Source organism: Perissodus microlepis, chromosome 3, assembly GCF_051167445.1.
Source record: "Perissodus microlepis isolate ML-2025 ecotype Zambia chromosome 3, ASM5116744v1, whole genome shotgun sequence".
In the NCBI taxonomy this organism is placed as follows: domain Eukaryota; kingdom Metazoa; phylum Chordata; class Actinopteri; order Cichliformes; family Cichlidae; genus Perissodus; species Perissodus microlepis.
Window position 1 is genome coordinate 14864562 of NC_140463.1, and position 68785 is coordinate 14933346.

General features: G+C 38.0%; 4 protein-coding genes across 6 annotated transcripts; all 4 read right to left on the reverse strand.

The window, feature by feature from the left end:
• Nucleotides 1-5708: 5708 nt before the first annotated feature.
• Nucleotides 5709-10003, reverse strand: LOC146390099 (putative high affinity immunoglobulin gamma Fc receptor IB). Its single transcript, XM_084923166.1, has 10 exons — nt 9898-10003; nt 9739-9783; nt 9238-9498; nt 8914-9159; nt 8513-8629; nt 7943-7999; nt 7506-7571; nt 6831-6899; nt 6590-6675; nt 5709-6216 (listed from the first exon to the last, which is right to left on the reverse strand). The coding sequence occupies exons 1-10, from the start codon at nt 9926-9928 to the stop codon at nt 6214-6216; spliced, it is 981 nt and encodes a 326-aa protein (XP_084779292.1). The 5' UTR covers nt 9929-10003; the 3' UTR covers nt 5709-6213.
• An 8287-nt stretch (nt 10004-18290) lies between these two features.
• LOC146390100 (uncharacterized) lies at nt 18291-23226 on the reverse strand. 2 transcript variants are annotated; one of them, XM_084923165.1, is made up of 6 exons: nt 23047-23226; nt 22357-22401; nt 20611-20871; nt 20280-20525; nt 19858-19913; nt 18291-18620 (listed from the first exon to the last, which is right to left on the reverse strand). In XM_084923165.1, exons 1-6 carry the CDS (start codon nt 23075-23077, stop codon nt 18579-18581), a joined length of 681 nt encoding a protein of 226 aa, XP_084779291.1. In that variant the 5' UTR covers nt 23078-23226; the 3' UTR covers nt 18291-18578. The 2 variants fall into 2 exon arrangements, with proteins under 2 accessions (XP_084779291.1, XP_084779289.1); XM_084923163.1 differs by having other exon boundaries at nt 19858-19977.
• Nucleotides 23227-25579: 2353 nt separating this feature from the next.
• LOC146390101 (low affinity immunoglobulin gamma Fc region receptor III-like) lies at nt 25580-50556 on the reverse strand. Of its 2 annotated transcripts, XM_084923167.1 has the most exons (10): nt 50526-50556; nt 50296-50340; nt 49824-50084; nt 49492-49737; nt 30832-31077; nt 29766-29918; nt 29535-29576; nt 28701-28760; nt 28479-28560; nt 25580-26990 (listed from the first exon to the last, which is right to left on the reverse strand). In XM_084923167.1, the coding sequence occupies exons 1-10, from the start codon at nt 50554-50556 to the stop codon at nt 26972-26974; spliced, it is 1185 nt and encodes a 394-aa protein (XP_084779293.1). In that variant the 3' UTR covers nt 25580-26971. The 2 variants fall into 2 exon arrangements, with proteins under 2 accessions (XP_084779293.1, XP_084779294.1); XM_084923168.1 differs by lacking the exons at nt 49492-49737; nt 49824-50084; nt 50296-50340; nt 50526-50556 and adding exons at nt 31164-31424; nt 31642-31686; nt 31884-32080 and having other exon boundaries at nt 25585-26990.
• A 5656-nt stretch (nt 50557-56212) lies between these two features.
• LOC146390102 (low affinity immunoglobulin gamma Fc region receptor II-like) lies at nt 56213-60374 on the reverse strand. Its single transcript, XM_084920454.1, has 6 exons — nt 60344-60374; nt 60111-60155; nt 59638-59898; nt 59308-59553; nt 58834-58986; nt 56213-56241 (listed from the first exon to the last, which is right to left on the reverse strand). Exons 1-6 carry the CDS (start codon nt 60372-60374, stop codon nt 56213-56215), a joined length of 765 nt encoding a protein of 254 aa, XP_084776580.1.
• Nucleotides 60375-68785: the final 8411 nt, after the last annotated feature.

Genomic DNA, 68785 nt, shown 5'->3' on the forward strand with positions numbered 1-68785 from the left:
GCCGGTACATGTATTCCGTTACTCCCCAACACTGCCTGTACCGCTCTAACTCCTAACTACATTAGCTCTTAAATGGTAAATATATTATAGCATCAACACAAACAAAATACAACTCAGGTTAATACTCACTTATCATTCACGCACACATCACATCCCACAGGAATCACCAACACTGATCATTTGACACTAAAGCGGCCCACCTTACTAACTGGATGAAGTCACCAGACAGTGGGCTGGCTCAAACTAACAGAAGGTTAACTACTAAATGAACAGTATATAAACTTATATAAACTTACAAACACCATGTGTCAGAACTCAAATAGAATTGTCCTATGAACTTTGGGGCCTTTTATAAATTTATTGTCTTTCCCAGCTGCTAAACCTGTAAAGACAGTGTCAATCTTGTTTACACTGTCTTTTGTTTCTTTTTGATACCACTACATGCCAATAATTCACAACACTGAAAGCACAGAGAAGTTCAGTGAGTTACTTAGTTACCTGAAATAACATCATAACGTCCTTGTGGAAAACCTTAGATTATGGCATTCATGATGATGTGACAACTACCAATTATGTGACCACTGTAGACTATACGCAAAGCATTGCTAATAACAACAACACCCAACCATGCAAGAGATTTCTGCCCTACTACAGTGCAAAACTGCTTGAACAACAAACAACAAAGAGCCCAAGGATGTTCACCCACCCTCCAAGCTTTACAGAAAACCATTGTGGAAAAAAACTTAATCCACTGAAGCACCACCCTGCAATGCGCAGAACCCAATGATCCTCTGATAACTCCAGGTGGCAGACACCACAGAAGTCCCCTGTTCAGGCCCCAGCGGGTGTGACCTGATCAACACTCTATAAAAACATCTTAACACCTTTTCTCATTAACAAGACACAGCACACTAGTTGACATTAACATCCTGGAGAAGCCACAAAAAAGATACAATTTTGCTTGGGCTGGGAACTCAAGGTTTGGCATCTGTTCTCTGTCTTCTTCCCGTGGGCTGATGAATTACCTTTATTAAGTTCAGCATCCCTTTAGGGAAGGAAGGGAAGCTAGTAAAGTGGGTATATACCACTCTTTATTGGCCAACTTAACATTTTATTAAGCAACAGTTTAATACTGAATAACAGTAGATTTTAATTTTGTTTAATGTGAGCAATCGCTGTTAAAGCAAAATTTCTTAAAGCCAGATCCGTCATGGCTTTTCTCACTGTAATGACTACAGAGTACAAACTTTACCAACAGCTAGATAAGTATGTAAAAACATGCTGAGCCAGACACCCACAGACGAGTTTTAAAGAGAAGAAGATGTGGTATTTTCCTGTTGCACTGAACAATTAACGGGCGTCCAAATTCATGGGCTGTATTCTCCTGAGGCCACATTTGTAGACCGATTACATCGTTGTGTCGCTGTGTCCAGATTCGCAGACTCCTCCAAATGCAGCTGGCAAAGGTATCATCCTTTTTCCTGAATTGGGTCGGGTGTATCCTTTGTGGCCCACCATATCCCAGAATTCATAGTGCTGCCCAGACAATTCCAGTTTTCAACAATGGCTGCTGCTACTTTATAGTTTTAATATTACTCTTATTACTCTTTCTGTGTTTCTGGTAAATAAACTTTTAAGATATTTTTAGGCGAGAATGTAGTTGTTTAAACTTCACATATCTGCTCGGTTTATCAAGACATCACATATTTGCAAAAGTGCTCCGATGTTTTTGGCGATATCTGTTACCCACCAGCTCGATAGGTAGCCAGGGCGGTGACGCAAAACTGAAGTCCAATTTCAAAGCCGCTTACTTCCGGTATTCGGAGGTCCCGGCAGATTTCCTACCAAAATTGCTTAATAAACATTTATTTTGTTTATATTTATTTTATTAGCATTTTCCTTAAATGTGTTAAATATATATTTTCTCATCTAAATGTCCACTGAGCTGTGAGCCAGGGGGCGGTAATGCACCTTAACATTGGTTGCCAACCAAGAAGAAGAAGAAGCTGTGAGCCAGGAGGGAGGGGGTGAGTGATTCGTTCGCGCTATGATTCAGCACAGGAAGGGAGGGGGTGAGTAGCTCAAATGTGCTGTTAGCATGTTAGCGGAGCGATGCTACTGTGAACCGAGAAGTTATTTTCTTGATGTGAGCTTCTACTCAGGGTTTTTTCTTCCAGTTCAGAGCAGAAATTTTTTTGTTAAGATACTGGATGTTGTGTTTTTCTCCACAATTTTAATTATAAGCTAGATATATTGCTGCTAACAGCAACGGGGATGAGTCAGTGAGTCAGTTGGCCTTGTGAATCATGATTCATGAGTCAGTAAAGTGATTCTCGAGTATTGAACGATTCGTTCATGATTCGCACATCACTAATCTGCAGCAATGTCAGCAGTAAACACTAGAAGGCAACATACCAGAAGCTTCGTCATTATGTGATGATCTGTGGTCATCAAGTGAACAGTATGTTGTTGTTGTTTATATTTCTTCCTCAAACACATATTTTGAGTTAAAGCCACTTTGTTCATGAATGGACAATAAAATTCTTGTAGCACAAACTGGATTTATTTTATTATAAAATATTTATAATCAAGCATTAAGTTTGAAGTAAGTGCAACTCATTTAAATATAGCATCATCTAAAATCTTACCATTTTCTATTTCAGAACAGTAAATTGATTATTTTATGCTCAGTGAAATCATTCACAGACCCTGACTTGTTTTTTTTTTTTTTCATCTTAAGCATGTTCACACAAATATTTCTGTCCCATCATGCTTTGCAGGAATGTCTTTTTTCACTAGAAACAGTCTCCTTAGTGGAACAAGGTACAGTGTCAGCATATTAAAGTATGGAGGACCACAAGAGCCACACGCATTGAAAAAGATACGTGACAACTAAGAATTCTGTGCTTAAGTAATGAATTGTAGAATAAATTATGCATTTGTCAATCCTTTTTGCTAACATGTGTCGGGCAGAGTGTAAATCCCGAGGCTGAACGGCCTTTGTACAAGCACACACGCTTCTTAGCAGGGCAAAGCTATGAGCTGATTTTGTCTCTATCTGTCATTCTGCAATTCATCTCATGTAAACAATAACATGGCGCACAGCATGAGGTGAAAAAAGGCACACACCTTTGACGTTGCGTGACGAACTCTGTATTCCTCGTCCACACATAGTCTTAAAAAATCTGAGTTTTTGGTGGTTCGACGCGCCGTTTACGTGTGGACGAAAGGCCCAAACGCATAGAAACAGTTGCGTTTTCAAAAATACACTTGTAGGTGTGGACGTAGCATAAAAGAGTTAGTAGTTTATTTTATTACTACCTTTAATTTATTGCAGATTACTTGTATTTGCTTAATTGTTTACTAAATGTTTGAGGTGTGAAATAAACCGCAATGTGGCTGGAGGATATGTTTGTGCGCGCGGGGGGCCTAGCAAAAAAACGTTTGGGAACCACTGATCTAATTGAACATACGCAAGACAACAATTTATAGACATGCACACTATACCTATCTAAAGTAACCCGTGTTACTTGTTTTCACTCACGCGTGAGTGTGCTGTTTAACGCTCCTCCTTCATCAACTCGTCTATGCACCCTGCAAAGCACACAGGAAGTACAGAACAAATATAAATACAAGACCTTATGACTAAATCAAAAAGAATAGAAATGGATTGCAGTGGTGCTGTGTTAAAGTGTTAAATTGCAGTGTTAAAGCTTCAAATACAGACATCACCCAGCAGTTTCTGAGTAAGTGTGTTTTGGGTTAATCTCGTTTATTTAACAGCAGCATTGTTCCATATACAGCTCACATGATTAGAAGCTCTTAATGTACTCTTACTTAAAGAGCACTGGCATGTCGCAGCATGTTTTTACAGAGCTGACCGGCATTCGGGTGATTTAGTTTTATGGACTTGAACTTGGATGTCTACAACCAGTGTTTCCAACGTAACACAAAACGATTTAATCACCACAGCACTGACTTTTACAGAGAGAAGGGGAGGCACTTTAATCAATGGTGTTCTGTATATAAGGGTTGGATGAGTGCAAGAGCTGTTACTGGTGGAGCACTTTAAGAGCACTGTGCCTGAAATCAATTCACATATGTATACAGTGGCTTGCAAAAGTATTCGGCCCCTTGAACTTTCCCACATTTTGTCACATTACAGCCACAAACATGAATCAATTTTATTGGAATTCCACGTAAAGACCAACACAAAGTGGTGTACACGTGAGAAGTGGAACGAAAATCATACATGATTCCAAACATTTTTTACAAATAAATAACTGCAAAGTGGGGTGTGTGTAATTATTCAGCCCCCTTTGGTCTGAGTGCAGTCAGTTGCCCATAGACATTGCCTGATGAGTGCTAATGACTAAATAGAGTGCACCTGTGTGTAATCTAATGTCAGTACAAATACAGCTGCTCTGTGACGGCCTCAGAGGTTGTCTAAGAGAATATTGGGAGCAACAACACCATGAAGTCCAAAGAACACACCGGAGAGGTCAGGGATAAAGTTATTGAGAAATTTAAAGCAGGCTTAGGCTACAAAAAGATTTCCCACGGAGCACTGTTCAAGCGATCATTCAGAAATGGAAGGAGTATGGCACAACTGTAAACCTACCAAGACAAGGCCGTCCACCTAAACTCACAGGCCGAACAAGGAGAGCGCTGATCAGAAATGCAGCCAAGAGGCCCATGGTGACTCTGGACGAGCTGCAGAGATCTACAGCTCAGGTGGGGGAATCTGTCCATAGGACAACTATTAGTCGTGCACTGCACAAAGTTGGCCTTTATGGAAGAGTGGCAAGAAGAAAGCCATTGTTAACAGAAAACCATAAAAAGTCCCGTTTGCAGTTTGCCACAAGCCATGTGGGGGACACAGCAAACATGTGAAGAAGGTGCTCTGGTCAGATGAGACCAAAATGGAACTTTTTGGCCAAAATGCGAAACGCTATGTGTGGCGGAAAACTAACACTGCACATCACTCTGAACACACCATCCCCACTGTCAAATATGGTGGTGGCAGCATCATGCTCTGGGGGTGCTTCTCTTCAGCAGGGACAGGGAAGCTGGTCAGAGTTGATGGGAAGATGGATGGAGCCAAATACAGGGCAGTCTTGGAAGAAAACCTCTTGGAATCTGCAAAAGACTTGAGACTGGGGCGGAGGTTCACCTTCCAGCAGGACAACGACCCTAAACATAAAGCCAGGGCAACAATGGAATGGTTTAAAACAAAACATATCCATGTGTTAGAATGGCCCAGTCAAAGTCCAGATCTAAATCCAATCGAGAATCTGTGGCAAGATCTGAAAACTGCTGTTCACAAACGCTGTCCATCTAATCTGACTGAGCTGGAGTTGTTTTGCAAAGAAGAATGATCAAGAATTTCAGTCTCTAGATGTGCAAAGCTGGTAGAGACATACCCTAAAAGACTGGCAGCTGTAATTGCAGCAAAAGGTGGTTCTACAAAGTATTGACTCAGGGGGCTGAATAATTACGCACACTCCACTTTTCAGTTATTTAGTTGTAAAAAATGTTTGGAATCATGTATGATTTTCGTTCCACTTCTCACGTGTACAACACTTTGTGTTGGTCTTTCACGTGCAATTCCAATAAAATAGATTCATGTTTGTGGCTGTAATGTGACAAAATGTGGAAAAGTTCAAGGGGGCCAAATACTTTTGCAAGCCATTGTGTGTGTGTGTAGTGAGACCTCTTATGTCATTTGATACGGCCAAATGGATTTGGACTCACTAAAAAAGTGAAATGAGTAATGGGTCCAGAGGTGGGCCCATTTTACAAAAACTCTTTAAATGCTTGTAACTTCATTGCCATTTGAGCCAGACAGAAAATACAAATGTTTCCTGAAAGACCAGAGTTGTTTTAGTTATTATTTCACAAAATATAAAATAAATACATTAGGCCTTGCATAAGTCCATGTAGGGTTAGGCCACTTTACAGGGCATCTACAATATAACACAGACATCATAACAATCAGATGATCAGGATAGTGGTTTATCACCACTCTAAGATGATCAGTAGTGAAACAGGCTGTCCATCTCTGAACTGCTGCCTATTTGCTTCTGGTCCTTCTGATGAGCAGCAGGATCATGGGTGGTGGACTGGATTTGCTGCAGTTTCTCAGTTTTTCCCGTTCCAGGCAATTTCTTTTGATGCAAAGTACAATCTTACTGGTGTATCCATAACCATGGCTTACTGCACACAAAGAGATGGAATTAGTTATAACATATATGCAGTTGTGGTGCCTACAGCCCTACAGAAAAGGAACTAGCATCTTTAAGTGGCAGGCAATTTCAAATGCAGCGTTTCTATCAGCCCAGCAAACACACAAACTGTTTTTGTTTTTGTGGGGTTTTTTTTCAAATGTCCTAATGAGGAGCTACTTTTTACTTTATTTTTAATACATTTCCAAGCCTGTACTTTCAGTAAAATAACTTCAGTAAAATAAGTTGCCAACGTTAAAAGTACTTTTTGAAAAGTACTAATGTATTGAAATCTGTATTAACTGTCCACTCTTTTGTATTCATCATATATTATCTGCAATATAACACCACTGCCTCAGTCTTACCTCTTGTAATACAGAATAAAAAGCGTCATCTGCCACAAGTTGATAGACATGTGACGAAGTTCTTCTTGCAGTGGACTTTTCTGGTTCTGTTTTGACAACAGAATTAAATCAGTCGATAGAACCAATTTCTACTCAATAAAACACTTATATTGCCTTACATTATTATAGGTTAATTGATAATGTATTTAATAGTGGTTGATCTGAATACAAATGGCTTTTAACAAGTCATAACAAGTCTCACCTTCATTTACTTCAGCGTACTCCTGTTCTACGAGGTAGTAACAGGGTCCAGAAGACAATCCATCTTCATCTAAAGGAGACATAGAGTGAGAGTAAAGTGAGGATATCAATATGTTGAAAACAATGAAGAAAATCTGTATTTTTGGTTAATTACGTCAAATTTGACATTTTAGAAATGTCTAATATACATATAAGGCAATACCTGCAGTTTTATACATTTTTATGCTATATACATTGTTTTTGTCTTTTCAAAATGAGTAAGATGATTGAATATTGATTATATCATGTTCCTATTCTTGTTTTGTTTAATTTATAGTTTATTCTAAACAGAATACAAAATTTCACTGTATGCCACTTTTAGTTTTGAGCTGTACAAAGCAAACTCACACCTCTCACTCTAGATGCGCGTCTAAAAGACATGCTTGAACTGTATTAGCACTGTGGTTTTTATTTGAAGCACAAGTCCAGGAAACTCATGTTCTCACCACCGCCTACACATTTAGCAATAACAGATACACATCACAAGAAAGGGTAAGGCAATACCAGACAAACAAGTCTTGTTTGACTTCATAAATCAAATTTGGAATAAAAGTTATATCAACTTAAATTCTGTTAGTGTAAACTTAACAATAAGTTATTTTTTAACAGGAGATAGCTATAATTTACATGACATTACCTGTTTTTTTCCTGTTTTTATTTACAGTAGCGTATGTTGCTCTGCTTGCATTAGGTGCACTGGCCTCTGTGATTAAAAAAACAACAACATAAAACATTAAAAGACAACAGTAGTCTTGAGACAAAATAGAGTTTTTTTTATGTCAGGACATTTAGCTTCTGTTTTTCACAATTAAAAATCTTATAATGTATATTACTTTAACCAAGTATTTATTTCAAGTTGGTCAAAAGGACACAAGTTTTTATTTATTAATACAATAACAATTAAGAGCACATCCTAATAAATAGTTCTTGGCTTTCCTGTTTGGTGCCTGTTAACGCTTGGTTTTAAAGTACTTTATAGGTTCCAAAAGAGAGTAAGTTAAGTTATTTTAGCATAGTTAAGTCTTTTGCAGGATGCCATACACATGGGTAATTAAACAGTGTTTGTGTTCTGACCTGTTTGACGCTCTGTTGAATCTGAAGTACGCACCTTACTTGACAGATAGAGCAGTGCTATAGTACAAGGAAGAAAAACAACGTCACCGGTGAACAACATGGAAAAAATAAAGGTATTTTTAAAACTTTAGACAACAACAGTGCTATAAAAAAGTCATGAGCCACTGCTATTTCTTTGTATTTTGCTAAAAGAATTTGGAAACAGTTGAGGCAATTTACTTAAATGTGTAAAAACATACATGGAAATGTAGCGTAAAAGACAAAAAAAATAGTGTGTTTAAAAGATATTTAGTATAAGCACCTTTATTCTTGAACACAGTCTAAAGTTTCTTAGGAAAGCTTCTTTGTAATTTATTTAAGTAGTCTTCAGAAATAGTTCTGAAGACTAACTGAAGAGACAGATTAATCTTTCAGGTCTTTGTTGGATCTTATCATGATTCTTTCAAGTACTTTCCATTTGCCGTTGATCTGGACTTTTCCAAAGTACTGTATGCCTTTTGAGAATTTCAAAACAGCAAAACAATGAGCACAAAATTCTACATGAAATATAATGTTTGTTATTTTCTTTACCTCTGTCCCAGTAATCTTTCCCAAAGTGACGCAGTGCCCCCACCACCAACACAACACTCAATAAAACAGTGACAATAATCCAAGGTGTGGCAGGATGGCTTTCCTTTTTGGAACTATCTGTAAATATATTTAAATATATTTGTAAATATGAATAAAGTCGTTTAATTTATCTTTTGAAAAAATTGGAAAAAAAGCAAAAAAAAAGGTCAAACAGGAAGATAAAAATCAGTCAGAGGGTATGTGAAAGTTTAGTACACCTGTTCCATTTCCTTAAAGTGTACCTTTAACACTGCACACTGGAAATTCCACAGTATTTCAAAAAGCTACAGATTTGAATGACAGCAGTCAAATGTATCTATGGAATTTATTTTAAAACTTTGTTGATTCTCATGTGTTCTGACCTGTGACATTCAGCCAGCTCACTGGTGACTCTCCAGCTCCTGAAATGCTGCATTTGTAAAGTCCTTCATGAGAATATAAAACTCTGCCGATGGTCATGTATCCTGTGGAGCTGTTCCTGATGAGGATTCCATCTTTGTAGAACTCAGCTGTGAAGTTGGAGGAAGTTGTCTTGTTTCTGCAGCTCAGAGTCACAGCTTCTCCCTCCATCACAGGAACAGCAGGACTCTCCAGGATCACAGAACCAGCTGAAAACCAACATGTATAAATCTATTCAATGATGTGTTTGATTATGACAGCATATTGCTTACTAAATGGAAACTTACCAGTAATAGTGATGTTGATAATGTTGCTTTTCTCCCCTCCTCCAGTCTCACATATGAACTCTCCACTGTCGTCTGTATAAAGATTTTTTATAGAACAGGACGATCCTGTTGTTGTTTTCTCATTAGTGTAGCTGCATGATTTCATTTTCCCTCTCAACTTATGTACAATGTTATAATGAGAGACGCCCTCACAGTAAAAAGTTACTGGCTCATATTCAAAGAACTGTGATCTGTTTGGAACAACACGAAGAAAAACTGCACCTGAGATAAGGAAAAGGAGAAATTCAGTTCAGTTTTATTGTTTAATAAAAATGTTGTCAAACTATACAGAACAAAATAACAACAGATAAAAATAACGGCAAATATGTATCAAATATACATTGACTAAATATACATGAGGGATGAACACATGTCCTACATCTAATTTCTAAATTATCTACTTCTCCATCAAACAATTGCAAAAAAAATACTGATATCAGTGAGCAGGTAGCTGGGACTCACCAACGTTGTCATCATGTGCACACAGCAGGATCTTGACAGTTATCACTGAAGAGAATTAAAGATCTATTAAAATAAATACTTTATCTTAATCTTAATAATTACTGACATTTTTAACCTTTATATTGCTGAGTTTTATTGTGGATGTAAGACCGTACTCACACAGCTTGATGCAGGCAGCTCTGAACACCATGATGTTGTGCTGCAGACTGAATACTAAAGTGTGAAAACTGAGAGCAGGGGCGTCTTCCTGTTTGTCTTCCTGTTCCTAAAGCAGTTTTACTACCACTACCACTACTACTTTCTACTATTTCTTTTACAACTCAATGCTAATTAATGTAATCATTTAACTTTACTAAAGTAGTTTCCACAGTAACCAAGTTGATCTCGTGTCAGCTTAAGCTTCAGTGTTTCAGTTTCCTATTTGTGGGTGGAGCAAGGAACTGCTTCAGTCTCTGAAAAATGTTAGCCGTTCAACAAATGTAAAGACAGATGATTAGAATGAACTGAACATGATTGATTCATGTACAGAATTCAGACTGGTGGTTAGACTCCAATGGCCCATCACAGCATAATGGATTCCTATCGGTGATAGGGATTAGGCAAGAAACCCCTGGTGGTTGTGGTGGTGGTGGAGCCTGAGTGACATAGGAGGGGTGGTGATGGGGAGGAGGTGGGTTGCACAAAGGTGTCTGCAAGAGAAAGTCTTAGGTGTAAAGGAGTAAAAAGGAGTAAAAAAAAAGTGCCAAGTAAAGACCGATTGGCCAGAGAGATGATTTGAACCAGACCAGTGATGTTACAGTCGGCCTGACAGTGTTGTAAAGCTTAGATATAGACACACATTCCACTTTAGATATACTTTATAGTCTTTAGTGATACTCAATTTGTCAACAATCAGGAGTCCTATTTTAAAATGTCTTTTTCAAAAATTAACCAAGTAGTTTCAAAACACATGAACCAAAGCAAGGCAAGGCATTTAGGCACTGTTTTCAGTGCCTAAATATGATCGATATATTATTGAAGAGGAAACAATACTCCAAAAACAACCACACAACCAGGTAAAAAGCAGAAAGACAAAATTAGGGAAGCACATCAGAGAAAAGTTACCACAACACAGCTACAGAGATGCTTCTGCAAAAATAAAGGGGAAGACTGGGCTATGTACACTGAGGAACTGAATGGAGGTGTAAGTAATCTCCAAACACAGAGACAAGACGGATAAAACTCATGCTAAACATGACAAACATAATACAGACTACACAAAAATACTCAGTCTGAGGCAGGATCAAAACTCCATATTGCTAGACCTGAAAACCAGTAAATCAGCCTTTGTGTCACAAAGTGTAGTGTAGTGTGAAAGGTGGACCCAAATGCAGATGAAACAAAACTTGACTTGAATAACCAAAAATGAGTCATTTATTGAGGCTGGCAAAATAACTGCAAGCAAAAGGCAAGACTAACAATAAACTAAACCGGGTGAGTTAAATTAAATAAAAACCTACAACAGGAACATGGACCTGACATGAGGAAACGTGACATGAACCCTTGGCCTGGAAACAGAGGGCTTAAACACACAGGAGGTGATTAGGGGAAATGGGAACACACGGGGTAACAGCTGACTGACATGAGTCTAATGACAGGGGAAGTGAAACTAAATACAGTGAACAAAGAACACACGACTCCTTATAAATAAAACAGGAAACACTGAAACTAGACATGAAAACAGATCTTAACAGACCTAACATGTGATGAACGATACAAGAACCCAAACACAGAAACCAAGGACACAATAAATAATGACTGCCTTTAACCTCAACTAAAAGCTAAATAGGAATGACACATGAACTAATCACAATTGAGACAAATACCAAATGTACTCAGAGCACTGGGTCAGAGACCCAACCTGTGATACTTTGCAGTAACGTCGGTTAACAACTGTAAAACTCTGATCCCTGCGATTCATTATCCAGCAGTCATTTCATTCAGTTTTTTTCTTATCACAAATAAAGTTTTTCTTTATTATTTCAAATATATTTATTTCAACTACATAAAACGCAAAGAGACCTTAAACCCAACACATGATAGGAGAAATACACATTTCAATAAAGAGAAAATAACCACATAATCTATGAATGTAGAAATAACAATGCTGTGGTTGGGTTGCACATCTCATACATGCACACGTTTGAGATCAGCAAGTTAGAGGTGAGGTGTGTGATTGGACTGACACATGGTTTTAAGTTGGGAGAAAATTAGGTCAGGTTGAGAGATGAGGTCAGGCAGGAGTTTCGGTAGATTATGACTTTCACAAACCACAGTGTGATCGGCAGTAAGAGTAGAGCTGATGTTTATCACGTATGTTCAAAGTGACAAAAAGGAGTGAAAAAAGGTATTTGTAGAAACAACAGATCAACCAGTTCATTTCTTGAGACAATCACTATTACCAGCAAAATGAATGAATCAGTAAGTTATTCATTAACTACAAGAAGTATGATGGGATAATTGGTTTTATTGCTCTATTTTTCAAAATTGCATGGACTATTTTCCGCTTCATGGCAACACAAGTTAGTTGGTCTAGCTTTGACTTCCTATCAGTGAAGAACAGCAGCAGAACCGCAATCACAACTATGAAAAGAGTCTGTAAGATGAGGTGACAGCTGTGCTCTGAGGCATGATCTCACTCAATGTGTCTGCAGAGATTATTTATCATGTATAAAGGACACGGGCAGATTTAAATGTGTTTTTCTGATCAAAATATATTAAACATATTGTTTTTAAATTATGTATTAATAGTGGATGTGCTCAGTCTGCCCTCTGCAGTAAATCAACCAGCATTACAACACTGGCAGAAATAAAGTTATACACAGTTTGACTTTGAGTTGATTTCAATATTTCTTCAATGGAGGTTTTACTTAGTACAGTGTCAGTGCCAGCAGCTCTTAATGGCAGAGAAAGTTGAGTCTTTAACTCATCTGATTCAGGTACAGCCTCAGGCTGGCATTGACGGCTTCACCATATAGAGTATCGTAACTTGTAGCATACTGGAACATACATGGTGGAATTAGAAGGGTTGTTTTTTGTAACATGAACAACACACATTTCTGTAATGTCTAAATTCCAAGAGATAATTGATTTAAAAAAGTAATGGTAATACTTTGCATATTTAAATTTTCTGATAATACTTAAATATTTTAAATATGCTTGATAAATTATTACGTTGTTACAATCCATGAAGCTTTGTATCTTTTAAGAAGACTTATAAAGTCACAAAATTCTATTTACTTCCCTCCTTTGTGGATTTTTTTTTAAATAAGAAAGAAAGATTAGATAAAGGCTAATTTTTATCCTTCTTAGTAGTAGTAGCTCAGAAAGTGACCTTTTGAGGCCCATCATATATACTACAAACAATTAAGGTCAAGCAGAAACAAGCTGAGCTCCACCTCAGCATCTAATCATATCCTCTTCTCACTTCTGCTTTTACAAAGTCTGACAAATAAAACAAACAAACAAAAAAAACCCAGCTTATTTTCTTTACTTTACTGAACAGCTGCTGCTACAACATGAAATAAGCCACCAGATATTTAGTCTGTGCACTAGACCACAATTCACATAGAGACATGCCCAGTAAACGTTGCAGGTGTATTTCACTGCTTACCACAAATTTGGTTCATCTGTTTTGGAAAACAAAGCAATGCAACACATTTACATTAGCGGTTACCACGGTGACAACCTGCTGTCTAGAAGAAATGAGCTGCAGTTGCTCTTTTCTTTTAAACAACATTCACACACAAGCAAAAAGAACACAAGAAACAAGTGGTTTAATTTTAACTTCTACATAAGAGCCAGATACATCTGTTACTATGTGAACTTTATCTGTTCTTATAACCATGTGAGTCTGACAGCTGTTTCTAGCTGAAGACACACATAACAGTTTGTTGACTTTCACACCAAACCCAGCAGACGATGTACAGCTTGTTCAATTGCACTATTAATAATACGTGATAAATGTCTTCACTTTCACTCAGATGTTATTTTGTCTTCATTCCGCTCTTTTTTTGAGACCTGTATTAATTATTGAATTTAGAATCATAGTCACAAGTTTAATTGCAATCACACCAGGTGAAACTATATACAGTGCACAGGACTGGAGTTTCCAGGAATCCAGGGATGGAAGGAAGACGGGTCCACACACACTCCACACGTCCACTCCTCACTCTCCACTTTCATAATCCTTTTCAGCACTCCTTTCCACACCTCTCTGCCAGACTCAGGGGAACACATCAGGAAACAGGGACGGGTCAAGGAATTTCTTTACAAGGAAACACAGTAAGAACAGACTGGAACTTCATATGGAAAACAGAGGTTAATAGAGCTGTACTGACTAGAGTTACTCAACAATCCAGCAAAGAAGCATTCCGAGCCATCATCATAGCAGCTCAGGCAGATTCCCAGCAGGTGGGTGATTACAACAGGTGCATGGGCCAAGGGCTGGAGCCCAGCTGAGCTCCAGCCAGGCAGATGGGAGAAACAGGAGAGTTAGGAGAGAGAGAAAAAAACAAAAACAACATGTGGCCTGAAACTAGCTCACATGGACTGTATTGTTTTTAACTAAGTACTTTTCTTAACTTCATCTGCACAGGTGTTCAAGCACTAACTCCTGTGACTGTAATGCTGTAATATTTTACATTAGTCCTTACTAAAGGCTTCCTGAACATAAGGATTCCTCTCAGGTCTTATTTGGAACAGGTTCTGAATGTTGTGGGGAAAAAATGCTGCTTTATACGTTGTTTGTGCAGTTCTGAGGTCAACCAAATCCTTAATTTTTAAAATATTAAATTTAATAAAAAGTGGATTTGTTGGCTCTCTTGAAGTGGTTTTACTTATGATGCTTATTGCTTTTTTTTGCAGGATGTGTATTGGATGGCTGCGTCTTTTATAGGTGTCCCCCCTCACATCCACACAATATATCATGTATTGTCTAATTCAATGTTCTTTATTGTCCGTTTACTATTGGTAGAATGCTATGAATACTTTGAAATCCAAATTTATTTGTATTTATTACGTATTATTTGAATTCAGCACACAAGGTATAACTGTCCCCAGTCTTACCAACTATATTGCAGAATGGTTATGGGATGGTTTATACCTGGTGACGGGATCTATCTGCTTAACAAAATGGTGGAAATAAATTAGTTGGTAGCCCAATTTTTATGTAATAAAATGCTTATTAACCTTAGATTGTTACAAATTGCTAGGTGATGTCTGCTGTTGCTTTGCTGGCAATGCCACCATTAAATAGCTCTTAATCACAATGAGTCTCACCTTGTGGCTGAGTATGTGGGATAAGCTGTAGTAAATGGGTCTAGAAGACAATATCCATCTGCTAGAGAAAAACAGTGGGAGTGAAATGACAGATAACGACAGAAATATTGGTGATGAGACTTTATTTAAAAAGATGCTTCAGAATTACGATCTATGCGGTTTTCATTTGAGGTGTAAGTTCAGTAAGGTCAGATTATCAATAGTATATGTACATTTAGAGTATAAATAACATATAAACATATACAAAACCCATTCAGCACTTTTTTTTCTGCTTGCCACTTCACATAAATAATGTCCTACCCTTGTTAAAAAAAATCTCAGTACCATGCCATCCTGTTGTTTTTTCTCACAGCAGCAGATGTTGATCTACCTGCATTCAGTCTGCTGGCCTTTATAGACAGGGAAACTCAAAACTAGAAAAACATTAAAACACGGATACATTTCTCAAATATCCATAGTTTTCAAATACTGGTGAATCCCGTATAATGTAATTCACCCATAATGCTTGGAGTTATTTAAAGAAAAGTAACCATTATTCTGGAATTGTATTTATTTATTACAACTTCCTAAACTCAAGGAGGAGACACAAATCTCTTTGATGTTCCATCTGGCAAATAAAACGTGGCGTAATTACTCCTTGTGATAAGGGAGCTTTATTATATATTTTAATATTACATCTTCTGGATTAGGGGTGTCAAACTCCAGGCCTCAAGGGCTGGTGTCCTGCAGGTTTTAGATCTCAGCCTGTTTCAACACACCTGAATCAGATGATTAGTTTATTACCAGGCTTCTGGAGAACTTCAAGACATGTTGAGGAGGTCATTTAACCATTTAAATCAGCTGTGTTGGATCAAGGATATATCTAAAAACTGCAGGACACAGGCCCTCAAGGCCTGGAGTTCGACACCTGTGTTCTAGATCTAAAGTCACATATTTCTGAGATAAATGAATAAATGACCCTAAACCTATAACTACTAGTTTTTTTGTTTTTTCTTTTTAAAAAAATATTTTACAAGGGGTAGTGTAACAGCTGCCTTTTGTGACAGGGGGTGCTGCCGCGCTTGTACTTCACATGGCCTTTCTCTGAGGCCTCACCAGATGATTCATTTGCATGCAATATCATAGAAGATTAGAATCACATTTCAACAACATTAGTCATATAAATGTTTAATTTTAACCTCTATTTTCAATGATGAATGCAGAATTAAAAACAGTGTGGCCCAGTTTTGCTGCTGAAACATATGATTTAAAAAATAATCTTTCAGTGTTTTCTATCAAACCAAACTAATGCTGAGTTTAATACACCTTGTAATTTAATATCCCCCCATGTTCACATTCTGCCTGTGATGCATTAACATTATAAACAGTCTTATTACCACGAACCCTACAAGTAAACAGTTTTAGACATATTTACTCCTTTTTGTTTTGACCAAGATATACTACAGATAATTGATATTTTTGAAGGATACAAATGACAGAAAATGTATACAAATATATTCCCAGCAATGGTGTAGGTACTTTAGAGATGTTTAACAGAGTTATGGTGGGATTTTACAGACATTTACATTTTTTTAAAACTGTACCACCACATAATGCATCTGCTTATAGAAACCTGAAATTACAGCCGTCGAAGTAAACAGTGATGTATGAATGATAATATTAATGGTTTATGGTTTTGGTATATGGTTTATATAATGGCTTGTATTTTCCATTTGTGGTATTCATCATCATTGCTCTGATTTTCCTACAGCCAGGGAGTCCCACCAGCAGCAGAGCTGCCATTGCTGTGATGAGCACAGTCCGTACGACGAGATGCAAACTGTTGGCTGTAGGCTGTGAGGAAGAGTCTTTCTGAGTCGCTTTGCGAATGACTGCAGAGATGATATAAATAACTAATCACATTTGGTAACCATTTAATATATATCATCATTATTGTTTAGTACTGGCAAATTCAAGAACTGACAATTGACCCGAAACTGCAGTTACTCTAATGTCCACATGAGGCTGCCTCCAAGTTCTCTTTAGGTGTGTGTTTGCATGTGAGTTAACCTGACATTACCTTACAGGGGCAGAGTCCTCCTTGGATCGCTGCTCTTCTCCTGCACACCTGTGCTAATCAGCTCACCTGTTCAACATCTGGTGATCAGCTGGCTCCTTTAAATGCAGAGGGTTTTCCTTCTGTCTTTGTCTCAGAGCTAAATCAGTGGCAGTAGTAACAAGCCTCTAAATTGCAAGTCTGTTTTTATGCCTGACATTTTCTTACCCGTGTTCTCCTTTGCCCAGGAGCCTGTTCTGTTTTCCTCATGGAGAGGATTCTATCACACTGTCTTGTGTTAAGGATAACACTATCAGGCTACCTGTTTGGATTAAAGTATATAGAGATTGTGGATTTTCGTTCTTTAGACATTTTGTAAATTGTTTCCTCATTCTTACTATAATTAATTCCACTGAACTTGAGTCCCGTGTTTGGCCTGCTATAGACTATGACTCTCAAAATCCCTAATGAATAAACAGAATACTGTTTAAGACTCTCTTGCTTTACCTTCTCACTGTGAAGATTACACCTTGTTATTTTATGTCTCTTCATAAATAAATCCATGGACCAAAGAGTGATGTAAACATTATCCACATTTTAGAACAGTATAAATTTAAATTTTCAGTTAATTTGAATGTTAATTTCTTTAATTAATAATTGCATTAATTCTATTTGATAACTATGTATAAATTTTATCTGCACACAATTTTCCTCAATATGCATTTCCATGTTTGTTATAATATTATGTAACATTGTGTAAAACTAAGTCATGGCATAGGGAGGGGAAATTCTGATGAAATAATTCGTATCCACTGACCTTATTTAGCCTCTCGTAATATAACTTAGTATATAGTATTATACTTAATATAACCTATTGAGCCCAAGCCCATAAGAGTTGAACACTTCCTCACTCAGCTCCTGACTTCTGCTTTCACACAGTCTGACCAAATAAAATGAGAGATTCAGATCATTTTGTTTGGCTTCATCAAAGAGAAGTTCCTGCATAATTTAAGACACCACTTATGTTGTCTGGGTAATAGGCCACACTTCAAGTCAGTTAAAGTCATCCCAGTATCAAACGTGGCAGTTATATTTCATTGCTGACCACAAACTCAGTACGTCTGTTTTGGGAAAAAGTGATGTGACACTTTGACATTAGCGGTTGACCACAGTGGGCGTCTTTGAGAGCTGCAGCAGCTTCTTTATTGTAACAGCATTCATACATGTGTAAAAACAGAAAGATCAAAGGAACTGGTTAAAGTTCAACTTCAAAATAACAGGCAGGTGTCTTTGCTTGTGTTCAAACTTTATATGTACTTATAAACAAATCAAATGGCAACTAGCTCTATCTGACTAAATAAAGAAACGTTAAAGAAACGTTATAGCAGTCCACACACTTGTACATCGAACCCTGATGACAATGTAACACTTGGTTAATAACAAAAACAATATGCGATAAAACCGGGTTATTTCTTTGTTTTCACTATCACTCAGTCATTATGTCCTCAGACAGCTCTCTCTCTCCAACCTGTAAGACACACAAAAGAGTAGAAGAAGAGTAGAAGAAAAAAAGAATAGAAAAAGTTAGCAATAGCTTAATAATAAAGTGGCTATAAGATAAGCTAAGATAACTCATTGTCATTGCAAAGTCATACTTAGTACACGGTAATTTATAAGTTACCACTCTTTTACCAAAGTAATAACCGCTATCCAAAAAATATCATGGTAGCAACAGTGGTCACAGTTGAGCAATATTGCAGTGAAAAATGCTTCTTCTTTTTGTAATGAAAAGGGACAGTGGGAATGAAGGGAATAATAACCACATCAATATTATGCATGACAATCTCTGTCTGTTATTCAGTGTATTCGTTAGGCTTGATTTAAAATTTTTGAAAAATTTGACATTGAGGATTACAAAGAAAATCTATGTCATTCCCACATCCCCCCATTTTGTAAGATGTTGCTAACTGTGCTAAATAAAAATGTGGATTTCAAATTGAACATTTGCTGTTTGCCTGGTAATTCTACTTTGACAACTAGAATATGAACTACTCTAAACAGCTTGTTGGTTTTAATGCTGCCTTTGTACAAAAAAAAGATATTACACTTTACACTTCTGATCTATTTGTACTATATTTACTGTACAACACATATTTTTTTACGTTTTTTGTTTATTTATTTTCAAATTTATGAGTACTCCATACATATTTCTTTGTTTTATGGGTTGTTAAATGGTAAAATTCTTGGTTGTATTCTGCATTTTTTTCTCCTGCAGTCGAATACTTTTTGAGACAATTAATGCTAGTTAAACAATAACAGTCAATGCTGTTATTGTTTAAAAGAGAACGCAATTGGGTTCAACTTAAAGTTAATTTTGAAATGAATGCATGTTGCATGCAAGTTGTACTTCATGCCAAATATTTTGAGCTGTATGAGTTACAGTACGTGTCTAAATGATCAGCTTTAAAATTGTATTTTATGTCGTTTTCATTTGAGGCATACATTTTGGAAGCTCAAATTATCACTCACATCTATACATTTATAAATAATACATACACGTCTGACAAAGCTACAGACAATACCACATGAGGAAACAAAGGTAATACCTTTCACAGAATTAATTTTGTGATACTGTTGCTCAGTAAAACATCTCCTGTCTTTCTTACAGCTTCCACTTTTGAAAGGTTTGGAAAAGAAAATCAGGCAATGTATCTGCCTGAAAGACAAATTTTTAATGTAATTATAAAAATAATAATTGTCATTACCTCTCTTCCAGCAACCTTTGCCAATGTGATACAGTCCCACTGCCACCAACAGAGCACTAAATGAAATGGTAGAAATGATCCAAGGTGTGGCAGCAGAGGAGGAATGGCACGCCTCTTTGTCTGGATTAGTTTTTTAATTTAATTTATTAAGACAGGAAGGTTTAAATGAGAAAAGAATGGTAAAACATCAAAAGTTAATTTTAGCTTCTTCATAATGACATTAAAAGTCTTGCCAACTTAAAAGCTTATAAAAACCATAGAAAGTTTGGTGCGTCTATTTGAGTTTAAATTTGCAAATTTGGTTTGCAAGCTGGAAAGAATGCTAACTCAAACAGATTCAACAGTTTTGCATTAACTGAATTAGCTGTCATTCATATCTCATTTATTAATAAACCTTATTTTAAAACATCTCAGTGTCTCACCTGTGACTTTCAGCCAGCTCTCTGGTGATTCCCCAACTCCTGAGATGCTAGACTTGTAAAGTCCTTCATCTGACTTGGAAACTCTCTGGATGGTCATGTTTCCTTTGGCGCTTCTATGGATGAGAAATCCACTTTTGTAGAAATCAGCTGTGAAGTTGGAGGATGGAATTTTGTTTCTGCAGCTCAGAGTCACAGTTTCTTCCATCAACACAGGAACAACAGGACTCTCCAGGATCACAGGACCAGCTAAATGACATACATTTGATAATTACGTAGAAGAAATAAATTCAATTAGAAAATATTAGAAATATTGTTATTTCCTCAAAAGTACCAGTGACAGAGAGGGTGATAATGTTGCTTCTTGTTCCTCCTTCAGTCTCATACCAGTACTCTCCACTGTTGTATGTATAAACAATTTGAACAGAGCAGGATGATCCTGTTGGTGTCCTCTTATTAGCTTTACTACATGATTCTACTTTCCCTTTAATTTTATGCACAACTTCACAATAATCGACTCCTTCACAGTGAAATGTTACTGATTCATATTCAAAGAACTGCAATCTGTTTGGAACAACACGAAGAGAAACTGCATCTGAAACAAAGAAAAATGCAAGTTTAGAGTTTTATTACTAAAACTGGCATACTGCACTTCATTGGTGAATGAATAAAACATTAAATACAACAATTAAAAATATCACAGAAATATTTGCTTCTCTCACAAAAAAAGCTACTGTGCTATCTTGTTTTTGTTTTTTCTGTCCCGTTTGATTCTTTAGCTGTCAGAATTATTGTCTGAAGGCCAAGAAAGATCCCCAACAGATTTACTTTACCAAGAGGATCATTACGTCCTTGCCATATTGGTCCATTTTAATGAACTTTATTATTATTATGTATTTATTTTATTTTATTTTCAATTGTTACAGATGGGACAGACATAACTGGGGGATAAGACAGGAAGAAAGAAAGAGAGGGAGAGAAAGAACAACAGAGCAGAAGAGGGACAGTGAGAAACGGCACTTAAAAAAAAGAAATCTCCTGGATCGCCTGTTGAGAGAAGAAAAAACAGACGAGAAAACAAGCAAAAAAGAGACGAACATAATAAACACAACATCTTCGCAATGATCTAGCTAACGGTAAATAACAGCAGATGCTTAACTGAATCTTTTTATGCAGCACGCAAGACCGACAGCACACAATGTGCTTTGAGGTAGCAGCCAAGAAAGGTGTAGTTTGTGTCTGAGAACACCTGTTTGTACACCTGTGTGCACACCTCTGTGGATCAGCATGCTTGTATTCAAAAGGTTTCTCCATGTAACGATCTGCTAGAGGGTGTGGGGAGCCATAGCCCCGTCCCCCAGGGCATGAAGCAGGCATAGTGGAGATCCAGGCCCCAGACATCCAGAGGCCCCAGAGTGCAAGAGCCCAAGGAGGAGCATCGGAGGGGTAACCGTGCCACCCTCCTGGGAAGAATTGAGGAGAGCCCCAGACGAGGGGTCAGCAAGCAGCCACGGAGCAGAAGCCAGAAGAGGCTGCAGTGACGTGCCCGCGGGCTCTGCCGGCAGCCAGCTGCGCCAGAGTACACTGAGCCCCAGGCCCAGAGGCCTGAGGGCCCCCCACCCCCCAGAAGCTGCCCAACCAAGCCACGGGCGCCAGGGCCCGCCAAGCAGCGGGGCCTGGCGCTGGTGGGCTGGTACATACCTGATCACCCAGCCCCGGACACCAAAAACCACCAACGCACCTACGTTTGAGGGTATCAGCTGCAGGTAGTGTGGTGAGGGGAGATACATCCATACCTTGGAGAGCCTGAGATGTTCCCACAGAGGTGGCGTCTAAGACCCGACCTCACATATAGACACAGACGTACAGGCACGCACAGACGCAAAAGTGCCTTCACAACCTCATGCACACATATACAAAGACTCGGCACTCACTCAATGTGGAGACAGACACAAATCGACACTGTACACACAATCACACTCCCCAAACATACTCTATACCGCAGGTCCAGGCTATCTGTGCTATCTCATTCAAAAGGTGACCTGATATTGATAAACACAAGCAAACAGCTGGTACTCACCAACTTTCTGATCCTGTACCATCAACAGAATCATGATGGTCATCACTGAAGAGGGACAAAATAGCTAGTTACTATAACACATACTGTATAATTGCTAAATATACTGTACTAAGTATAAATGTAAGGTATTATTACATCTCATACGTAGTACACAAAATACTATAGCCTACTTCCATCCATCCATTCGCTTCCGCTTATTCTTTTTCAGGGTCACGGGGGGCGCTGGAGCCTATCCCAGCTGTCTTAGGGCGAGAGGCGGGGTACATCCTGTACAGGTTGCCAGTCTGTCACAGGGCTAACACACAGAGATAACCATTCGCGCTCACATTCACTCCCGTATTCACACCTATGGGCAATTTGGATTAACCAATTAACCTATCCCCACAAACTGCATGTCTTTGGATGGTGGGAGGAAGCCAGAGTACCCGGAGGGAACCCACACAAACACGGGGAGAACATGCAAACTCCACACAGAAAGACCCCGGCCTGATGGTGGAATTAAACTCAGAACCTTCTTCTCAGGACCTTCTTGCTGTGCGGCAACAGTGCTAACCACTGTGCCACCGTGCTGCCTACCATAGCCTACCTACTTTTCTTACCTTAAATATAAAACTAATAAAATAGCCATATTTTTAATGAGAATGAATCACCTAAATTTTATAATAATGTAGAAATAGAGAAAGTACTCACACAGTCTGATGCAGAGAGTTCTGACCTCCATGTCGCCTTGATGTATACAGAAGACTGTAACAGCAGTGAGCAGCGGTGTCTCTTTGCTAATAAAAGTATTTTAAATAGTTTTAGGACCTAATGCAACTATCTAGTTTTTAAAAAGCTGTTTCCAAAGAAGCTGAGTGTCTTTTGTGTCAAGTCAAGCCTCACTGTTTCAGTTCCCTGTCAGTGGGCGGAACAACAAACCAGTTCAGACAAATGCTGTGTTTGATGCAGCTTGTAGACTGGTTCCTGTTTCCTGTGCTCAGTTTGGTGGACGCTGCTGAGATATGTCACAAAAGTAGTGAACATTTAATCCTCTTCTAGAGGTACTAAGCCCACTCAGGGAAAGTCATTAAAGGTATGTTCACTCACAGGACAGTAAATGATACTATGCCATTCTGACATTCAAACATTGTTCAGTTTTATATTGATCAGTCCAGTGATTTAATCCAGATCTATTCAAAATGATGTCAGGGAGAGAATCTTTTCATGTTTGATAATTGCGATATCTGCTTAAAATGTGTTGCTCTGGTGGCAATAAGCAATAACAACATTACTTCACTGTAGTGTAACGTTTGAACATTTATTTCATTTTTGTCACTGAAATGCACTCCATGGTGATGCTATATGATAAGAGAAACAGATGCCTCTGGCTCACATAAACAGGCTTAAAGAGATATAGAGGTTGATTTTGTGTTGGGAATTTTACAAAAAATGATAATGATGAACATAAGTTAGGTACTGTAAATCCCGGACTACAGAGCGCACCTGATTAAAAGCCGCATGCTCTAATTTTAGAAAGAAAATCAATTTTGTACTTGTACAGGCCGCACCAGATTTTAAGCCGTATGCGTTTCACTTGTAATATGAGATATTTACACAGAAATATTACACGTGAGGATTTTTAACGTTTAATTTAATCCGTAAGGTAACATAAACATGGTAACATAAACGTTATGGTAACATACAAAAATACATACTGCAAATGCTTTTTTTCCTCGAACAGCGCCTGTAACACGGCTACCTTTAAGTATACGTACGTATCGGTAACACACAAATTATGTTGCTTATGGTTTTTTTACGGAACAGTGCACAAACAACATTACAACGTCTCTTAACAACCGGTAAAAATATGTACCGTATATATACAACTTATCAATTTTATTGGTCTACTGTTACCAGGAAAAATGTTTTTGGCCGCATGAAAAAAAAAATGCATTAGCTGCACGTCAGTATAAGCCACAGCATTCACAGTGTGGGAAAAGAGTAGCGGCTTATGACCCGAAAACTACGGTAAGAAGATGAAATGTGGAAAGAAACTGTACTGAGGTCTTAGTAACACTACAGCACATTCACAGAAACTTTGCCAGATGTGCAAAAATACTGAGATTTAAAGAATGAAACATAAAAATCATTCAAGTTGAAATTACATCTAGAAAACAATACCTCATTATGCCTAAATATGGTTAAAAAGTTAACTGAGACCTTTCATCCTTAAGCTCTCTTTAATCTTCTCAGAAAACCAGAATTTGGTAATCATGCAACTACCCACACCTGGGCAGAGCATGTACAGTGCATGGGCGTGATGTTGTCTCTGAGGAAGCCAGTTTTCACAGCCAACCCAAAGAAGTCTGTGGTTGGATGGATGGATGAAATAAATAAATAATAAATAATTTGTTTGACATAGTGGACTTTCAGTGTGTTGTATATATTTTGTGTAAAGGTGTGGATACAACAATATTTAATACATAGAAATGCTATGATTGTCTGACTTCACCCTGGTTAATTATTCACATTACTGTCTTTGTTTATAAATCATCATATATGCAGCACTGGAAAACTGACTGCTATAAAGTAAGCCCCAGTTTCAAAGGGTCTGTCTAACATTCACAGAATGATCACAAAATTCGCAGAATGAACCTGTTTGTCCTTGGTTGATTTAGCCAAAGAAGTTCATTTTCCCTTCATCATGCTCAAGGGATGGCCTAGTTTAGCCTTGTACTAAAACTATTGTGATAAACAATGGAAAAACCACAACACTTGAGCAATTGAAAGCAAAAAAAAGGTGTGTTTTATACTCCCATTTATACTGCATTTTCTACTCCCTCAAACAAAATGGTAAGCAACTTTCAAATCATTATGTTCAAATCAATATTATCATCATGTTATGGAGCTGGCATTTATTTATATATGTCTTTTAAGCCCCAAGATGTTTCTAACTGGAGATCCTTAATATGTCCTTAGACTCCAAGAAAAGTTGGATTGCTTACCACTTTCTCCAACTTATTGATGAAAAAAACAGAAGTCCTTGTTTGTCCCCAAAACAGATTTGAGACTGATGAAAGCTCTTGGTTCCGATAATTGCTAAATCATCTATCAGGAACCTTGAAGTAACTGTTGTGTTTGCTCTTGTTTTGGATTCTCATGTTAAATCTCTGTTTCACTCCTTTTATCAGTTATGAAATACTGTCAAATTTCGAACTGGATATTGTTATTCATGCATTTATTTCATGACATTTCGATTACTGTACATCTGCAGGTTGTTCAGAGCTTTGCTGTGAGGCTTCTGACTAAATCTTCTAAGTAAGATTTAATTTTGACCTACCTGGTGTCATTAGGAGCCTGAACTGTTGTATAAATCTGGTGACGTCAATTACCTTACGTTCCTTCACTGTTGGACGTTGATGACAGTGAAATCTATTTGGCTAGGACCTGACAACAGCACCACTTGCAGAAAGCTTCTCTCTGTCTGATATCTTTTTTCCTTTGACCTTTTAGTCTGATGGGGTTTTTCCTGATACCTGAGATATTTTAGTCTGATGCCATTTAGTCAAAAGTCTGGTGCGTTTCTCAGTGAAATGTGAAGCTTTTTTGTCAACGTTTTGAAGTCTGTGGCTGTTGGATCTGATGTCTGTCAATGTTTTCCTGAGACCTCAGGATGCCCAGAAATGTACACTGCACTTCTCTCTCCTGTCCCTTGCAACTTTCAGCCTTTCGTAGGCCTCTGCTCTCTGCTGGATATCAACGGCCCCAAGCCCAATGCAAGCGATTCTCTCCTGCAATTTTCAGCCTTCCACTGGCTCTGTGTTCAGTCTGTCTTCCAAGTTTCGGCTTTCACAGGCTCTCTGCTCTCCATTGGCCATCTGCCATTAATGCAGGGTTTTCTTCTCTCCTGGCCAATCTCTTTGATGGGATTCATCAGCTCTGAGCTTATCAAAGCTCTCTTTCTCTATTTTAGCTCCAGCAGTCGTCACTTCATATTACAATTACTCTGCACCCTCCTGGCCCCCGGAGGCTGCGATACACTTTGCTAACCACACTTTTCCCACTCAGCATGGTGCTTGTGTAAGTTGTATCTTGCTTGTGCCAAAAGTAGAAATTCAGATCATTTCCTTTGGATTTATTATAGAGACGTTCCAGAATGAAATAAGACACCACTTATTTTGTCTCGGTACTAGACTACACTTAAAGTCAGTTAAAGTCATGCTCAGTTATATTTCATTGGTGATCACAAACTCAGTACGTCTGTTTCGGAAAAAGTGATGTGACATTTTGACATTAGCGGTTGACCACAGTGGGTGTCCTTGAAAGCTGCAGCAGCTCTTTTATTGTAACAGCATTCGTGAAAACAGAAAGAAGGTTGAACAAGTTGGTTAAAGTTCAACTTCTAAATATCAGGCAGGTGCCTTTGCTTGTGTTCAACTTTATATATGCACTTACAACCTCATGGGAATGACAACTAGCTGTATCTCACTGAATAAAGAAAAGTTATAACAGTTTATAGGCACGTAAATCAAACTGAGATAACAATTTGCAGCTTGGTTAATAACAAAAACAATATGTGATAAACCCAGGTTACTTCTTTGTTTTCACTCTTGCTCAGATGTGATTATGTCTTCCGTCAACTCTTTCTCTGCAATCTGTAAGACACACAAAAGAAGTGTGGAGGGAAAAAACCCAGAATAAATCACAGCAAAAATTTCTGGCTCAACTTCACCTACTTCCAAGGTGCGTGTGGAAGATGAAAAAACAAAAAACAGAATTAAAAAAAATAAATTTAAAAAATTTAAAAAAAATTTACTGTGGTGCATGTCGGTGAGGGTTCTCAGTCATCCAGGTCACCATAGTCTAAGGAGTTTGGTAAGAAAAAGCATCTTCTTTAAGTTTCCTTGAAAACATTTCACCTCTCATCCGAGAAGCTTCTTCAGTTCTAAGAGCAATTGGTGGAGAGTCCCTGATTGTAAGCCCAATGAGATTGTCCCCCAAGAGGGTCATGGACCTACTATCGATCCTCTACCTAGTCACACGAGTCAAGGTTGGCCAATTGTGTGGGTCACAATTAGCCAAGGTTTCTGGTGAGCCCATTGTGAAGCCTAGCCCCACAATATCATGTGATTTAACCGTTGAAGTGGCTCTTCTATGTTGTTCTGAGTGTGTGGTCTGACGCACTCAGTTAAAAACTGGTTCATCCCAAAGACAAAACTTCTAAACACAAATTTAACAATGTAGTGTATGCTGTACAGTGCAGCAAGAAATGCTCAGCCACTTCATAAACGCATGGCACAGAATAGAAGAGCCACCTCCACGGGACAAGACTCAGCGGTCCATCTAAATCTAAAGCACAAAGGTCACTCTTTCGGGGATGCCAATGTTCACATTTTGGACAGAGAGGATAGATGGTTTTAAAGAGGAGTGAAAGAAGCCATTTACGTCCACTGTGAGTGACCATCTTTGAACAGAGGTGGTGGTTTATGACACCAACTGTCTGCCATCTATAATCCAGTTTTGAGATCCCTTCCCAGACGCCTTAACGCCCACGCACACCCTGGGTCATCTGACCTCAGGAAATCACATGATAGGGTGGGGCCAGGTTTCACTATGAGCTCACCCAAAACCTTGACTGATTGTGACCTACACCTGTTTTCACATCTTGGCTCATGTGATTAGGTAGAGCATCATTGGGGGTCCTTTGGCCCTCTCAGGAGATACCCACAGGGCTTAAATGCGGGACTCTCCACCAATTGCTCTTAAAAGTGAAGAAGCTTCTCGGATGAGAGGTGAAACATCTTCAAGGAAACTTAAGAGAAGTCCAGACGCTTTTCCTTTCCAAGCTCCTCAGTCTATGGTGCATATTACAGACCAATATTCTTAGAGAAGCTCCCAAACAAGCATGTTCAGTGAAAAACATTAGTTTTCTTATTCTGTGTACTGAAATCAGCAGTTTTACATACACATTAGAAGTTAGTTACTGGTATGAATAAAAAAAAAAAAAAAAAGTATACCTAATATGAACTTCATACCTAGTATGAAGTTGTCTAGTTCACCCATCCCACACTTAGATCTCTTTTATCCATCATAGATTGTGTGAATGCAGCACATAAGGCATCCCTGTCTCCAGTCTTACCTACTGTATTGTGGAATAGAATGGATCCACAGTGATGGGTTGGCAAGGACTTCCTGAAGAAATCGCTCTGCTGGTTCCTGCTTCTGCTTTAACAACAGATGAAATTAAATCAGTTGGTAGCCAAAGGTTTTCACATATTAAAATACATATTTCTTTTAGATCAAATTACTTGCTGATGTTTCTCAGTGCCATGATGGAAATGCCTTTGAATCACAATTAGTCTTACCTTGTGGTTGAGCGAGGCCTAAGCTGTAATAAATAGGTCTCGAGGGTGATGCATCTTCATCTTGTAATGAAGAGGGACAGTGCGAGTGAGGGGAACCACAGCAATACTAGTCATGATGATCCCTGTCATTCGATGTATTCAATAGGTTTTAAATTTTTAGGAAAATCTGACATTGAAGGTTAGAAAAGGAAACTTATGTCATTCCTACATTGGCCCATTTTATAAGGTGTTGCTAATGTAACACTGAGCTAACAACTAAACTAAAATATTACACTTTACAGTTCTGATCTATTTGTATTAGATTTACACAACACATACTTTATCCCCCCAAAATCTCAGATATTTTTTCCTGTAATTTTTGGATGTCTTTTTTTTTTATTTTTTTTTATTTTTGACTACTGCAATTTCTGTGTTTTATGGGTTGTCAAAAGGAAAAATTCTTGGTTTTATTCTGCATTATTTTTCCACCTGCAGTAGAACACTTTGTGAGACATGTAATGCTGGTCCCTGAATATTATTGTTTAAAAGAGAAAGTAATTGGGTTCAACTTAAAGTTAATTTTGAAACTGAATGCATGTCTGAAGGTGAACTTCATGCCACATGTAACTATTTTGAGAGACAGTAAGTGTCTAAAAGATCAGCTTTAAAATCATATTCTATGTGGTTTTCGTTTGAGGCGTACGTTTTTGGAAGCTGAAATTATCACTCACATCTATACCGTTATAAATATTACATACACGTCAAACAAAAACGCAGAAAACACCACATGAGAAAACAAAGGCAATCCTTTTCTTCACAGAAGTAATTTTTTGATACTGTTGCTGAGTAAAATACCTCCCGTCTCTCTTACAGCAGCACCTGTTGCTCTGCCTGCATCTATGGGGATTAAAAAAAAAATACATGCATTTTTCTTGTTTTGTTCTTTTGGGGTGGTTTAAACACATTAAACAGGTATAAACAATTAGTTCAAGCCAATTAGTTTCTAAAAGAAAATCAGACAACATATCTGGCTGACAAACAAAATTTCCATATAGTAATAACAATAAGAATAGTAATTTTCATTACCTCTCTTCCAGTAACCTTTGCCAAAGTGATGCAGTCCCACTGCCACCAACAGAGCACTGACTAAAATGGTGGCAATGATCCAAGGTGTGGCAGCAGAGGAGGAATGGCACACTTCTTTGGCTGGATTAGTTGTGCATTTTATTTTTTGAGAGTCTAAATGATGGTTAGAAAAGACAGGAAGGTTTTAATGAGACAAGAATGGTAAACCATCAAATGAAATTAAAAATCTTGCTAATCAACTAAAAAATGTCTAAAACACCATGAAAAGTTTGGTACACATATTTTAGCTGTTTAAATGTCCAATTAAAATTTGCACACTGGAAACTTCTGAGCATTACAAACATGCTAATATAAACAGATTTAACTGTCATGGCTGCGGTGGAAGACGGGTGGTGTGTAAGAGATAGAACCCAAGATGTAGGCACAGCTGAGATGCGAGTGAGCATTATTTACAAGGCAGATGCTCCAAACAGAAACAGAGCGGGCATGAAACAGAACCTAAAGATAACCTATACTGGAGGGAGCTTACAAAACTGACCTGAAACAGAGAATCAGGGAGGGAACACAGACGGACCAGTGACGCGCACAAGAAGACACACACTATAAATACACAGACAGGAACATGAGGGAACGAGGAACAGGTGGCAACACAGCTGGAACTGATTGGCCATGACGAGACAAGGAAGCAAAACAGAATACACTAACATGAGACATAGACCTTCAAAATATAAAAGGAAATCCACAGACTGAATTCAGAGTCACAACACTGGAGGGAACACAGACTACAGAGACCAGAGTGACATGACACATGACTGACTGGGGAACGAAGGAATAAACACAAAGGCAGAATTAAACCTAAGAGCTAGAAATCACGATCCCGGAAGAACAACAGAAACCAAAACCCCAATAATCACAAACCATGAACCAACAGACTAAACAACACAAAATCAAAACACTGGGCCACAAGCCCAGGACCATAACTTTAACAGCTTTGCATTAAGAGAATCAGCTGTCATTCATTTCACAATTATGTCTAAACCTATTTTAAAACATCTCAGTGTCTCACCTGTGATGTTCAGCCAGCTCTCTGGTGATTCTCCAGCTCCTGAGATGCTACACTTGTAAAGTCCTTCATCTGACTTGGAAACTCTCTGGATGGTCATATTTCCTGTGGCGCCTCTGTGGGTGAGACATCCATTTTTGTAGAAATCTGCTGTCAAGTTGGAGGTTGGAATTTTGTTTCTGCAGCTCAGAGTCACAGTTTCTTCCATTAACACAGGAACAACAGGACTCTCCAGGATCACAGGACCAGCTAAATGACATGCATTTGATAATTACATACATGTAAAAAAATTCAATTAAAAAATATTAGAAATGTTGGTATTTCCTCAAAAGTACCAGTGACAGAGAGGGTGATAATGTTGCTTCTTGTTCCTCCTTCAGTCTCATACCAGTACTCTCCACTGTTGTATGTATAAACAATTTGAACAGAGCAGGATGATCCTGTTGGTGTCCTCTTATTAGCTTTACTACATGATTCTACTTTCCCTTTAATTTTATGCACAACTTCACAATAATCGACTCCTTCACAGTGAAATGTCACTGATTCATATTCAAAGAACTGCAATCTGTTTGGAACAACACGAAGAGAAACTGCATCTGAAACAGAGTCAAATGAAAGACTCAGTTTAGAGTTTTACTACTAAAACTGGCATACTGCACTTCAGTGAACAAATAAAACAGTAAATAAAACAAGAAAAGATATGACAAATACATTTGTTTCTCTTACAAAAACACTGTTTTACCCCCCTACTTTGCTTGTTTGATCAAAATCTGACCTGATATTGATAAACACAAGCAAACAGGTGGTACTCACCAACTTTTCGATCCTGTACCAACAACAGAATCATGATGGTCATCACTGAAGAGAGAACAAAAGGAGCTACACAGTAACTAAAACACATACTGTATAATTGCTAAATGTACTAAAAGCTTAAAAGTAAATTATTATTACATCTCATACATAGTCCACAAAATGCAATAGCCTTCTCAGTATAGTATAAAACAATTATACAGGAACAATTTTTAGAATACTGTAGAAATTGAGAAAGTACTCACACAGTGTGATGCAGACAGAGCTGACCTCCATGTTGTATTGCTGTATACAGAAGACTGAAGCTTATCTGAAATGAGCAGGGGTGTCTCTTTTCTAGTAAAAAATATTTTTATTTTAATTAAATAGTTTTCAGACTTAATGTAGTTATCTAGTGTTACAAAAGCCGATTCCAAAGAAGCTGAGTGTCTTTTGTGTTAAGTCAAGCCTTAGTTTCAGTTCACTGTCAGTGGGTGGAACAAACCAGTTCAGACTTGTGCTTTGTTTGAATCAGCTTGTAGACTGGTTCCTGTTTCCTGTGCTCAATTTGTTGAATGTTGCTGAGATATGTTACAAAATAGTAAACATTTAAACCTCTTCTTGGGGTACTCAGTCAACTCAAGGAATCACCAATAGTGATGTGTCGGTCGCGAACGAAATGGCTCTTAGAGCCGGATCTGTGACGCGAACGACGCGAGCCGGCTCCTTATTGCGAGCCTTGGGGTTTTTTTTCCTTCTCTCACCATCTCTCTCGCACTTTTTTTCCGCTTCACTCCGCATGCGAGCCTTGTGCTTTACGCTGGGAAGAGGGGGGGTAGTTACACTTGCAGTAGCACAGGAACAGAGTAGGAGAGAGAGAAAGAGAGCCAGGGACAACAACGTCACATTAGAAAGGTATAGTAATCATCCACAACTATTTTCAGTTGCGGATGATAAAGGATTCAGAAAGTTTATTCATGCAGGCCCATATGACAGAGAATGTGCATCTTCTTTTTGTTTTCATATTTTAATTTATATTTAATTGTTTTGTGGTTTGCAGTGTTTTGTGTTGTTTCATTTTAAATTTGTTTAAAAGGAAAAAGCTGAAAATTTAAATAGTTAAAAGTTGAACTGTGACTAGTTGGTTTTTGTATTATATGATTTACTTATTACATTTTATGTGGAGTGAATAAATAAAAGTATATTTACGGTGGCCCCTACAGACAAAGCACGTACAAACTCCAAAACACGTAAAAACTCCAAAACACGTACAAAACACAACAGAAGTTCTCCAGGGTGCTAGGCCCAGTGTTGAGCTTTTGTTACCTAGTGGCTACACAAGCCAGCAAGTACCAATGACCGGATTTGGTGTGTGGTAGTAACAGGTAAATGAACATTTTTTTTAAAAATTATTTGAATATACATGAGTGTTTGTGTATAAATACACAGACAATACACATATGCTTTCAATTGTGTAATTTAAGTGATCTAGGTAGCTCTGATTTGAAGTTCAGTTAACGCTAGAAATGTGTTTTGGAGTTTGTATGTGTTTTGTCTCTAGGGGCCACGGTATATATTTATATATAAACATATATAAATAAAACCACTTTTTTTTACATTAGTAATTCCTTTTGTGCATAATTTTATATTATTGTTAATAATAAATTAATTAAAGCAACAAAACAAGCTGAAGACATTTCAACATTTATTTAATCTTTGTCACTGAATTGTACTCCATGGTATTTGATAAGAGAAACAGATGTCTCCCATACACATAAACAGGCTTAAAGAGATAAAAAGGTTGCTTGTGTGCTGAGAATGATAATGAAAAAATTATAATGATAAAAAATTGTTGAATATCTTAAAGTTTTTTTAAGAAGGTTTCCGGCAACTAGATGGTTGCCAAGGCCCTCAACTGGTTGCCGGATATTGGAGCAGGTTGTCCTGGAGCACTTTGTGGAGGGACTCTCGGTAGGGCCTGCAGATGCGGCCTTCTGCCACTGGTAGGCTAACCTGGACATTGCAGTGGCAAGAGCAGAGGATCACTTGGTAGGGCAGCCAGAGCAAACTTGTCTGGCAGCGAGAACTTGGCCAGTCACAGCCCCAAGGAGGAAGTCAATTCCATATCCGGGCCACCGCAGCCAGTTTGCCAACTCATTTCTTGCCAACTCTCCACAGGCTGCAGGCAATGGCCCTTTTCGAGCTCTTGTTCTCTCAGCACACCCCCACAGCAGTGGGGACAGAGCATCTCCTTGGTAGATCCCACAATAGATGGTGACTTGTGCTATGGGCTTGTTACCCTCTGGTGTTGTCCACCACATCCTCACTGAGTTTCTGATGAATTTAAATCAGCTGTGTTGGATCAAGGACACACCTAATACCTGCAGGGCACCGGCCCTTTAGGCCTGGAGTTGGAGACCCCTGGTCTAGGCATTCCAGGATCCAGGTGTGGGGTATTGAGTCATAGGCCTCAGCTGACTGCTACCAGTAGCTGGTGTTTTGCGCCTCTGGTATTCTTGCCAAACCCTTTCTGTGCCCCCCTCATGTATTGACCCATGTGCTTGTTCATCTTTGCCGCTATGATGCCTGACAGGATCTTCCATGTGGTACTGAGGCAGGTTATTGGCTAGTAGTTGGATGGGACCGGTCACCTTGAAGATCAGGTTAGCCATTCTGGGTTCTCTCGTCAACTAGCAGCTGGTTCATTTGTGCTACCAGACGCTCATGGAGGTATGCATGGAGGCTTTCACCCCTAGTCCAGCACCCTGAGACTGTATGCTAAGCGGAAAGAAGGAACTAGTGAGTGCCAGCACCACAGTCCAGAATGAGGCAACAAACATCCATGAATACATCAGGAAGATGGCCCCAACCAATGTGCTCAGTGGATACCTCAGGCAGCAGAAACCCAAGAAAGAGGAGGAACAGGAGGAGGCATCATGAAGGGACAGGCCCCTGCACGTTATGTACCACTGGTAGATAGCGGGGCTTGCTGATATCCAGAAATCCTACCAGTGGCTGGACAAAGCTGGACTGAAAGACAGCACAGAGGCACTAATCCTGGCAGCACAGGAACAAGCTCCAAGCACAAGATCCATAGAGGCTGGGGTCTGTCAACCCCAGCAAGACCCCTTTGAAAAGATGCCCCTGAGACAATCCAGCACATAACAGCAGGGTGCCCATTTCTAGCTGGCAGGGCATACATGGAACCCCATAATTAAAGTGTCCAGCATGGTGTACAGAAACCTCTGTGCAGAGTACGGCCTGGAAGTCCCAAGATCAAAATGGGATATGCCTGCAAGGGTGGTGGAGAATGACTGAGCTAAGATCCTGTGGGACTTCCAGATACAGATGGACAAAATGGTGGTGGCTAACCAATTGAACATTGTGGTGGTAGACAAACAAAAGAAGATAGCTGTAGTGATAGATGTAGAAGTTCCGAATGACAGCATCATTAGGAAAAGGAACGTGAGAAGCTCAAGAAATACCAAGGGCTCAGAGAAGCACTCGAGAAGATGTGGAGGGTGAAAGTAATGGTGGTCCCAGTGGTAATCAGAGCACTAGGTGCAGTGACTCCCAAGCTAGGCGAGTGGCTCCAGCAGATCCCGGGAACAACATCGGAGACCTCTGTCCAGAAGAGCACAGTCCTTTTTTAAAACTGATGTGTAGCCGATTGCCACAGTCGTCGAGTCCTTAACCACGCAGGGCTCATGGCCAACCCGAAGAAGTGTGCAATTGGACAGAGGGAGGTAAAGTATTCTGGGGTACCACTTGCGAGGCAGGTAGCTGCGCCCCAGATCTTGTCCAGTATATGGAGCTGTACCAGGCAACATTCCTGCAGGCAAGGAACACTCTATGTATTCTTCAAATAGTATTGTGTTCTAGAGCAGGGCGATCAAACTCACTCAGAAATGTAGTTTTAAAACAACATTCAATACATTGTCGCTCAATCACTTAACCCTTTAAAGCCGATTGGAGCGGGCACGCTCTGTTTTGCGTAACAATTTTTAAATCCCGGTAGCACTGCAACCACGTAAGCTAGCGCAATAATTTTTTTTGCATGTGAAACTGGAGGAGTTGTACTTACATCTTATGCCATCAGCTTGTCCTAGGTTACAGTTTCCTTCCACATATGGCTTTGCAAAACCTGCATAAAAAGCACTTGCAGCAACAAAAACATAATATTCCAGAAACACGCTTTGCTGATCCGATCAGCTGTTCGTAACACTTCCTACATCCATCAGCGTGAACTATCGCATGTCCTCCATATATTCATATTGCACTGCTGGAAATAGTTTATTTTGATGCATATGCTGTTTTTTGGTTTTTTTTTGCAAATTTGCATTATAATATTTATTTTTGTTTTTCCTGCAGTATATAAAAATTGGTATATTTCAAAAATAAAACTATGAAGAAACCTAAAATAAATTTCCTGTGGTGGGAAACTATTTTGTGCAACTTTTTTGTATTTACAGTTTTGAGGGATAAGTACGGTGGCCATGAGGGGCCAAACGGACTGCAACTTCAGAAAACAGTTGCAAAAAGAAAAATGCTGCAAAAAGAAAAACACCTGCAAAAAGAAAAATACTTGCAAAAAGAAAAATGCTGCAAAAAGAAAAACGCTGCAAAAAGAAAAATGCTGTAAAAAGAAAAACGCTGCAAAAGCACACACAACACAATGGAAATGTTTCTGGGGAGACAATAACCGGACGGACCAGTTGCACGAACCAAAACATGCTAACAAGTGCACTGGGACTGGGAGACACTTCAAAGAAGTGGAAGCGGGGCGGCCAAAGAGTAAACTTTCAAAAGTAAGTTCTGAATATTATGTCACTTATTTATGTGCAAATGTTTAATAATGAAGAACATTAAAACATTATTGTTGGCCACATGCCGGTGCCAAACTAGGTATCCCCGACAGAATTTTTTTTTCCCTGCGTCGGGAGCACACGCTGGACTGTCCAAATCACGGACAAACAGTATTCCGCATTGTTGATTTTTAGTTTAGAAACACTTCTTATAATGACTAACTACTCCTGACATTTTTTGAGATGTTAGCTCTTTATACAACGAAGTTATAGTGGGATACAAATAATATCAGGCTGATCCTGCCACAATTTGTTCCCCCTGTGTAAATCACACAAACAGTATCCCACATTGCTGATTTTTTGTTCACAAACACTTCTTATTATGACGCATTACTCCTGAAACTTTGGAGGATTTAGCTCTTTATATAGTAAAGTTACAGGAGAATAAAAATAGTTATTAGCCAAAATGTTAATGGTTTATTAAAATAATCCCATCTGATACCCCGTGAGCAATAAATATATAATTTTCTGTTGTAACCCTCAAACTGAATGGTAATGTAACGATACTAATTTTTCACAAAATGAAAACATCAGTACTTCCTGTGTGCTCCCAGCACAGGGGAAACAAATTCTGTCGGGGATACCTACTTTGGCACGACACCTGCAAAGTTATGTGACATTAGCGATGTTTGTACTTTCAGCGTTTACTTTGTTTTAAAGCCTTTACTTTATACGCCGTTCGATAGTCGACCTTAATCTTACAGAGAATCTGATGATTTTATGGATAATTAAAGTCATTCATATATCCACAAACACAACAGGCTGAAAGTCAGTGATGCTGCTTGGTTTGCAGTCCTGAATATCACGGCACAAGCAGGATTCACTGCACTGTTAATGTTAGCTATGTTATATTGCTGCCTCTGTTCGGTGGTGTCGAGCCAAACGGACTTTAACGTGTGTTTGAACGAGCTGACGGTTCACTTGTTAAGCTGAAAGAAAGATGCTTTAATCACAGGAGTCACACATGTGTCCACTGTACCATCTGGGAACTCTTCTTGTTTAGCACTCGTAATAACACAAACACTAAATCCTCCTTCTCTTGTGCTGTTTTGTAGCAGTGTATACACCTGAGACTGTCACCTGTCTGTCTGCCCTGCACTCTCTCTCTGTTTCTTTCTCTCTGATTGTGGAATAAAAGTATGAACATGTATTTATAAGTTACACTTGTGTTTGAATCCTGCAGCTTATCACACATTTGATTTCCATGTGTGACAACTGCAAGTGTCCAGAGTGAGGACAGACTGAGGGACCCACTGCTGCACATCATCTGTGAGGCTTTGCACCCCTGATGATCCACCAGGACAAACTCAGCAGTGCGTGAGGAAGAGGAGGAGGAAGAGCCAGCAGCAGCTGACAGATGGAGAGAATAGACAGACTGTTCCCTGTTTGTGAAGGACTGCTAGGAAAGTTAAACATAACTAACTGTCTGTCCTGAATCAGTCTTATTAGGTAATTTTCAAATAATTTTATCATTCCAGTGTTTTCAGTGTGGGAGAAAGTACTCAGGGCCTTCAAGTTACACACTATTAAAGGCAGCAACAAGTTTAATATTCAGAAACCTAAAGTATGTATCAGCAGCAGAATGGAGCTAAAAATAAATGTTTGTTTCAGTTCTATGAAGCTTTGAGTATTTTGGATTAGTAGCACTGCTGTGTTTGTTGCATCATATTGCTGTAATTGTTTATATGCTTTATATATTCTGAGGTAAGTTGATCTATAGTGTTACATCATATTCTATAAGGATGTTATGTGTTTGTATACTTTCTGCCCAGTTTGACCCATTTAGCAGAAGTCAGCCTGTTTAAGGCTCTGATATCTATTCTGTATGACTTAAAGCAGTTATGACATGGTCTGATTTTCTCACCCAATAAAGGAATATTTAATATATCAGTCTACTCTTCATTCTATCAGAAACAGTTATCACAGCTCGTACATTTGCTTTTTCCACAGATATATAAGCACTGAGCCAAACTTAGTAATGCCAACATATTAAAAGAACAATATTTGTCTCTTATATATAATACATCTATAGATACACTGTCACATATACTTGTTTTTAAGTGAAGATTTAAGGTTAGGAAATATAAATAAATGCAACTTGAATCTTTACTGAAGCTCAGTGTTTGGCACAGAGTTCATGTTCAGTGCTGTAATAACTAATAATGATTAATATAATATTGGCCATATTATATTTACATTACCAAAGTGAGATTACTTTAGTCTCATGAACAACATTAGCTAATTGTTATTTACTAGCTAATCTTAAATGGCTGTTCAGTACAGAAATTAAGCCCAATAATCATGTTTTACAGTCCTGTGGTCTCAGCCTCAGATACTTATCAAATCACACAGAGCTCATGTAGAAACAAATGTACAAAATATGTTCTCCTTCATTTCTGTCAAACAAAGCTGTATGAAACGTTTCCAGCTGTTAGTATCATGGTTGCTAGGCAACCTGGGCAGCGCGAAGGAGGCTAGACCGTCCCATTTCACAAGCCTACAAGCCTCGCACTTCCGGCCTCAGCGGTCTTTGAGTACGCGGCCCTTGAGGACCGTTAAGGCTGCGTACTTTAAGGCTGCAGACCCTGAATTGGGACACAGCCCCTGAATTGGGATACAGCCATACATACATGTTTTGGTTCGTGCAACTGGTCCGTCCGGTTATTGTCTCCCCAGAAACATTTCCGTTGTGTTGTGTGTACTTTTGCAGCGTTTTTCTTTTTGCAGCATTTTTCTTTTTGCAGTGTTTTTCTTTTTGCAGCGTTTTTCTTTTTGCAGCATTTTTCTTTTTGCAAGTGTTTTTCTTTTTGCAGCATTTTTCTTTTTGCAGCATTTTTCTTTTTGTAAGTGTTTTCTGAAGTTGCAGTCCGTTTGGCCTCTCAGGGCCACCGTAGATAAGCCTCTTAAATTTCTCTAACTAGAAATATATGTTAAAAAAACAAAAACGATTTTCAATTTTTTTTGTAGTTTATTGCCCTTTTGTGCAATGTATGTAATTACTATGCACTTAATGCAGACATATTATTAAAATTTGGGCTATAATGGTTGTATTGATGTATAGCAACTTGAAATGCTCCCGAAAATGGCACTACAACATGTAAAAATATAATATAAGCTCTGGCGGACTTGGTTCTATGGTAGGTCTTAAAGGGTTAATATGATTGCCTGTCTTCATCCCAGTTAATTTTGTACTATCCTCATTTATGTCTTGCATGCATAATCATCCAAGAAAGGAAATACCAAAAAAATTGATTCTGTTCATCTGGATGTAGTGTTTTCAGTTGGAGAAACATTTAATCACTCATCCAAGAGTTCTTCAGTCTCAGCTGACTACAGGTTTCCCCAACCCGTTAAATGCTTCTTCCACTGAAAATGCTACAGCCAGATAAACAGAAACAACCGCTTGTTATTTTCTTACCTGGATGATTGAGCATGCATCAAGTTGCAATGTGTGAAATACATGTCACGCTAAATTTACGACACAACCTCATTCAATGAAATGTCTATAACTGGGCAGAAAACTGGACAATTTTTGTGATGAATAACAAAATTTTCTACTCAATTTCTCTGAGGAACCGAGGGATTAATAAAGTTTTATCTAATCTAATCTAATCTAATCTAATCTAATCTAATCTAATCTAATGTTTCTCTCACTGAAAACACAAAGTCCAAATGAGGGTTTTCAAAGAAGCTGTGTTGCATTCAATTTACCCACGCTGGTTCAGATTATGAAACAGGAAAAAAATGGCAGACTGCTGCTTTTAGTGCAACTTGCAGTCATGTAATCCATCATTTTGGATTTTCTTGAAGTCACACAGTGTCAACAGTGAGTAGATGGTTCTGGCATTCTGTCCAAGTACTTGACCCCTCTTCTTGGCAAAACTGGTAGAGTTCATTTAAACTGGTTAAACTTAGCTTTTAAGCATAACCCACAAATTTTCAGTACAGAAAAAGGAAGTGGGCTTTGGCAAGCTCATTCTAGAGGTTTAACACCAAGCCCAGATTAAAGATTTGGCTTGGTGTTTGGCAAAAGAAATAGCACAAAAAATAAAATAAAATTACTAAATAACATTGTTGTCTTAACATACAAAGAAACTAACATTTTAAGACGTCCTTTTACACATTAAATTGATATTTGCTTAACTAAAATAGAAAATATTATCAATTTACCACTTCGCTACACACAAGCCCCCCCAACAAAAAACAGTAAAGAAAATTTGAAAGATTTAGTTTACTGATGAATTACCAAACTGCTGAACTTCAACTGTAAAATAACAAAATGAACTTGTAAAGCATAGGAAAATAGCAGTATATATATATATATATATGTATGTAAGAAACAGAATCAGTCAGTGTCAGTTTAAAATATAGAGGGCAGAATGTTGTCTCTCATCTTTATTGTAGTGGACAATCTTGGGAGGACTTCAGAAACTGAATTTGAACAAGTATGGTGTCATTAATAAGTCATTGAGTATCTTATTGGAAAAAATGAAAAGTGTTTCATACAACTCTTTCCTTATCCTTTCATGTTATATATTCCTTGATATATTGTTATTTTTCAAGGTAAACTTTTACTTGGGCGCTAACAATGAATGTCAAGGTAAAGACAAACAATGTGTGATTTAGATGCTGAGAGGTGGTGCTCTGCCCGTTTCTGCTTGACCTTTACTGTTTTTATACAACATATTTGACAGGATATATATTTTTTCTCAAAAGGTCAAAATTGAGATAAAACCTAACTGAACTGCTTCTAGGTAGTAGAAAAAATGTGCATATGCAAGTGAAAGGTGTCTTAATGGTACACTTTCTGTATTTCATGTTAGAAAATTGTTTTGAATCAAGTGCTTTGATTTAGATTAAAGATTAGATTAGATTAAATGAAACTTTATTAATCCCTCGGGTGGGTTCCTCTGGCAAATTCAGCTTCCAGTAGCACAGCACCGACAGAAGTTGCATGTTACAGATACAATAAGGGGAATGAGAGTAAGGATATAAGCATAAATACACCATATGTACACATATTTAAATACAGAATATACAATATGGATAAATAGGATTGCACATTTGAGTGAGTATATTGCACAGTGATTATTGCACAGTGTAAAAAAGCACTGCAGCTCAGTTAAGTGCACACACAAACATATATATAGACTATGACAGCCAAACATTCATGATAACAAATAATATGAAAGGGCAGTAAGTAGGGAACTGATGCACCAGCATCGGTTGAGTAGAAAAAATACAAACACCACAGAAGTGTTAAGCAATATTAAAGCAGTTTCTTTAGCTGTTTCATTGATGTTTGATGATCTGTGGATGATCAAAGATTAAGTAGTGAAGCGAAAAACCTTTCCCCTCCTGCAATCTAGTGGTTACTCTCGGTACTGTGTCACGCCATCTGACTCATTATAGACTTATTACACTGTAAAGATACAGAGTCTGCGGGTGTGTGGCAAAATTTCAGTTATCTATGATTTAATTTCCCTGTTATTGGTAGAACTTTGTGTCATCATAAACTGAATGTAAATACGTTAAATTCAAATTTTAATTGCTTAGATTGAATCGGATTAATTTGCTTTGAAATTGTATTTCATCCTTGTTTAAATTTAGCTCTTGGATGCTTTCTGTTTCACTTCTCACCATTCAGTTTCAGTTCTGCAATTCAATTTTCTTAAATTCAGTTTTTGGGGTCATTCATCTTGGTCCTTCAAGAAAGCCACAGAGTAATTGAGCGCAGATTAATAGAGCTATGTTGTACCTGTGGACCCAGAGTGTTACTGAGCTAAGTGTTACTACAACATCTTGAGCTTGAGTGGGGCACAATGTTAGGATGCCTGGGTCGTTGACCCAGGGTTTTTGAGTTTATTATTATTTATAAATTCTAGTCTTTGGTTTCTTTGTTAGAGTTCTGTCTTTTGGTTTATGTCTCTGTCTTCTCTAGTCGCTCTGTCTCCCCTGTCAGCTGTATCCCCTTGTCTAGTTCGCGTCTCTGTGTATCCTTAGTTGCTATATCCCCGTGTCCAGTCAGTGTCTGTGTCTGCCCTGGTCCCACGTCTCTGTTCCCTCTGTAGTGCCTGCATGTGAGTCTGTGTCCTTTGTTCAGTCTGTGTTTTGTGTTTCCTGTTTTACTTTGAAGGTCTCTGTCTCATCTCAGTGTGTTCAGTTTACGCTTCCTTGTCTCGTCAGTTCTGATTTGCCCCAGCTGTGTTTCCCTCCTGTTACCCATTCCCTGATTGCTCCCTCTGTGTATTTAAGCCCTGTGTTTCTTTGTGTCTGTGTCGTGATCTACCGTTTACTTAGCTGTGTGTTCTGTCAGTCCTCCGGTTTAAGTTTATTTTGATTTTTTCCAGTTATGTTATATTTGAGTTTAACATTAAAGCTGTTTTGAGTTCGCGTTTGTCTCTGGAGTCTGCACCTTGGGTCCTATTCCTGTCTGCACACAGCCGTCACATAACACACAGATTACATGTTCAGTGGATAAACTCTCAGATTAATAATAAATATATTACCTGTATAAGAAAAAGCATTGCGTAAACAAATGATAGCCTAACAGTAACTGTAATTCTTATTGTAGCTGTTAGCTAAAACAATTTTATGAAACTTTGAATCAACACTAAGTAAATAAGCAGGTGGAACATACAGTATGGAACGAGGGAGAATACAACACTGGATGGAGGAAAACAAAGGGCTTAAATACACAAGGAATAACCAGGAACAGGAAACACATGCGGAACACAATTTTGGCTAATTACAGAAAATTCAACACCAGTTGAGAATGAGTCTGTGCACTCACATATTAAATGAACTGAAATCAATAGTGTGATCTCCAGTCTTGATATAAGTAATGAGAGAACTGACAGCTGTTATTTTAATCAGCCTGTCTCAGTTGTTTTAACTCTAAGTATCACAAAGTAATGTGGTAATATCTGGACTGACGAGTTTACTGTCAGCATTTTAATCACTAGTTTAAAGGCTGTAGGTTGCAGCCGTTGCTCAAACACTGTATAAATGTAACAGGCCTCAGTGCTGGTTCTAATACTCTGAGCTGCTTCAAGCTTTATTTGTGAAGAGCACGGCAGCTTACAAAACAGGCTGCTAGCTCTCCGTTTTGCTGCAGGGTCCCTTCATTCTTCATATATCCGTGTTGAGCCGAGTGTAAATCCTGAGGCTGAACGGCCTTTGTACAAGCACACATGCTTCTTAGCAGGGCGACGCTATGAGCTAGAAAAATCCAGGCAGACAGCCTGTGTCTGTCCAACCAATCAGAGAGCTCCTTACATCCCACGGTGTGGCTAATTTGAATAGCCGCAGGATATTTAAAATGAAGTTGTTAATCCAACAGCTAATCCAGCAGCTAATCCAACAGCTAATCCAAAAACTAATCCCTGAGTGAACAGGAAAGGGAAATGGATTTTGAAATCAGGAGTGGAATCGTCATTTTAAAAAGCATTTTGAAAATCACTTTATTAAATTGGAATTCAAAAATGAATTTACAAATGCAGAAGTTATTTTACAATTCATTATTTAAACACGGAATTCTTTATTTTGATGCGTGTGGCTCTCGTGGTCCTCCATAGGAAAAAAAGCTGTCAGGTCTCAGAAGTTAGGTCTCAAAAGTCAAGTCTCAGGTGTGAGGTCTCAGCCAGTCAGTCAGGTCATCAACATGTGACAGTGGGAGGGCGTAAGGTCATTGACCTCACCGGAATTTTACCACAGCTCAGGCTCCAACAAAAGCTAATTTAAATTTTTATCCCTATAGTCCATACTTTTGTCACAGATGTGTTATATTAAGTTGTGGTTAGGTTGTGAAAGTTATATAACACATCTCAGAGAAGGAAAGCCAATTTTGTAAGGCAAGGCAAGGCAAGTTTATTTATATAGCACAATTCAACAACAAGGTGATTCAAAGTGCTTTACAGAGACATTAAAAACAAAAATAAATAAAAATAAACTAATAAACTAATAATAATAAACTAATAATAAACTTGTACGATAAACTAAATCAGCACTATTTTTTTCTGTCTCTTTCGTTCTAGCTAGCGACAGTGGTGGTGAAACATGATTTAAATTTAAACTGTTTACTAATTGTTTTGTATATGTTTCAGCAAATGGACAAGCTTAAAGCTTACGAGCAGCTGAAAACAGACCTTGAAAATGGTCATTAAAACTTTATAAAATGTTGTAATGCTTGCAAGTTGATGTTTTTTAACAGCAAAGAACCCTGAGAGTATTGTGCTTTAACCCTTTAAGACTGGTCAGAGCGGGCAAGCTCCGTTTTGCGTAACTGTTTTTAAATCCCTCTAGAAGTGCAATCACGTAAGCCAGCGCAGTAATTTTTTTTGTTGTACATACATCTTATCCCATCCGCTTAGGTCGTGGTTTCCTTCCACTTATTGCTTTGCAAAATTTGCATAAAAACCACTTGCAGCAACAAAAACATAATATTCCAGAAACACACTTTGCCGATCCAATCAGCTGGTCGTAACATTTCCTACATTGGAATAGATTCAAATGACATACCAGGAGGTGGTGAGGTAAAGAGGTTGGGTTTCCCAAATTGACCTGGTGCATTGCGTTGCTTGCAGATGTCATGGGCGTTCCAAACTGTTTGCTCTGTTTTTGAATCTCATTGAAGCAGTGGCAAGTGTGAGTACTGCAAGCAGTTGCTATGAAAAAAGAAAATTAAAAAACTTAATATGTTCATTTGCTTCTTTGAGTTTGGGTTGTTCAATAAGGAAAAGCTCAATTTTTAACCAGTACTCAAAAACCAAAGGCATTCCTCGACCACATACTTTGAAACTTCTGCTTGATCATTTTTCATGTCTGAAACATTGACTCACATGTACACAGGGTTGTCCAGTTCAAGAATGCCAGACTACATCATGGCCTAAGCGCTAGCAAACACTCTCCACTTGCGGTATTGTCAGTTTACTATTGGTAGAATAGTATAAATACTTTGAAACCCGTATTTATTCATCTTTATTACATATTATTTGAATTTGCACATAACTCTGATGTTTAACAGAGTTATGGTGGGATTTTACAGACATTTAATTTTTTTTAAACTGTACCACCACATGATGCATCTGCTTATAGAAACCTGAAATTACAGCCCTCAAAGTAGTCGCTGATGCGTGAATGATAATAACAATGGTTTATATTTTGGTTCATGGTTTTGGTATATGGTTTATATAATGGTTTGTATTTTCCATTTATGGTATTTATCATCATTGCTCTGATTTTCCTACAGCGAGGGAGTCCCACCAGCAGCAGCAGAGCTACCATTGCTATGCACGACGAGATGCATACTGTTGGCTGTGAGAAGGAATCTTTCTGAGTCGCTTTGCGAATGACTGCAGAGATGATATAAAGAAACTATTGGATGTGCTCACGTTTGGTAATGATTTAATATATAAATCATCATTATTGTTTATCACTGGCAAATTCAAGAACTGACAATTGACCTGAAACTGCAGTTCCTCTAACGTCCACATGAGGCTGTCTCCACTGTCTCCCTGGCTGTGACCCAATCCAGCGACCGCACGCTTCGTAGGACGCGCACTTCACGGACTACGTATGGCGGGTACTACGAAGTACGAGAAGTGCGGAAGTAAGAGGCTCGTGAAATGGGACGGCCTAAATTTGCACCACCAGCTGTACCTTCCCATACCACAGACCACGTCCTTGCGTGTGTCATCTCTCTGCTAATTGAAGAGCTCCAACAACTCAGACGGTAACTAATTACTGATTACTTCCCCCAAAAAGTAATCCCGTTACTTTACTGGTTACTTATTTTCAAAAGTAATTAATTACTTAGTTACTTAGTTACTTTTTAAAAACATGATTTACAACCTGAATAGGTAATAAAGAAATAGATCTTTCAACCCAATTCTACTTTTTCTGCATAATCCATCATACAAAATGTAATTAAATGGAAAAAGTCTCTTTTTAAAACTTGTTTTATTAGCTTTAATCTTTTAACTTTATGCATCAAGCAAAAATTTAATTATATGCAACATTCTCTGACTGGAATAAATTTGTTTCTGCACATTCCAGCACATAAAATAAAATATTTTTTGTGTTACCACTCAAGTCTTTCAAATAAATAAAATCAAAGACTCAGCGGTCCTGTTGCTCTATTTTCACCTGTATAGCAGGAGGAGGTTTGCCCTGGTGCAGGTGTGCCACAGTCAGTGGAAGAATCCGCGAGTTTGTCTGTGAATTTCCCATTAGGTGGTAACGTACTCGGTGCTTGCTCAGAAGTTAAGGGGTTTCTTTCGCTGTAAAAAGACGTTTTCCTCCCACGCAGTGAACAGCGGACACTAACAGCAGTCACTTTTTACGGAATCAAACTCAATGTATGGTCAGTACTTCCACGCTTTAAACGCTGCATGCTCATACTCTCTCCCGCACTCCATATATTATCCATTGTTGATCTGCACACAGCTGTTGCCACGAATGTCGCACTCGCTTACGTCATTGTCATGAGACACTCTCGCAACAAATCACGGTTTTAGTAACGCAGTAACGCAGCGTGCTTACGGGAAAGTAACTTTGTTGCGTCACTGTGACGTAAGCGTCCCACAAATGTGGCCTCAGGAGGATGCAGCCCATGAATTTGGACATCCCCATTGTGTAAAACTAAGTAATGGCATAGGGAGAGGAAATTCTGCTGAAATAAATCATATAGTCACTGACCTTATTTAGCCTCTCAAAATATAATCTACTGTACCCTATTGAGGCCAAGCCCACAGGAGTTGAGCACTTCCTCCCTCACTCAGCTCCTGACTTCTGCTTTTCATACAGTCTGATCAAACAAAAGTAGAAATTCACATGATTTCTTTGGCTTTATTGAAGAGAAATTGCAGAATGAAATAAGACACCACTTATTTGTTTCGGTACTAGACCACACTTAAAGTCAGTTAAAGTCATGCTCAGTATCAAACATGGCAGTTATATTTGATTGCTGACCACAAACTCAGTGCGTCTGTTTTGGAAGAAAGTAATGTGACACTTTGAGATTAGAGGTTGACCTCAGTGAAAAGCTGCAGAAGCTCTTTTACTGTAACAGCATTCATACATGTCTAAAAACAGAAAGAAGATCAAACAAGTTGGCTAAGCTTCAATGTGTTCAAACTTTATATATACTTATAACCAAATAGGAATGGCAAATAGTTGTATCTGACTAATTAAAGAAAACCTATAACTGTCCATGCACTTGTACATCAAACCCAGATGACAATAACAAAAACAATATATGATAAAACCGGGTTACTTCTTTGTTTTCGCTCTCACTCAGAGGTGATGATGTCTTCAGACAGCTCTCTCACTCTGAAAACCTGTAAGACACACAAAAGAAGAGTAGAAGATAAAACAGAATAGAAAAAGTTAACAATAGTTTAATAATAAAGTAGTAATAAGATAAGCTAAGACAATTTTTTTTGTCAATGTAAAGTCATAATTAGCACAATAGCACAAAGAAATTGGAAGGTATAGTAGCGCAACAAGGCAAAAACAAAAACATAACAATGTTCTAAGTATTACCACCCAATTCCCAAAGTAGTAACCACTTAATGTCCAATTAATATCATAGTACAGTGGAGCTGTATTACATTAAAAATGCTTCTTCATCTTGTAATGAAGAAGGACAGTGGGAGTGATGGGAATAATAACCACATCAACATTAGTGATGATGGTCTCTGTCTGTTATTCAATGTGTTTCTTAGGCTTGATTGATTTAGGAAAATCTGATATTGAGGGGTACAAAAAAAAACCATTCCTACATCATCCCATTTTGTAAGACTGCTAACGGAACAGTGAGCTAACGAAAATCTTACATTTCTGAATGAATTTTTGCTGTTTGCCTGATAACTCTTCATAAATCACAGGAATATCAGCTATTCATAACAGTTTGTTGTATTTAATGTTGCCTTTGTATGCAACTAAGATATTGCACTTTACAGTATTTGTATTAGATTTACTGTACAACATATCCTCTATGCCCTAGAAATCTCAGTTTTAATATATTTAACTTTTTTTTTAAATATATAATGACCTCTCCATCATATATTTTTTTGTTTTATGGGTGGTCCAATGGTAAAATTCTTAATTGTATTCTACTTATTTTTTCTTCTGTAGTAGAACGATTTGTGAGACAATTATTGCTAGTCACTGAATATTATTATTTAAAAGTAATTTGGTTCAATTTAAAGTTAATTTTAAAACTGAATGCATGTTTGAAGTTGTACTTCATGCCACATGTAACTACTGTATCTTGAGCTGTCTGAGATACAGTATGTGTCTAAAAGAAGAGCTTTAAAATTGTATTTATAGTATTTATTTATAGTTGTGTGGTTTTCATTTGCAGTCTACACTTTGGAAAGTCAAATTATCACTCGCATCTATACATAATAAATATATAAAAGTCAAACAAAGCTACAGACAACATCACATGAGAAAACAAATGCAATCCTTTTCTTCACAGAAGTATTTTTGTGATATTGTTGCTCAGTAAAATACCTCCTGTCTTTCTATTTGTATTTCTTTTGTTTTATTATTTCTTACAGCTTTCACTTTTATTTAAAAAACCTTTGGAAAAGAAAATCAGACACAGTATCTGCCTTACAGGCTAATTTTTAATATAATGATTATAATAATAATAATAATAATGATTTTAATTACCTCTCGCCCAGTAACCTTTGCCAATGTGATACAGGCCCGCTGTCACCAACAGAGCACTGACTAAAATGGTGGAAATTATCCGTGTGGCAGGAGAGGAGGAATGGCTCCCCTGTTTCTCTGGATTGGTTGTGTAATTTAAATTTTGAGAATCTGAATGATGGTTAGAAAAATAACAAAGGTTTAAATGAGGCAAGAATGGTAAACCATGAAATGTTAATTTTAGCCTCTTCATAAAGACATTCAACAACAGCTTTGCATAAAGAGGATCAACTTTTATTCATATCACAATTATACATAAACCTTATTTTAAAACATCTCAGTGTCTCACCTGTGATGTTCAGCCGACTCACTGGTGATTCTCCAGCTCCTGAGATGCTGCACTTGTAAAATCCTTCATCTGACTTGGAAACTCTCGGGATGGTCATGTTTCCTGTGGAGCTTCTGTGGATGAGATATCCATTTTTGTAGAAATCAGATATGAAGTTGGAGGATGGAATTTGGTTTCTGCAGCTCAGAGTCACAGTTTCTTCCATTAATACAGGAACAGCAGGACTCTCCAGGATCACAGGACCAGCTAAATGAGATGCATTTATCAATTAAATACAGGAAATTAAATGTAATTATAATATATCTTAAAATATTGTCTTTCTTCAAAAGTACCAGTGACAGAGAGGCTGATAATGTTGCTCCTTGTCCCTCCTTCAGTCTCATACCAGTACTCTCCACTGTGGTCTGTATAAACAATTTGAATGGAGCAGGATGATCCTGTTGGTGTCCTCATATTAGCTTTACTACATGATTCTACTTTCCCTTTAATTTTATGCACAACTTCACAATAATCGACTCCTTCACAGTGAAATGTCACTGGTTCATATTTGAAGAACTGCAATCTGTTTGGAACAACACGAAGAGAAACTGCATCTGTTTGGAACAAAGAAAAAAGTAAGACTGTTGAGAGTTTCAGTACTAAAACTGGCATACTGCACTTAAACATTGAACAAATAAAAAGGTAAATAAAAGAATGAAAATATACCATCAACAAATTTCTTTGTCTGACAAAACAAGTAAAGTTTCTCCCTCATCCGCAACATGTATTAATGTTGACATACACGAGCAAACCATTGGTACTCACCAACTTTATGATCCAGTACACACAACAGAATCATGATGGTCATCACTGAAGAGAGATAAAAGAGTGGAGTACTGTATAATTACTAAATATACTAAAAGTAAAGTATTACTACATCTTATATATAGTCCATAAAAATACCATAGCCTACTTTTCTTACCTAAAACATAAGAAATACATAAGAAAGACCTAATTTTTTTTTTTAATGATGTAGAAATAGAGCAACTACTCACACTGTCTGATGCAGAGAGCTCTGATCTCCATGTCGTCTTGATGTAGATGGAAGACTTAACAATAGTGAGCACAGGTGTCTCTTTCCTACTAAAAGTATTTTTAAAATAATAAGTTAGTTTTCGGACTTAATGCTATTATATAGTTTTACAAAAGAAGCGTTCCCAAAGAAGCTGAGCTGTTTTTGTGTCAAGTCAAGCCTCACTGTTTCAGTTCACTGTCAGTGGGCGGAACAACAAACCAGTTCAAGTTTAATGCTGTGTTTGATGCAGCTTGTTGACTGGTTTATGTTTCCTGTGCTCAGTTTGGTGTACGGTGCTGAGATATAGCACAAAAGTAGAAATCTCGTCTAGGGGTACTCAGCCCACTCAGGGAATCACCAAAGTCATTAAAGTTATTTTCAATCACAGGACAGCAAATGTTACTATAGTGTGTGATTGGATGGATAGATAAAACAGCAGCCATTGCATTCTCCATCCCAAGACCAAATAAACAGATGTATGGTTTTGCCATGTTATTGGTTGAATAGTTATTTGCATTAATGACAAGCTGAACAAGTGCGAAGAAGTAGCTGATAAATGTTTATATAAATATCGTTAGGGTGGCATAAAGAATTGCCATCTGATTTGTTACTTGTTGCTGAAGTGAATAGTGTATGTAATATTTATATAAAATGTTAAATGTTGTACCAAATAAATAAATAAAAATAAAAATAATGGTTTCGATCTTTCAAACAATAGCTGTTCGTGATTTAGTATCTTTCTCATCTTTAAAACTGATTACTTTTACTTTTCTCATTGTGATAAGATCCTGTCAGGTTCTTTAAGGAGCCAACATTTCCTTCTGCCAATCAACTTCATAAATAATATCTAAAATGTTTCACAGTCAAAAAACTTGTTTTTAAAATGCAACTTTGCATTTTACTTGATTATGTTCAAGTAAAGAAATAACTGCAGCCCTGAAACTGAAAGTAAAATCAATGATACTTTTATAACTATTTTGCAATCATGTGAAAAAATCTGAAGAGGGAGGAGCTCTACAAATGCAAACAAGGGAGCAGTGTGGACCTTAGTCTTTTAGCAAGCATTTTTATATATGATTATTTCAGGTTTTACCGCTTTGATCACATAAACTGACAAATGAAATTATAACAGAAGACAATTCACCGAAATGCAACAAATACAGGTTTTAAACAGCCGGTTTTGCAGATTGTTGTTTACTGGGAACATTTACAAATCGTGTTGTGTTCTACAGCAGGCCGATCAAACTCACTCACAAATTTAGTTTTAAAATTATCTACCCTCAAGTCCAACGTGGTATGTGTGTGTTTGATATCCACCTTGTATTGTATGAGTAATCCTTAAAATATATAATAAAATCTTTGTTTTTTGTATTTATTATTTCAGTAATATAAAATACAATCAGATAAAAGTATATATCAATATATACAAAATCATAGGTCACACAGTGTTCACAAACACAGTGATTTTCCAGATGTTTGTCAGAATTATGGTGGCTGTTTTAAAAATTGCACTTACAAATATGACTTTTATTCATTTATTTATTTTTAAATGTTGTCATTTCTTAACACAGTCACAGAACATGAAGTATCTGCTTCTAGAAGCTTAAAAAGACAGAACACAAAGTAATGAGTATCTGGATGAAACATGTTGGGATACTAACTATTTAGCTTTCATGTTTCCATTTGTCAACATTAGCTGAATCATGTTCTCTCATCTCAAAATGACATTGAGTCAGCTGCAGGTTTGATTTTCCCAAAGTGAAGACATCCCAACAAAAGCAGAAGCAAAGCCAACATCATGATAGTGATGTTCATAAGATGCGGTAAATATGGCAGCTGCGTTTTTTCTGTCTCTGCGTGAGGGGATTCAGAGATGATAGAAATAATTTGTAAGACACAATTTACTTTCAGTGTGTTGTATACATTTTGTATAAAGGTCTGGATACAACAATATTTAGTAGATAGAAATGCATAATATGATTGTCTTTTTTCACCCTGGTTAATTATGTCCTCATTTATAAATTGTTGTATATGCACCACTGGAAAAACTGAGTGCTAAAAAAGTAAGCTCGAGTTTCAAAGGGTCTCTCTAACTTTCACAGAATGATCACAGAATTGGCAGAATGAACCTGTTATTCCCAGGTTGGTGTAGCGACATGAGTTTATTTTCCCTCCTTATGCACGAGGGAAGTCCTAGTTTAGACTTGTACTAAAACTATTGTTGATAAACAATGACAAAACAACAGCACTTGAGTAACTGAAAGCAAAATAAACGTCTCATAACACAAAAATACAAACAAAAAAATAAAGGAAAATATATATTTTTGGCATTTAATAAATGCTATTATTAGGTTTAATACATCAGTTGTAGTTTAGTTTTTATGTGGAAACAGACACGTGCACAGTTTGATACACAGAGCTCTGACCTCCATGATGCTATATTGTTTTTTAAAGTTGTATTTCACAGGAGTGCCCAAAGATTGAAGAAAACTATTCAAATTCTCTTTGAATTTGAGCATACATTCGTTGTGTTTACTCTGCATTTACTTCATTATATTGCATAAATGTCAGTTACAAGCTTAAATATAAAGTTGAAAAAAATGTAATTTTAACCAGGCTAATGATAAGGTAATTGTGATTAATTACAGAAAAATGTGAGATTAATTAGTTATTTTTCTTAAATCTATTTACAGCACTTATATATAAGTGCTGTAAATAGCTGAAATGACAACGGCCCCACTGTGTTTATATTACCCATACACACAGTGGGGCCATTGTCATTTCATGGGAGACATTAAACAGATAGTGAGACTTCTGCTTTTCAGGGATGTAAATTTCTAGGTGACGGCTAAGCAAAAAACAAGGTCATAATTCTCTCTCTGTAAGGGAGAAGGTTTTAAGGATGGGGATGAAGGTAGCTTTTGGCTTCAGTGGAACAATGGAGGTGCAGGAGGTGCAGGGGTGTCAAACGGTCACTGGCTATGTCCAGATGTTGCAGAGAGCGTTCCTGATGACTGGGGGCCCTCTTCTGTGTGGTAACAACTAGGTTTTTCAACAGGACAAGGGACTTCTTCCAAGATAATAACATCACTACAGGGAGTGCAGAATTATTAGGCAAGTTGTATTTTTGAGGAATAATTTTATTATTGAACAACAACCATGTTCTCAATGAACCCAAAAAACTCATTAATATCAAAGCTGAATGTTTTTGGAAGTAGTTTTTAGTTTGTTTTTAGTTTTAGCTATTTTAGGGGGATATCTGTGTGTGCAGGTGACTATTACTGTGCATAATTATTAGGCAACTTAACAAAAAACAAATATATACCCATTTCAATTATTTATTTTTACCAGTGAAACCAATGTAACATCTCCACATTCACAAATATACATTTCTGACATTCAAAAACAAAACAAAAACAAATCAGCGACCAATATAGCCACCTTTCTTTGCAAGGACACTCAAAAGCCTGCCATCCATGGATTCTGTCAGTGTTTTGATCTGTTCACCATCAACATTGCGTGCAGCAGCAACCACAGCCTCCCAGACACTGTTCAGAGAGGTGTACTGTTTTCCCTCCATGTAAATCTCACATTTGATGATGGACCACAGGTTCTCAATGGGGTTCAGATCAGGTGAACAAGGAGGCCATGTCATTAGTTTTTCTTCTTTTATACCCTTTCTTGCCAGCCACGCTGTGGAGTACTTGGACGCGTGTGATGGAGCATTGTCCTGCATGAAAATCATGTTTTTCTTGAAGGATGCAGACTTCTTCCTGTACCACTGCTTCAAGAAGGTATCTTCCAGAAACTGGCAGTAGGACTGGGAGTTGAGCTTGACTCCATCCTCAACCCGAAAAGGCCCCACAGGCTCATCTTTGATGATACCAGCCCAAACCAGTACTCCACCTCCACCTTGCTGGCGTCTGAGTCGGACTGGAGCTCTCTGCCCTTTACCAATCCAGCCACGGGCCCATCCATCTGGCCCATCAAGACTCACTCTCATTTCATCAGTCCATAAAACCTTAGAAAAATCAGTCTTGAGATATTTCTTGGCCCAGTCTTGACGTTTCAGCTTGTGTGTCTTGTTCAGTGGTGGTCGTCTTTCAGCCTTTCTTACCTTGGCCATGTCTCTGAGTATTGCACACCTTGTGCTTTTGGGCACTCCAGTGATGTTGCAGCTCTGAAATATGGCCAAACTGGTGGCAAGTGGCATCTTGGCAGCTGCACGCTTGACTTTTCTCAGTTCATGGGCAGTTATTTTGCGCCTTGGTTTTTCCACACGCTTCTTGCGACCCTGTTGACTATTTTGAATGAAACGCTTGATTGTTCGATGATCACGCTTCAGAAGCTTTGCAATTTTGAGACTGCTGCATCCCTCTGCAAGATATCTCACTATTTTTGACTTTTCTGAGCCTGTCAAGTCCTTCTTTTGACCCATTTTGCCAAACGAAAGGACGTTGCCTAATAATTATGCACACCTGATATAGGGTGTTGATGTCATTAGACCACACCCCTTCTCATTACAGCGATGCACATCACCTAATATGCTTAATTGGTAGTAGGCTTTCGAGCCTATACAGCTTGGAGTAAGACAACATGCATGAAGAGGATGAAGTGGACAAAATACTCATTTGCCTAATAATTCTGCACTCCCTGTATTTTGGACCATTCTGCGTGTTCCCCTGATCTAAATCCAATGGAGAACCTTTCGGGATGGATGACAAGGAAACGCTTTCATCAAGCATGCAGCAACAAATCTTTGAAGTAATTTTGATGATCGCGAAGATTATTTTTGGCCATTTTTCAATTGGTCTTAAACTTTTGATTGGGGTTGTACCTACATATCACACTGTTGTTAACTCAGCTGCACTGGCTCCTCATTGAATTCAGAGTCTATTTCATTTGGATCTGATTTTCAAAGCTTTTCAAGCACAAAGTTTACTTCAACTTACCTGGTATCATTAGGAGCTTGAAGAGGTTGGAAATCTATTTGGATAGGACCTGAAAACAACACCACCTGCAGGAAGTTTCTCTCTGTCTGAGACCTTTAAGTCTGATGCCTTTTTTCCTGAGACCTTTTAGTATGATGCCATTTAGTCAGAAGTCTGATGCTTTGTTGTTGTTTTTCAATGAAAATGTGATGCTTTTTTGTCTATGGTCTAAAGTCTGTGGCTGCATGATCTGATGTATGTCAATGTTTTCCTAGAACCTAAGGAAACCAAAACCTGCCTCAGTTTCTCACTCAACGTGGTGCTTGTGCAAGTTGTATCTTGTGTGTGCCAAAAGTAGAAATTCAGATCGTTTTCTTTGACTTTATTGAAGAGAAGTTGCAGAGTGAAATAAGACACCACTTATTTTGTCTCAGTACGAGACCACACTTAAAGTCAGCTAAAGTCATGCTCAGTATCAGACTTGACAGTTACATGTCATTGGTAACCACAGACTTGGTGTGTCTGTTCTAGAAAAAAGTAATGTGACACTTTGACATCAGCGGTTGACCACAGTGGGTGTCTTTGAAAGTTGCAGCAGCTCTTTTATTATAACAACATTCATACGTGTGTCACACATGCTTATAGGCATGTACACCAAACTGAGATGACAATTTACAACTTGGTTAATAACAAAAACAAAATGTGACAAAACCGGGTGACTTCTTTGTTTTTGCTCTCACTCAGAGGTGATGTCTTCAGACACCTCTGAGAAGAGTAGAAGAAAAAGCAGAACAGGAAAATTGTTAGCAAAAGCTTAATAATAAAGTGGTAATAAGATAAAATAAGCTAAGATAACTCTTTATTGCCAATGCAAAGTCATACTTAGCACAGTAGCACAAAGAAATTGGAAGGTATAGTAACAAGGCAAAAACAAAAACATAATGATGCTCTATGTTAAAACCACCCACATAACAAAGAAATAAAACAAAAAAGTGTGGAAGAGAAAATGTAACAAAAAAACAGAATAGATAAAAAAAAGACTATTGTGCATATTACACAGCAATATTTACTTCTTAGAGTAGATCCCAAGCAACCATGATCAGTGTAAAAATAGTTTTCTTATTCTATAAAATGAAATCAGCATTTTTACATAAACAAATCTGGGAGTTAGTTAATGGCATGAATGATAAAGTACATATATATATATACCATGAATGCAATAGTCTATTTTACCAATTCCAAATGTATAGATGTTTATTATCCATCACACATTGTGTGAATGCAGCACATAAGGCATCCCTGTCCCCAGTCTTACCTACTGTATTATAGAATAGAAGGGATCCACTGCTATGGGTTGGCAGGGACCTGCTGTGGGCAACCCTGTGCTGGTTCCTGCTTCTGCTCCGACAACAGATGAAATTACTAGCCAACCAATTACTTGGTTGCCAAAGTTTTTGTTCATAATAAAAAACGTATTTGTCTTCGATCATTAAAAATTACTTGCTATTGTTTCTGATGTCTCAGTGCCATCATCTAAATGCCTTTTAATTACAACCAGTCTTACCTTGTGGTTGAGTGGCATAAGGCGTAAGCTGTAGTAAATAGGTCTAGAAGGAGATGCAGCTTCATCTTGTATTGAAGAGGGACAGTGGGAGTGAGGGGAATAATAACAACAGCAATATTAGTGATGATGATCTCTGTTTGTTATTCAATGTATTCATTAGGCTTGATTTAAAATTTTATGAAAATGTCATGGTGTGGGTGAGTGCTGGGGTTTTTCCATTGTACCAGTGTTTCCACCTTGGGGCGGAGCCAGGGTGTCAACGCGCATTGCCAACAGCTGCGTGTAATCAGTTTGTGAGGATAGGAGACCAACACAGTCAAAGTGTCTAGTTATTGTTGTGTTGGTGTTCACAGTGTTTCTCTCTGCTCACAGTAACTTAAGGGATATTAGTTTCCTGCATGGCCGTTGCGGATTCAGCCACTGGTCTGCTCACAGTTTTGCTGCTACTTATCTGCCTGCCTGCTTGCCCAGTTCTCTGCTGCTAAGGATCTATTTCTGGATTTGGCCAGCTTGCCTCACCCAGACCACCTTCCCCTCTAAGCTTCACCTCCACCTGCGATAAGTGAGACTGTTACATATTGCTGCACGTTCACCAAAACCTCTAGCACACTGTTAACACCTATTCTTCCTGTCATAGTGACTCTGAGGTCTCTGCCTCATATCTTCACTTGCCTACAGCTTCAAGGTTTCTACTCTGGAAATTACCCAGTGCCCTGTTCCCTATTCCTTGTCCTTGACAGCCCTAAGACTCCCTCATAGGACCCCCTCCCACTTCCCTTGTGTGACTTTGAGCTCCAGCCATAGCTCATTTGGTGACTCTTGTTATTATAGTGACTCATTGAAATGTGCTCAACATTTTTGTTAGTATTGCTAGTCGGAGCTCATAGTATTGTTTCATAGTTTTATTGTGTCCTTAGTTGTCCATAGTTTTATTAGTATTTTCCTCAAAGCTAGGTTCTCTCGCCTTTAGTTCATGTTTCAATCGCTAAGAGAGTTTTGTTTTCTTCACACCTGACCTCCTGTAATAAACTTCACATAATTCTATGACATCGAGCCTTCGAGTTTTGTCTGCACCTGAGCCCACTCCCACGCCTCGGGCCGCATGGCTGTGACAAAAAATCTGAAATTTGGGGCTAGAAAAGGAAATCAATGTCATTCCTACATCGGCCCATTTTGTAAGCCGTTGCTAACGGAATACTGAGCTAACAACTTTTTTTCCCCCTCTCGTGTACTAAACTTAAATATTACACTTTTCAATTTAGGTCTATTAGTATTAGATTTACTGTACAACACACAATCTATCCCCAGAAATCTGAGATATTTTATATCATATTTTTGGACATATTGGATATATATGTAATTGGGTTCCATTTAAAGATAATTTTGAAACTGAATGCATGTCTGAAGTCATGTCACATGAGCTACATAAGATAAAGTATGTGTCTGAAGGATCAGCTTTAAAATTGAATTAAATGTGTTTTTCATTAGAGGTGTATGGTCTGGAAGCTCAAATTATCACAGAATAAATTTTTTGATATTGTTGTTCAGTAAAATAACTCTCGTCTCTCTTACAGATGCACATGTTGCTCGGTCTGCATCTCTTGAGTTTTTAAAAAATGACTGCATTTTTTTTGTTGTTTTGGGGGGTTATTTTAAACATATTACATGGGTATAAACAATTTATTAGTTCAAGCCAATTAGTTTCTGACATTAGAATATCAGACAACATATCTGACTGACAAATTAAATTTCCACATAATAATAAGAATAGGAAGGAAAATCATTTTCATTACCTCTCTTCCAGTAACCTTTGCCAAAGTGATGCAGTCCCACTGCCACCAACAGAGCACTGACTAAAATGGTGGCAATGATCCAAGGTGTGGCAGCAGATGAGGAATGGCACACTTCTTTGTCTGGATTACTTCTGTAATTTAAATTTTGAGAATCTAAAAGACAAAGAAAGAAAAAACAGGAAGGTTTTAATAAGACAAGAATGGTAAACCATCAAATGTTAATTTTAGCTTCTTCATAATGACATCCAAAATCTTGCCGATTAACTTAAAAGCTTTTAGAACGCCATGGGAAGTTTGGCACACCTATTTTAGTTATTGTAATCTGCAATTTAGGTTTGTACACTGGAAATTTCTTAGTGCTTTTTTTAAAAAATGTAATACAAACAGATTTAACAGCTTTGCATAAAGAGGATCAGCTTTTATTCATACCACAATTATGTATAAATCTTATTTTAAAACATCTCAGTGTCTCACCTGTCACTTTTAGTGAGCTCTCTGGTGATTCTCCAACTCCTGAGAGTCTGCACTTGTAAAATCCTTCATCTGATGTGCAGACTCTCTGCATGGTCATGTTTCCTGTGGAGCTTCTATGGATGAGATATCCATTTTTGTAGAAATCAGATATGAAGTTGGAGGATGGAATTTTGTTTCTACAGTTTAGAGTCACAGTTTCTTCCATTAATACAGGAACAGCAGGACTCTCCAGGATCACAGGACCAGCTAAATGAGATGCATTTGTCAATGAAATACATGAGATTAAATATAATTAAAAAGTATTATTAAATGTTTTTTCTTCAAAGGTACCAGTGACAGAGAGGTTGATAATGTTGCTCCTTGTCCCTCCTTCAGTCTCATACCAGTACTCTCCACTGTGGTCTGTATAAACAATTTGAATGGAGCAGGATGATCCTGTTGGTGTCCTCTTATTTTTTTTACTACATGATTTTATTTTCCCTTTGAATTTATGCACAACTTCACAATAATCGACTCCTTCACAGTGAAATGTTACTGATTCATATTCAAAGAACTGCAATCTGTTTGGAATGATGCGAAGAGAAACTGCATCTGAAACACAGAAAAATGAAAGAGTCATTTTAGAGTTTTACTACTAAAACTGGCATACTGCACTTCAACAGTGAACGAATAACAAGTTAAATCAAACAATTTAAAAAATCTCAAATACATTTGTTTTTCTCTCACGATTTTTGTTATCCTTTGTTTGCGTGTTCAAAATGTGACCTAAAATCGATATAGACAAGCTAAAAGCTGATACTCACCAACTTTCTGATCCTGTATACCCTGTAGAATGATGATGGTCATCACTGAAGAGAGATACAAGAGCTACACAGTAACTAAAATATGTACTGATTGCATTATTGCTAAACATACTGAAAAGTTAAACGTAAAGTATTATTAAATCTCATACGTGGTACCAAAAAATACTAAACTGTAATTTTTTAATCAGGATGTAATAACGTAATTACATAATAATATAGAAATAGAGACTCACAAAGTCTGAAGCAGAAAGCTCTGATCTCCATGTCCTCTGGATGTAGATGGAAGACTAAAGCACTGAAGCAAGCAGGGGTGGGACTTAATGCAATTATCTAGTTTTACAAAATCTGTTTTCAAAGAAGCTGAATATCTTTTGTGTCAAGTCAAGCCTCACTGTTTCAGTTCACTGTCAGTGGGCGGAACAACAAGCAAGTTCAAACTAATGCTGTGTTTGATGCAGCTTGTAGATTTGTAGACTGGTTCATGTTTCCTGTGCTCAGTTTGGTGTACGCTGCTGAGATATGTCAAAGTAGAAATCTCTTCTAGGGGTACTCAGCCCACTCAGGGAATCACCAAGGACAGTCAATATTAGTATAGTTAAAGCAATGCCATTCTGACATTCAAACAGAGTTCATTTTTGTATTGATCTGCCCAGTGATTTAATTAGAATATACTCAAAATGATGTCAGGGAGAGAATCTGTTCATTTGTGATAATTGCCCTGTCTGTCTATGTATTATGACTGTTAGATGCCATATCAGCTTAAATGTGTTGCTCTGGTGGCAATGAGCAATAAAACATCACTTTGATGTAGCGTAACGTTTGAACATTTCACGTTATTTCGTCTTTGTCACTGAAGTGAATTCCATAGTGATGCCATATGATAAGTGAAACACATATCTCCTACACACATAAACAGGCTTAAAGAGATAATAGAGGTTGCTTTTGTGCTGGCAATGATAATAAAAAACAATGACATAAATTTGGAATATCTTAATGTTTTTGCAAAACAGAAGAAAGTTAATGATATAAAATGTGCGTGGGAGGGGATTGTATCTAGGTATTAGTGACACCACGACTCTCCCATGAAAACTGAAAGACAAGCACAACTTTCCTATAAATGCAAAAATATTGAGATTTTAAAAGTCTAAAATGTAAAAAGTTAGCAGATTTCTTTGAAATTACATTAAAAGTTAATGGAGACCTTTGCTCCTTAACGTCTCTGCAATCTCAGCTGATCACCACAGTATATGCAAACAATACAGTTTGACTAGGCAAACCTCAAATAAATGGGCTACACACAATGAGACTTTCACATGACAAACTTAGTTTCAGTTTATCCTATACACTGCTTTGTTAGGTACACCTTAGTAGCACCATGTTGGACCCACTTGTGTGCCTGCAGGCAGACAGCAACTCTCAGCCTCCCTGTGATGGCAAGGTTTTTGTTTGGAAATGTCCGTCAGGCAATTTTGGATCACTCCCTACCCTGAGGTCCATTGCCCAATCTTCTGGGGAGGTAGGATTGGATCGGAGGACAGCCCCTTTGTTTATGCCTGGTGATTGCAGGACACAGGAACCAGATGGTTGCAGCTTGGATATTGAAGCAGGTTGTCCTGGAACACTTTGTGGAGGGCTAGTGGAGGGTGTCTGCTGCCACTGGTAGGCTAATTCGTGCTCTTGTGCTGTGGAGCAGCACTTGGAACAGCTGTGTTGGAGGTGCAAGAATGGGGACGTTGTTCTGCATCACTGGGGCTCCTATACTATCCTCCAATCCGGTGGAGATTGCACTGTTAGCCAGTAAGGGGGGTACATGTTAGGCCTTTGCATGTAATCCCTCGGCACCTTACCAGCACACAGTGCCATCAACCAAATCCTGATGCAGCCTGGGGCTTTGCTGGAGGTGGAAGTTGGATGTATGCATGGAGATATCCACAAGTATCCCATACTCCCACTGGAAATAAAATAATAAGGGCAAAAGGTACAGAGAAAAGTCATCCATTAATTCTGGGAAGAGATTGGCTGGGGTTTTAAAATGCCGGGACAGAGTGAGGATCTGTTTGCAATCTTTAGCAGTGTGCACTATCTGCACTGCACACAGTTGTGACACAAGGTCATCCATCACTGACTCTGGGGAGGAGGAGACGGCAGGACCTTCTTGTAAGGCTCCATTGGCTCAAGTAATTGATCCCACAAAACATTTCCAACTAGTGCAGTCTCATGATGATACCCTTTGACCAAGTAATGGTCACATAGTGCATTCTGATGCAACCCTGACCTAGCCTCACCTTGTGTTGATCAAAGATGTATCTCTATCTCTGCATCATTATATCGAGTAAGTCATGACATTTGCACGGAAGAGAAACACACAGTTGTTGGTACCTATAAGCTGTGAAAATTGTTTCGAGGCAACTCATTATAAGACCATAGCAGGGCATATAAAATATTACAAAAGTCTGGAGCGAATAACTGCCCGATTTTATTGGTTTCCTTCAGGCACTCAGGTGGATGTGCGCTGATGACATTTATGCAAAGAGTGTGGATCAGGCACTGTTTCAGGTTATCTCTTGAGTTGGCATCTTGAAATACATACTGACCAACCAGGGCACATTATTCATGTCTTGTGCATATGAACATCTCAGAAAGATTAAAGAAAGATTCAGTTTAGACTTGTGGATAAAAAGTGAAAAAACAACGACTTGAAAAAACAAAGCAGAATGACTGAAAAAAGTTTAACTCCAGATGATTATGAGTTCCAGAGGAAGAGGTTCAGCAAAAGTATTTGTCTGCTCTTTCACTTAATAGAAAACAATGTTCAAACCAATGAACAAATTTATGATACTCACCAACGTTCTGATCGTGTGAGCACAGCAGGGTCATGAAGGTCATCACGGAAATGACAAAAATGAGCAAAGCTTTGGCTAGAGGAAAAACTAAAGCTCAAAGCTAAAAAAAGAAAAGAGTTAGTAATATTGACCTACTGAAGGCTTCATTATTTACCAAGAGAAAAAAAACAAACAAAGCTTGGCCCGTCGTTTCTTAGCAGTTAACGACTTAGCACGTACCTACCAATCTCAAAATTACTGTTTATTGCTAAGATTTTAGAAAGGCTTGTAGCAAACCAGCTAACAGTTGTTTTCGGCAAATACAGTGTACATTGCAAATTTTCTTTTCTTCTTCAAATTCAAATTGATTTTAGAATTTTTGTTAGGATTCTTGTTTTAACATACAGAATAATAAATGGCCGGGTCCCACATTATTTATTCAAGCTTCTTATAAAATACACTTCTGTTCGTTGTCTCTGCTCACAGACTCAGAGTCTGTTGGTTGTTCCCCGTAAAGGACTAAAGACGAAAGGGGACAGAGCCTTTTAGTCTGTGTCACCAAGGCTGTGGAACAGTCTACCACCAACCACAACTATCTTTGGTTGACTCTGTGGAATCCTTTAAAAAGCAGTTAAACTTTTCTGTTTAAACAAGCCTTCTGTTGATCAATGCTTTTGAAATTTTACATTTTGTATTTACCTTTAACGTTTTATATTGCGATTATTGTCTATTTTGTTACTCAACTTTCTGTTTATTTTAATCTTTGTGTACAGCCTGTCTATGAAAAGCGCTTAATAAATGAAGTTTACTTACTTACTTACTTAAATTTTCTTTTCCTCAAGGTATTTTGTGCTTGTATTTTGTTGTGAAGTAAATCCACAAGTGAGCCCTGTGTCTGCCAGGCTTGGTGAACAAGTTTTAAATTATTTTGGATTTTTTCTAAGCCACACAGGGTCAAAAAAAGAGTAGATGCTTCTGATATAATTCGGTCTGGACACTTGACCACTCTTCTTGCCAAAATTAGTAGAGTTAATTCAAACTGGTTATTTTCCTGCCACAAACTTTGCTTTTAAGCATAGTCAACAAATTAGGGATAAGGGAAGCAGGCTTTAGAAAGTTCATACAACAACTTTTCCACCAAGCCCAGAGTAAAGGTTTGGCTGGTCAGAAAAATCTGTATGATCAGCATTGCAAGTTGCCTACAGAGAAATTTTGCATTTGACAACCAACAGTTGAGTGAACGTCTGCAGCACATTTCACCAGTCCTACTCTTCCCCCTGCTGTGCAGTATTAAATATTGCAGCATTTTATCCAAGGCAAGTACTGTAGTAAAGTTACTTAACGTTAGACACTGAATTTATATAGATGGTATTTTTTGGCTGTTAACAACAGTACTGGCTAAATCAACAGAACTGACCTCCCAGCCCATTGTTCCTTCACTGGTGCTAGTTTCAATCATTATTCAAAGTACTGTTTATAAGATTGGGGAAACCTGCAGTCAGCTGAGACTGAAGAAGTCACTTGGATGAGTGACGAAACGTTTCTTCCACTGAAAACACTATGTACAGATGAACAGAATCAACTTTTGGGGATTTACATACCTGGATGATTAAGCATGCATCAAGATGTATCATATCCAGCTTCATAGTTCCATGTATTAGCATGTTAACCCAGGTTTATTAGCAATAAACCCTAATTTAACATTTCACAGGTGGATAATTCATTATCAAAGGACAAAAAACAAAACAAACAAAAAAACAAAAAACAAAACCAAAACAAATAAAAAAAAACACTAATTACTATTTCAGTTTCTTCATCATTAATAATGATTAATCTAATATGGGAAACTAAGGTCAAATATCACCTGTACTCATACAATGCACACTTTCATTTTCTCTATAACATATCCATAAATAAAACAAAAAAAAAAGAAAATGTTGAATATTTAGTTTATTGATGAATTACCAAACTGACGATCTTTAACTGTACAATAACAAAATTAATTTTTAAAGCATGATAGGAGACCAGGGGCATTTTTAGCCCATTTTGGGGGTTAAATGAATCAAAGCACCCCAAAAGATTCCTTACTGTTTTGAGAATATTTGCTGTTTGTGTGACACGCTACTAAAAATATAAAAACCTTACAGTACTAGGTTGAAACTTAATATTTTACCAACCCATTTCATGGACTCTTCTATTTTTGGAGTGTATTTTTTATGTATCTGTATTATATTATACATACACATTAAAATGAATCTCTGTCCAAAAAATGCACTCAGTTTACTTTTTACTCACTATGAGCATCATTAATTATTCTCCCCCAGTAATTAAGGTTAGGATATGTATTTTTGTATGTATGTATTTTTTATGGGTTTTTTTTTCACATTCCAATCCATTCTTCATTTGCAGTAGTAGTCTTTGCAGTATTTAAATAACCTTTATCAGATTTGATGGTTTTGTTACAGACTTTTCAAAAAACTCTTTTGCTTTTCTTTCACAAATGTGGGGATTAAATTGTGTTAAAATAATACATTTATTTATTTTTATTTCATTTATAGGAGCCTTTCAGACCCTCAAAGTCACCTGGCGATCGTGGCTCAAGAGTTGGGAGTTGGCCTTGTAATCGGAAGGTTGCCGGTTCGAGCCCCGGCTTGGACAGTCTCGGTCGTTGTGTCCTTGGGCAAGACACTTCACCCGTTGCCTACTGGTGGTGGTCAGAGGGCCCGGTGGCGCCAGTGTCCGGCAGCCTCGCCTCTGTCAGTGCGCCCCAGGGTGGCTGTGGCTACAATGTAGCTTACCATCACCAGTGTGTGAATGTGTGTGTGAATGGGTGGATGACTGGATATGTAAAGCGCTTTGGGGTCCTTAGGGACTAGTAAAGCGCTATATAAATACAGGCCATTTACCTTACAGTAACACGTAAACATACCATAAAAAAATTTATATATAGCAAACATGGTAGATAAAATTTAGACATAAACAGTCATAAAAGTATAAAAGCAAATATAAAAACTGAGCAAGGTAAAAATGGTCTAAGACAGACCAAGTGTATGCAATTCTAAACAGATGGGTTTTGAGTAGTGATTTAAAAGTGGCGAGACAGTGTGTGGTCCGTAGAGCAAGTGGAAGTGCATTCCAAAGTCTCGGGGCAGAACAACTAAAGGCTCTGAGTCCCATGGTAGTCAGGCGAGCAGGTGGAACTGACAGAAGGGAAGCTGAAGAAGAGTGGAGTGTACGAAGGGGTGAGTATGTGCTGAGAAGATCGGATAGATATGGAGGAGCAAGGTTATGAAGCGCTTTGAAAGTGAGAAGCAGGATCTTGAAATTGACACGGAGGTGAATTGGGAGCCAATGGAGCTGTTTAAGAACAGGTGTTATATGTTCAGTGGATTTAGTTCTGGAAATAATATGAGCAGCTGTATTTTGAACCAACTGCAGTTTATGGAGGGATTTATGAGGTAAACCACAGAGAAGAGAATTACAGTAATCCAGACGAGATGTGACAAGAGCATTGACAAGTATGGCGGTACTGTGTGGTGTGAGTGAGGGACGAAGACGGTTAATATTACGGAGATGAAAGTAGGAAGACCGAGTGATATTATTTATATGTGCTGTGAAGGACAGAGTGCTATCGAGGATGACACCAAGTCTGTGGAGGGTGTGACATCAGAGTTGTCACACAGAGTTGTTATCAATGGATAACGAAAGACTGGTTGGAACTGTAGTCAGTTTTGATCTGGTGCCTATTAAAATTAATTCTGTTTTATTGCCATTAAGTTTAAGAAAGTTGTGAGAAAACCAGACCTTGATTTCACTTAACCCTTTAAAGCCGGTTGGAGAGGGCACGCTCCGTTTTGCGTAACTATTTTTAAATCCCGGTAGCACTGCAACCACGTAAGCTAGTGCAATCATTTTTTTTGCATATGAAACCGGAGGAGTTGTACTTACATCTTATGCCATCAGCTTGTCCTAAGTCACAGTTTCCTTCCACATATAGCTTTGCAAAAACTGCATAAAAAGCACTTGCAGCAACAAAATCATAATATTCCAGAAACACGCTTTGCCGATCCGATCAGCTGTTCGTAACACTTCCTACGTCCATCAGCGTGAACTATCACATGTCCGCCATGACCTGCCTGAAACCGGAAGTGACGTCATTTTGCGGAAATGTAGTTTTTTACCATCGTGGCCTTATGAGCCTATACTTGTGTTTTTAAAAGTTATGTTTGACTTTATGACTTTCTATGTCGTTTCTGGGATGCTTAGGACTCATATTGCACAAACTGTGAGCGGCCAGAGAGATAAGAAGTAAACCAGGCGAGTACTGTACCATTGATGCCAATAGATGCTAATCTGTGAAGGAGGATGCGGTGGGAGATAGTATCGAAAGCTGCTGTAAGGTCAAGGAGAATGAGGATGGCTATAAGTCCAGAATCAGCTGCAAGCAAAAGATCATTGGTGATTTTTACTAGGGCTGTTTCTGTACTGTGACATGAACGGAAGCCGGACTGAAACTGTTCGTACAAGTTATTTCCAATGAGATGATGATGAACCTGTGCAGCCACTATTTTTTCAAGAATTTTTGCTAGGAAAGGGAGATTTGAAATTGGCCTGAAATTATTTAGATTGGAGGGATCTGAACCATTCTTTTTTAGAAGGAACAGAACCAGATATAAGAGAGGAGTGTACGATATTAGCAATCAGTGGGGCAAGAGTGGGGCAAGAGACGGGAATGAGAGTTTAACAAGATTTGTCGGCAGTGGATCAAGTTTACATGATGATGACTTTAAGTTAGTAATTATGGAAGATAGCTGAGTTATTGTGGGAAGTTCAAAATTGGACAGAGAGGATGACAGCTGAGAAGGACAAAAAATGCAGATAGAACAATTGACCATTTCACAGGACGAGGGCAATTGTTGATGAAGATTCTCAATCTTGGTGTAAAAAAAAAACTGTATGTATGTATAACATTGATGTCATGTTTTGTGACGAGGACCCAGGCACAGAGAGACTTGATGAATTTAAGAATCTTATTATTTAATAAAGAAATTTGCAGACTTGCACAGAGATGGTAAAATTATGATGACTGATAATGGAGACGAAGACAAGAGACGACAAGGACAGGGACGAACAGGGGTTTAAATGCACCAAAGAGACAGTCAAAGAGAACTTGGGACAACTGAAGACATTTAAGGATGCTGCGACTGACAGAGACAGGGAAGAAGTCTCATCATGACGAGTAAAGTTTATCTTCCCTGGCTGGGCAGCTCTCTGGGTGCTCAGCCCTCCCCCCCCAAAAGCTCTGATCCTAGAATCGCCCCTGTAGCAGACAGATGTTCACCAAATTCACCAAAAATATAATTTCCAAATTTTCACTTCTCCTTCTCTAAAATTTCATTTTTCAGTAACGACCTATAACTAACAGTTATTGCACACTTATTATAAAATCAATCAGCGTCAGACTGTGTCAGTAATCAAAAGACACCAGATAAGACACTAATCTTTTCTGTAGATGACATTCTAAACAGGGAATCACAGATGACTGAAATATTGCCACATGTCCACAGACACTGGATCTTTACAGTTTAATGAGTCTGCAGATGACGTGACATAATTTGTGGTTCTGGTATCCTCACATTGCAGGACCAAGAGTAACCACTAGATTGCAGCAAAAGAAAGTTTTTTTCTCTTCACTACATAATGATCAGTGACCATCCACAGATTATCACTTATCAGTAAAACAGCTAAAGAAACATCTTTAGTACTTTATTACTTAACGGTTCTGTGGTGTTTATTTTTTATGCTACTCAAGTAATGTTGGTGCATCAGTTTCTTTACTTACTGGCTCTTGTT

What these genes read in the sequence shown, in the direction of transcription:
- LOC146390099 (XM_084923166.1), bottom strand. Translation starts at nt 9,928, where the DNA reads ATGGTGTTCAGAGCTGCCTGCATCAAGCTGT. An exon ending in TATCAACATCACTATTACTG is followed by an intron (nt 9,160 to 9,237) that starts GTAAGTTTCCAT and finishes GTTGGTTTTCAG; the next exon opens with CTGGTTCTGTGATCCTGGAG. An exon ending in GTACGCTGAAGTAAATGAAG is followed by an intron (nt 6,676 to 6,830) that starts GTGAGACTTGTT and finishes TTGTCAAAACAG; the next exon opens with AACCAGAAAAGTCCACTGCA.
- LOC146390100 (XM_084923163.1), bottom strand. Translation starts at nt 23,077, where the DNA reads ATGGAGGTCAGAACTCTCTGCATCAGACTGT. An exon ending in TATCACCCTCTCTGTCACTG is followed by an intron (nt 20,526 to 20,610) that starts GTACTTTTGAGG and finishes TATGTCATTTAG; the next exon opens with CTGGTCCTGTGATCCTGGAG. An exon ending in CAAAGGTTGCTGGAAGAGAG is followed by an intron (nt 18,621 to 19,857) that starts GTAATGACAATT and finishes TGTGTCTTACAG; the next exon opens with GTTGGAGAGAGAGAGCTGTC.
- LOC146390101 (XM_084923167.1), bottom strand. Translation starts at nt 50,556, where the DNA reads ATGGAGATCAGAGCTCTCTGCATCAGACAGT. An exon ending in TGTACTGGATCATAAAGTTG is followed by an intron (nt 50,085 to 50,295) that starts GTGAGTACCAAT and finishes TGTTCCAAACAG; the next exon opens with ATGCAGTTTCTCTTCGTGTT. An exon ending in TATCAGCCTCTCTGTCACTG is followed by an intron (nt 49,738 to 49,823) that starts GTACTTTTGAAG and finishes CATCTCATTTAG; the next exon opens with CTGGTCCTGTGATCCTGGAG.
- LOC146390102 (XM_084920454.1), bottom strand. Translation starts at nt 60,374, where the DNA reads ATGGAGATCAGAGCTTTCTGCTTCAGACTTT. An exon ending in TATCAACCTCTCTGTCACTG is followed by an intron (nt 59,554 to 59,637) that starts GTACCTTTGAAG and finishes CATCTCATTTAG; the next exon opens with CTGGTCCTGTGATCCTGGAG. An exon ending in CAAAGGTTACTGGAAGAGAG is followed by an intron (nt 56,242 to 58,833) that starts GTAATGAAAATG and finishes TACTCTTCTCAG; the next exon opens with AGGTGTCTGAAGACATCACC.